The sequence below is a fragment of the Zingiber officinale genome, chromosome 2A (assembly GCF_018446385.1).
Source record: "Zingiber officinale cultivar Zhangliang chromosome 2A, Zo_v1.1, whole genome shotgun sequence".
NCBI lineage: Eukaryota > Viridiplantae > Streptophyta > Magnoliopsida > Zingiberales > Zingiberaceae > Zingiber > Zingiber officinale.
This window is the reverse complement of record NC_055988.1, coordinates 13297294-13369382: the sequence shown is the minus strand read 5'-3', so window position 1 is coordinate 13369382 and position 72089 is coordinate 13297294. Positions and strand designations below refer to the sequence as shown.

The window sequence follows — 72089 nt, the reverse complement described above, 5'->3', positions numbered from 1 at the left end:
TTTAGAATATTTATGAAATTTGGACATAATTCTATTTCAGAAATAAAAAATGGTAATTGATTAGTGCAATCGATTACCCATCTGAATCGATTAAGGTGAGTTCCCGTGAGCATAGTAGCTCACGGAATTGATTAGAGTAATCGATTAAAGGTCTTAATCGATTACAACAATCAATTAACACCTGGGAATCGATTGAATCCCAACTTCAGTCGATTCTGGCCGATCTTAAGCTATTAAGAGCTTTCTTTAAGCGCTTAAGAACCTGATTTCAGCTTAAATAAGTTTATTTAAGTTGAATAAGCCATGATTAGTCATGTTAACCATTCTAAACTCTAGGAAGAGCTTAGATAAGCATTTAAGGGTAGTTTTATTGTTGAAACAAGAAAGGATTGGTTAAAGAAGACTAAGTTGGAGTATAGGATGAGGTTTAGTTTCAAAGTTGAATGTTAAACCTCATAACCTGAAATTTTGGGTTTCCTAAAGGTTTAGGATTTCCAAGTCATTGTTGGTGCAATGACAGAAGTTTAGAGCATATTTTGAGAGGGAGCTACTCCTTAAAGACATGATTATTTTTACAACCAAATGGAAGGTTTTTCAACCTTCATGTTTATGCTTGGTCTAGGATGAGCATTTAGGCACAATGAAGGGTATGAAATCTTCATTGTGATGTTGTGAATAACATGTAGATAACTCTTCAGGGGGAGAGTTTTTGATATGTGCCAAAGGGAGAGAATGTAGGGGTTAAGTTAGGCCTTCATTAACCAAAGGGGGAGTTTGCCCTCTTGGAAAGGAAGAAAATGAAGAAAACTCTCATTCATGTTTTGGCATGAAGAAGAAGTTGCCGCTATGAGATTAGCCTAACTTAAACATATTGTCAAACATCAAAAAGGGAGATTATTGATGCAATTTCCCTAGGTCAAGGTTGACCAGTTTAACTAAGCTTGAATTAGCTCAAGCTTAAGTCTTGATATTTGAGTTTTAATATTTAACAATATATGAAGATTGTAGGTGCAATTGTCCATATGAGGAGATTGTTGATGCAATTCTCCATTGTCAAGGTTTGACTAGTTTTGTGTGAAGAAAAGTCAAGTAGGTCAAGGTTGACCTGATACTTGGCTGGAAAGTCCTAACTAGAGGTTAGGCAAGGGCAAATCTAACAAGAAGGTTGACAGAAGAAGAAAATCCAAGTGGGTCACTGTTGACCGGACACTTGGTGTGGAAAGTCCTGGTGAGTGAAACTAGGCAGAAGGAAAATTCTAATGAGTGAAGATAGGTGAAAGTCCTAGTGAGTGAAGCCAGACAGTTGAAAGTCTAATGAGTGAAGCTAGATAAAAGGAAAATCCTAGTGAGTGAAACTAAGTGAAACACCTGGTGAGTGAAGTCAAGCAGTTGAAAGTTCTAGTGAGTGAAGTCATGCAATTGAAATCTTGGTGAATGAAACCAGGTAAAAGTTCTGGTGAGTGAAGTCAGGCATGTGGAAATCCAGGTGGGTTAAGGTTGACCAGACACCTAGTGATTGAAAGTCTAATTAAGTTAAAGGTTTGACCGGATACTTGGCACAAGGAGAAAAGTCCAAGTGGGTCAAATGATTGACCGGACACTTGGTGAAGAAACCCTAGTAGGTCAAGGTTGACCAGAAGTCAAGCAATGAGGTGTCATAACAGGTAAAGGTTGATCGGATGTTGGGTAAAGAATCCTAGACTTCGGTTAGGGAAGTTAGGGTTTGGTAAACGACTATGTTAGTGGATTAATGTAACTTAATCGATCAGGGTGATCGATTAAAGATGTTTTCGCGAAATGCACAGAAAGTACGGTAAGCGATTAAGCAGGAAGGCTTAATTGCTTACGGGGTTTATCTCGCGAACAGAAAGCTTCCTAATCGATTATGGTAATCGATTAGGAAGACTTAATCGATTATGGTAATCGATTAGTAAGATCAAAAAACTAGTCATTATCAGCCCGATAAAAGGCATTAGTGTGGATTCTCTTTGAATCGCTCTTTTCCTCTTCTTACGATTCTCTCAGGTGATCATCGTCAGTTCTTGAAGTTTCTTGGAAACAAGTATTGTTGCACTTCCAAGGTTAAGAGGCGCTTCAAACAATAAGAAGGAGCAAGCTAGAGTTTCATTGATTGTAATCTTGTAAGATTTCATTTTGTATTAGCTTGTATATTTCTCCTCTTGTATTTCCTTGTGAGAGAACTTGTATGAGGTTTCTCCATCTCCGGTTGTTATCGAGAAGGAGTTTATTTGATAGTGGATATGTAAAAAAAGACCAAATCCTTAGATTAATCACCTTGTGTGACATGGATTCCAAGTAAATTATTAACATTAGAAGTGACTATATATATTATGCAATATTGTACAAAAACATTCCCGCATAACTCAGATTTGTTTAAGTGTTGTTTAAAATTATTTTATGATTTTAAAATGTTTAAAATTGGAAAAAAAAAATGCATATAATGGCTTCATAAGATTTTTAAAAAATGGATAGGACTGTTTATTTATGAATTTAGATCAATTCGATCCACATAGTAATTTTGTCCAAAATGATTACATAAACTTAACGGGTTTAAAATTGAAACACACAATAATTTTATAGAGTAGTCAAAAGAAAATACATATGACAACTTTTGAAATTTAGATATAAGAACAAGCGTTTAAAAGTTGATACATAATTAAAAATTAAGGTGCATGCCTTTTTATGGCTTAGATGTAATATGAAAAATAGTGAAAAGCATTCTACTTCAAACTAGCTAATTACAAGAGACATGCAGTTCCCATTAATTAAATAGATGCCCAACTCTAATTTCTTCATTTCCAAAGGCATCAAGGACACTCATTGCACAAGTAGATGCCCAACTCCATCAACTTCACCATGGAAGAACATATTCCACCCCACTACCAATAATTCGATAAGACATGATCAGATTCTTCATTCAGTACACAAGTTAGATGCCCACCCCTTAATTTCAGGTCCACAGTGGGAGAATCAATTCCCTACCCTTCCATGCCACCATGCTATTATGAATCTGCACCCCAAGGATAAGCTAGTTGGTGTGGCTCTATAAATAACCCTTTTGGGGTTTTGGAAGAAGAAGAAGAAGAAGAAGAAGAAGACTGGGCAGGGGAAGTGGAGGGCAAGGGCCATGAAGGCAGCACGTGTGGTAGGGGAGGGGGGCTCATGGGGCCATGAAGGTGTGGGAGATGAGGTGAGAAAGAAGTCTTACCTTGCAGCAGTGATCTCCATGGCCTTGGTGGAGAAACTGGCACAGAAGAAAAACTGGGAGCGTGCTAAGAACTCAGAAGACCCCATTAGGAGACTGATCTTCTTAGGGCCATGGAGCCACACATGAATTCTCTTATTCAAAGTGTGAAATTGCTCCTTCAACTTGGCTGGGGATTAGTGGCTTATAAGTAACTCTGTGAAATGTATAGACAGAAATGCTCACAATTAAGGGAGCTTATGATGTTTCAGTAATGGAAGACTTTACAAATTAGTATGAATATGGAATAATATGATTAACTCAAAGGTATTCAGTCTTCTTCTTAATTATCGAATAAATTCATAGTACAATTTATACATATTCATGGAGTTTATCTTTATAATATTTATTTCATTTGAAATTTAAATTCGGATTCTTTTATTACTTTTAAAGTATTTTATCAGCATTGCTGGTATTATTATTTAAATAAGAAGAATAAAAATAAAATTAAAAGAATATTAATTAAAGGGTAAAAATAAAATGAGCGCTCTATTTTTTTCTAAATTATTAAATGTCCATTTTAATTTTTTATTAAAATGGCACTTCAACCCTTATAGAATGACACAAATACCCAACGATACTGTTTCTATTATTATCCCATCTATATTTTCTATCTAAATCCTGAATTAACATGTTATAGTAATTATGAAACTGTAACTGTTAGTTATGTCATAGCGATTACGGTTCTATAACTGTTACAATTACAACAATTGTAGCTTATAATCACAAAAATTATGATTTCGTAACTATTACAATATGAAAAATAAATTTAATAAAGAGAACTAAAATTCTTTAAAGTCTCTAAAAAGATTTTAAACAACATTTTTACCTAATACTGAGTCGTTACATCTAATTACAATATAGATATCTGAACAACTTTTGATTTGATATATTATATGTCTCATTATTCAACCCGAGTAAAAAATTATGACTGATACAGTGTGTAATGAGCGGACCCAAGAAATGACCTGGCAATCAAAATCAAGGTGACGTAACAGTTAAAATCAAGGTGATGTGGCAGTCAAAGTCATGATAGGAGTATATTTCCCAATTAGCTTGGTGGTTTGCCCGACATCGAGGCTCTCAGGTCTAGCTTGATTGGATAACAAGTCATACGGGTAAGGGTCAATCGGTTAGAATAAAGGTCGGTCGGGCCTAAAACACTTAGTCTCATAACTCTCCATGTACACGCATTCGGATTATATATATGCTGGGTCTAAAGCACTCAGTCCCATAACCCTCCATGTGCACCAATCCAGATTACATATCGACCGGGTCTAATGCACTTAACCTCATAAATCTCTATATGTGCTCAGCTGGATGAGATACTGGCCGGACCTAAAGCACTTGACCTCACGCCTCTCTATGTGTGCCCGGTCAGATGACAGACCGGTCGGGCCTAAATCACTTATCCTTATTAATCTTTATGTGCGGGCGGTCAGATGATAGACCGGTCGAGCCTAAAACACTTAACCTCATAATTCTTGGATGATAGGTCGGTCGTGCCTAAAGCACTTAACCTCATAACTCTCGGATGATAGGTCGGTCGTGCCTAAAACACTTAACCTCATAACTCTCTATGTACGCCCGATCGGATGAAAGACCGGTCGGACCTAAATCACTTAACCTCACAACTGTCTATGTACGGCCATCCAAATGACAGACCAGCTAGGTTTGAAGCACTTGACCTTATAAATCTTTCTACATATGCCTGGTCAGATGAAAGTCCGGTTGGATCCAAGGTAGTCAACTTCATAAAGCTCTTCATACATGGTCGGCCATGAAGCCGATCGAAATTATGAAACTTAGTTGCATACTTACTTCCAAATGAATCTTTAGTACATAATTTTTTGGAGGGTTGTTTAAACGGATTTCTAGTAGACTCAATGTATCATATGAATCTCCAACTGAGTTTATGATAGCATTCAATACATAACAAAGCAGACAGACACAAAGTTGATCAACCTTATTAACTGGCCAAGATATATTCAACAGACAAACAACAGACAATATTTTAACAACCTGTCAGAATTATCAGGGAATATTCCTTTGGAACCTCCTTTGGAGGTTATCTTGTTTCCTATTGGGAGGCCATTTATGACAACATATTCCTATAACAGCTTCATCAAAGGCCTAAGTTGTAAACGACAAAAGAGGTACATCTGTGGATAGATAAAAGATTCATCGGATAATCATTACAGAACAAACTAACAAACTCCTACACACGATGACACCTCATGATCATGGAGGTTATGAGAAGTGGCATATAAAGGGGGGGGTCCTCTTCGTTAGCAAGGTATTCAATTTACATCATCTGAGTCTTATCTTCACGCGAACACTTTTCTCTGCTTTTCCTTCATCTAGAACCGTATTAATTTGAGTGTCGGAGGGCCTTGTCAGGGATCCCCTTCCCTAGTTTTTGGTCACTAACCCTCTGTTGGATTGTCGACGTGTGCACAGGATCACAAGGAGACCTCTCCAAGAAGGAAAAAGTCTTGCTCCAGTCAACTATGTAAGTACCCCGTGATAGCTTTGATGTGGTCAACCAAGTCAGAGTTAGGTCTGTTGGTGCAATTGACCTCCAAGGTTTAATGTATAACAAATATGTTTAATGGATCTTGATAAAGAGAAGTCCTAGTCATGGCTAGACAAGGGTGAAAGTCAACCGAGTGACTAGTCTTAACTGCGGTTAAGTATGGAAAGTCCTAGTTGAGGCTAGGCAAGGGAAATCTTGGTAGATCATGGAAGCTAGGTAGAAGGATTTAGTAGGTCTAGAGGATCCGATATTGAATCCCTGGTGAGCTAATCCAATACTGAGTCTTGGTGAGTGAAGCCAAGTGAAGAAAACCCTAAAGAGAGGTAACTCTAGGTTCTGGTGAGTGAAGCCAGATGGAGAAAATTCTAAGGGGATATAACCTTAGATAACAAGAAGTCTTGGAGTGAACTCTAAGCAAGGTTGATCTGATGGTTTCTGTTCAACCGCGCGTGGTCGACCGAACCAGTGAATCTTGGTAAACCTAAGTTTAGTTTTATCATACTGTTCTGTATTACTATTATTGCTGCTAGTTAATGTGATATTGCAGGAAAAAACTTAGTGAATTAGGTGATCATACATTGAGCAGAGAAAGTCTAAATAAGTCTAGAGGACCAAATGTTTGGTAGGTAAGTTGATGTTGTTGGAACCCCAAGGTACTTTGATGTGATCAAACAAGTTAAGTTAGGTCCTATTTGATTTAACCCTTGTGTCTAAGTGTGCAGGAGCTTAGGAGCACAAGAAGTCGAGCGGAAGACGCGGCTAGCGAGAAGGATGGCACGGGGAGAGAGCCAACAGGCTCGGTGCGTCCGAGGGACGAGGTGCCGCAGAAGAGTACACCAGTGGACGAAAAGAACGTTCACGACGTTCGAGAGATGAGAAATTGGGGAGGAAGGTTGCTCGAGGAGAAGATCGGAAGTTGGGTTCGGGTGATCCCTATTCTGGATGGCCGAGATCACCTAAGCTAGCGGAAGACCCGAACCGAGGCGAGCTAAACCGGAGCAAAGGTCTCGGACAGAAAAAGTCAATCGGAGTTGACTTTGGGGTCCGAGCGCCTAGAACCATTCCGAGCGCCCGAAACAGTCTGGGGCGCCCGAAACCCTTCCGAGTGCCCGGATTGAGTTTTTATCCAGATTACGGTCAAATCGTGATCCATGTGAAAGGGATAAAATTTTATCCCCCCCCCCAAGGGCGCCCGGAACCCTTCTAGGCACCCCGAACAGTGTTATAAATATAGCACTAATTTTTACAGTTAAATCAATTCACTTGTAATTCAATTCTCTATGCTATACTTTTCTGTCTGTGCTGTTAACGCTGTAAGAGGCTACTTTGCCCGAAGGAGATCTTCATATTGTGCGCCATATTCTCCTTGGATTAGCAATCTTTTGATTGCAACCCAAGTAACTCCTTTGTGTCTGCTTTCTTTTAATTAGTCTCTTTGCTTTTTATTTATAAGTGTTCTTTATTTAGTTATAAGCCAAGAAAGGGTTGTTTTATTTTTCAGGGCAATTCATCACTCCCCTCTTGCCGACCTTCAAAGGGACCAACAAAGGTAATTAACTGCAAAGGAGCGACGGTGAGGGCGTGCTCCATAAGGGAACAAACTCTAGGTCGTTGATCCAACTAAAGAAACCGAGGTGGTTTTCAAATTGAGATCAAGACAGTTCTACTATCAAATACTATTCATGCATCTTACCACTCATACATTATACTGTGCTAACCTTTATTTTGTAGAAACATATTTTGTTTAACTCTGTTTTGTAGCAGGCAGAACTCTATTTTGTAGCAACCTGTCTGATCAGTCGATCGAACCCAGAGATCAGTCGACTGAACCAGGTTGACTCAGATAAGAGATCAGGTCAAAAACCTGATCGGTCGATCAAACATTGATGATATAGCACTGAGCGCAGATCAGATCAAGTTGAAGCAAAGAAGGAAGCTAGGTTGACCGGTCGTCCGAACCCCGAGATTGGTCGACCGAACGATCACCTCATTAATGATGAATTAAGTGCGAATCTTGGTGAACAGGGAAAGTTCACTGTTTGATCGACCAAACAAGGTGATCGGTCGACTGAACCATTAAAGCTCATAAATGCATAAGGATCATATCTCAACAAAGAAGGAAAGCACAGGGTTCAATCGACCGATAGGAGGTTCGGTCGAGTGAATAGTACAGTCGACCGATGGGTTTATCAGTCGACCAAATCATGCTTATTAAAGGGGAGCTCAAGGTCTGAGGCGTCAATCAAGTTTTTTGTTCACCTTTGTGCAAAAGCTTTGTTCGTGCTACTACTCTGCTACTCATCATCAAGCAAGCTACTACTCCGACCAAGTGCCAATGATTTTCATCGCTATTCTTTTCAGTATATTTATATTTAGCTTGCACTGTACTTAATTTCATATAAGATAGTAGGTTGTTACTATCTTATAACTTCATTGTACGAATTGCTTTTTTCTAAAGGTTTTGGAAAGAAGAGTTATAGTGAATTGCCCACTAGTGCGATCAAGGATTACAGGTTTTGGAGTAGGAGTCAACATAGGCTCCAAACCAAGTAACCACCTGAGTATTCTGTATTATTTTTCCGCTACTACTTTGATAATCATTTTACGAATCGATACGAAAAGAAAGAGTTTTAAATGAGCGATATGCATCCCCTCCTCTATTGCTCCCTTTCGATCCTTCAAGGTCCTGTTGTGTTTTTGATGCATTGTGTCTAAGTGTATAGGAACTTAGGAGCACAAGAAGTCGAGCAAAAAATGCAGCTAACGAAAAGGACGACATAGGAGAGAGTCGACGTGCTTGGTGCGTCTGAGGGACGAGACGCTGCGGAAGAGTACGCGAGCGAATTTACGAGAAGGAAGTGTGTGACGTTTCTAAATGACAAGAAGTTGGAGTGGAAGGTTGCTCAAGAAGATTAGAAAATGAGTTTGGGTGAGCCTTATTTCGGAAGGTTAAAATCATCCAAGCGAGCAGAGTCGAAGTGGAAAACCCGGACGGAAAGTCGACATGGAGTGGACTAGAGCCCGGGCTCCGGAGCCATTTCGGGCGCTCGGAGTCCAGGCGCCCAAAGCTATTCTGGGCACCCGAATCGACTTAGTCCAACCGGGACACCTTGGCGATGTGCCCCTGTACGAAGGCGATCCAAGTGCTCGGAGTTGTTCTAAGCGCCTGGACCAGAGATTTTATCCAGATCCATTGCAATACGATCCATTACAATGTGGATAAAGTTTTATCCATGTCCAGGTGCCCGAAACCCTTCCAGGCGCCCGGATTAGGGCTATAAATACATCCCTAATCTCAGTAGCTAAACACAATACTTGTAAATAATCTTCTTTCTGTTTAGCTTTGTAATATAGTGCTTTAACTACTGTAAGAGGCTTCTCCATCAGAAGGAGATTTGATAGTGAATTTTCAACATCTTGGATTAGTAATCTTCTGATTGCAAACCAAGTAAATCTCTATGTTTCTTTCTTTTTGTTAATTAGCTTCTTAATTATTTTTGTACAAGTGCTTATTTTAATCAAGCTGTAAGATTAAGAAAAGTATTTCTTGTTTTTATCTTGCAGGGTAATTCACCCCCTTTGCCGACTGCAAGGGATTAATAAGTGGTATCAGAGCCCAACAGCTTCAGAAAGACTAACCGTAGACTGAAGCACAGAAGACGATGGTCAGACCGAGCATCTACCCGTCTAAGTTCGAGGGGGAGTTCGCAATTTGGAAAAAGAAGATAGAGGTATTTTTCAAAATTAACTTTGAATTATTAATAATAATGAAATATGATTTTGTAGCACTGAAGGATTCAGTAAGGGAAATACAAAGAAGAACATCAATGGATGAAAAAGGAGCAAGTCGACTTCGTGGCAAATAGCAAGTCAGAATTCCATCTGCTAAGCATTTTACCTCTACAAGAAGTCAACCAGATCGGAGTCCATGAGTCAACCAAGGAGCTTTGAGAGAAACTCCTGGAACTACATGAAGGAACCTCGAAGGCAAATCTCTTGAGACGGGACCTGCTCCGGAACCAGATCAGCAATCTCTAGTTAGAACAAGGTGAAACTATCTCACACCTCCACTCAAGGATCAAAGAACTCATCACCAGACTCATGAATCTCAGAGAAAACGTAACCAACCGAGATTTGCTAAGGTACGCCCTTAACACATTTCCTAGGACTCTTGAATGGTCAACCATAGTAGATGCATATTTCATCTCTAGAGACTTAGAGGTAAGCAATTTAGAGGAATTGCTTTCGACATTTGAAATTCACGAATCTAGATATGCAGATCTAAAAGTAAAGATGAAACAGAACATTGCTCTAAAGGCAAAAATGGATGAACCATTATCTGAAACTTCTCTCGATGATGACGAAACGACATTCATGGTAAGGAAGTTCAAAAGTTTTTTTTAAAACTAATAAATTTAATCAAGTGCAAGGTAAAAAAAAAGGAAAAGAAAGGTAAAATGCTATCACTACAATGAAGAAGGGAACATCAAAGATAATTTCTCAAAATTAAAGGACAAGGAGAAGAACAAGAAGTCGATTCAGACAAAGTATAAAAACCTAAAAGCGACGCGGGACGAAACATCGTCAGAGTCGGAGATCGAAGCACACGCTGGACTTGCGTTAATGGCAAGTCACCAAGAAGAAGAAGACGAAGCAAGTTCATCCGCAATGAGCATCGAGAGCATCGATGAAGGGGAAGCAACATTAGAAGGAAGCAGCACTACAAGGGGAGCTTTAGATCAAGGGATCAACGAGGTAAGTCAGGTACGATCTCTATCTCTTGACTAGTTATTTAAATTTTATCAAAAAATTCTTGTCAATTGGAAAATGATAATAAAAATTATTAAAAAAATAATGAGTAAAAAGGAATTTTAACAACATCTTGTCGATTAGAAGATTTTGACAAACTAAAAATAAAAAATTAAAAATTAAAAATAGAAATAGAGAATTTAAAGAATTCTGCATGTTTAAATATTGCTATTTTAAATTTCAAAAAGTATCAAGGATTAAATTGGTAATTTAGATACCATAAGGGTCAAATTAGAAAATTATCAAGAAAATATATTGCTAGAAAATTCTTGATTAATCTAGTTGGTAGGAAACTATATTGGGTTTCAAAATCGTGCTTAAATTAAATTTTTATGCATGCCATATTTTTAAATTGATTTAATTTTTTCGTTTACTTAGAATTATCTAAATTGTTTCATATAATTTTTGTTAGAAATTAGTTTTTCTTTAATTTTTTACGAGAAAGAGAATTTCATCACTTATCTGTAAGAAAATTTAAATTTTTTTTTTTTACTGTTTCATTATTTTTTATGAATTTTTTTAACAAAAATTATATTTTTCAATTTAAAATAATTCATAGAGTAATTTCTGTAAATTTCATTTTTTTTTTGTGAAAAGTTATCATGTTCCTTGTTTAAGAAAATATTTTCAAAATCTTGTTGACCGTTATTGTATTTTATATGAATTATTTATCCAAATATTATCTTTTAATATTAAATATTCTCGAAAGTTATTTTTTTTAAATTTATTTTTCTGTAAAGCTACTCATTATAATACATACTTAGAAAATTTTTTCAAATTTTTTGAACTTAAAAACTATTTTTAAGATTTTTTTTAAAATATATTTTTTATAGAAAAAAAATTATTTCTACTTAGATTAATTTCAATATTTAATGAAAATTTTATCTATACTTTATTATGTCGGTTTAACTGTTATAAAACTTTTTTATAATTTTCCCATAATTAAAAATAGTATTCAATTTATTTTTTCAAAAATGATTTATAACTTATAAAAATTTAGATTTTCAAAATTTAAAGTTTATGATTTTTCTGGATAATAGTTACTATATTTTTATCCCTTAAACTCTGTTATGATTTTATTTCAAGTATTACCCCATTTTTTATATGATCAAAGGGAGAGTAGTAGAAGTCTAGGGAGAGGGTACATCTTTATTTTTTTATATATTTTTTTAATTGTAAAATTTTATACTTTTATACTAATTACTTTACTGTTAATTTTTTAAGTTTATCCTAACTTAACTTGGATTGCTCACATCAAAAAGGGAGATATTGTAAATACCCGTGGTATTTTTAATGTGATCAACCAAATCGGAGTTAGGTCCTGTTGTATTTTTGATGTCTTGTGTCTAAGTGTGCAAGAACTTAGGAACACAAAAAGTCGAGTGAAAGACGCAGCTAACGAGAAGGACGACACGAGAGAGAGTTGACGGGCTTAGTACGTCCGAGAGACAAGGCACTGTGGAAGAGTACGTTCACAGATGAGAAGGAAGCGCGCGACATTTCTGAGGGACGAGAAGCTAGAGCGGAATGTTGCTCGAGAAAACCGAAAAATGGGTTCAAGTGAGCCCTATTCCGAATGGCTAAAATAACCTAAACGAGTGGAACCGGAGTGGAAGATCCGGACAGAAAGTCAATGCGGAATTGATTGGAGTCCGAGCGCCCGAAGCCATTCCGAGCACCTGGACCGACTTGGTCATGATGGTTGATACTCGGAATATCGTACTGGTCCCCCTGTATAAAAATTTTGTACAAGTTCTGAACCATTCCTAACAACCTATTGTGTTCTTTAGAAATTAAATTAGGAATCGCAAACGGAACTTAACATTATTGATTCCAAATTTAACTTATTTGTTCTTAGAGGTTTAGACTTGGATCGCAAACGATACTTAACATTATTGATCCAAATCCACCCATGTTACAAATTCAATTAAATATTAATTTTAGAGATTGGCTTCCAGGTTAAACATGGCGAGGCACTAAGCCTTCTTGGGTATGGGAGCATCCACCACTTCCTAGACAAAGTCTTTCAACGAAATTTAATATTTAATTTCCTTATAGTAACCCTAGGTTTAACCAAAAGGAACAATCGAATCACAAGATCGAAAGAAAAATAAAAGAACACAAATTTGAAACATAGAATCATATGCCTCTTGTGTTTGGTATTTCAAAATCTATACAAAGAAAACTAGTATGATGCAGAATAGAATTACTAGTTATACCTTTCTTTGTAAGCAATAACCTTTTAATCTTCTATCGTATTCCTCTTCTTATCTCAGACGTCGTGTGGGCGACGATCTACCGAGACGAGAACCACCCAAGCTTCCTTCTTATCCAAGCAAGTTTCGGCCACCACAAGAACTCCAAGAGAAGATGAGGTTCGGCCACCACCACCAAGCTCCAAGGGATGCTAGAAACAAAGCATCCTATCTCTCCTTCTTCCTCTAACAAAATCTGGCCACCAACCAAAACCGTTGAGATGAAGATGCCACCGACCAAGGAAGAAGAATAGGAGATGGAGAGGAAGAGAGGGGCAGGCCACCAACCAAGGAAGAGAGGAACCAAAGAAGATACCTTGTTATGAGGTGAGGCACCTCTACTCTCTCTTTTATATTCCTTGGTCTTGGCAAATAAGGAAAGTTTTATTAAAACTTCCTTATTCTCTTTGCCAATGAAAGGAAAGTTTAATAAAATTTCCCTTTTAAACTATATATGGCCAGCCACCTTAATCCCTCCAAACAAGGAAAGTTTTAAACACAAAATTAAAACTTCCTAATTTGTTTCCGAAAATTTTTTAAATAAAAATTTCTCTTTTGAAAATTCCCTTCATAGTTGGTCATAAAAGGAAACTTTTAAATGTGGATGATTTACAAAAAGAAAAATTTTCTCTAAAATTAAAATCTTCCTTTCAATCTACAAATAAGGAAAGATATCAAATCCTTTTTTAATCTTTTGTAGAAACTATAAAAGGAAAGATTTAATTTTAAAACTATCTTTTAAATCATGAGGATGGGTACAAAAAAGAAAAGTTTTATCAAAAATTAAAATCTTCCTTTTAACTACAAATAAGGAAAGATATCAAACCTTTCACTTAATCTTTTGTAGAAAACTATAAAAGGAAAAATTTTAAATTTTAAACTCTCTTTTAAAACTATGGCTTCCACATAAGAAAGATTTAAAAAATAAAAACCTTTTAATTTATTATGGTCGGCCACCTAATGAAACCAACTCACCTTGGTTTGACCGGCCTTAGCTTGGGCTCCAAGCTAGGCATGGCCGACCACCTTAAGGTGAGTAAGAAGGTGGGTATAGGTGGGTATAATACTTTATAAATAAGATGCTACGATAAGGACCGAGAGGAGGAATTGATTTTGGTCTTCCGATGAAATTAAGCTTCTCGTGTTTGCCTTGAACACCCAACTTAATTTCATAAATAATAATTTATACTACTAAAGAATTATTATTGAACTACTACACCAATCCCAAATTATATTTTGGGCTCCTTCTTATCATGAGTGTGTTAGTCTTCCTATGTTTAAGATATAGAATATCCACTAATTAAATGAGTTACTGACAACTCACTTAATTAATATCTAGCTCTAAGAGTAGTACCACTCAACCTTATCGTCATGCGGGACTAAGTTCACCTGCAAGGTTTACATGACAATCCTTATGAGCTCCTCTTGGGGACATCATCAACCTAGATTACTAGGACACAGTTTCCTTCTATAATCAATAACACACACTATAAATAATATCATTTCCCAACTTATCGGGCCTATTGATTTATCAAAGTAAATTGCACCCTTGATAAGTCAAAGAAATAAATACTAGATATATGTGCTTGTTATTATATCAGGATTAAGAGTACACACTTCCATAATAACAAAGGTGTTGTTCTTTTATGCAGTCAGTATAAAAAGAACTTACCTTAAATGGTCCTTCTCAATACACTCAGAGTGTACTAGTGTAATTTTATAGTCAATGTAAACTAATACCAAATTACACTACGACTATTTCAATGGTTTGTTCTTATTCATCTTAGTCTTGAGCTACTGTTTATAAGTTATAAGGAATTGATAACATGATCTTCTGTGTGTGACACCACACACCATGTTATCTATAATATAAATTAATTGAACAACTACACTTAGCATATAAATATAGATATTTGACCAATGTAATTCTTTATTTCAAAATAAATGTTTACAAAAAGCTAGGCTTTTAGTATACGCTCTAACAATCTCCTATGTATAAAACAAATAATAACAATAATAACATTGTTATTATATGTTGGTGAGGGGCCCCTATGTTGGTGCAGCGGGACTGACAAGAGGGGAGGGTCAAGACTGGGCACCTTAGGCGAGGGGCCCCTATGTTGGTGTAGCGGGACCGACAAGATGGGAGGGGTGAATTGCCTGCAAATAAAACAAAACCCTCCTCGTTCTTTCAACTCAAGAATAACAACAATAATAAAATAAAACAGAAATAAAAGTAAAGCAGAGAAGAGAAGACTCAAGGTTTTACTTGGTTACAACCTAGATGGTTGTTAATCCAAGACAGTTGAAAAAGCGCACTACGAATCTCCTTCACTATAGGCGAAGAAGCCTTTTTACACACTAAGAAAGCTCACAAGTTGCTAGGAATTGATTACCGAGTTGAATGCTTAATTCCTAGCTCCAGGGGTCTTTATATAGCTCCTGGAAACTCTATCTCGAGTCTTAAGGGTGCCTCCAGTCGAGGCATCGGATAAAACTTTATCCAAAATCGAAACGATCAAGTAGACTGGGTCGAAGGCGCCTTCAATGGCATTGAGGGTGCCTTCAATGTTGAGGGTGCCCTCAATGATACTGAGGGTGCCTTTAACCTGCATAGTATAAATAGCTTCCAACTTCTTTTTTTCTTCTTCTTCCGAAGCTCCGATCGCTTGGGTGATTTCGGTCAACCGAAATAGGGCTCATCAGAACCCAATTTCCGGCCTTCTCCTCGAGCAAGCTTCCGTCCTATCTTCTCATCCCTCGAACGTCGCCCATGTTCTTCTCGTCCACCGGAGTATTCTTCCGCAGCTCTTTCGTTCTTCAGACGCACCTAGCCCGTCGACTCCTTTCCTGTACCCTCTTTCTCGCTAGCTGTATCTTCCGCTCGACTTCCTGCGCTCCTAAGTTCCTGCACACTTAGACACAGGGATTAAAATAAAACAGGACCTAACCTAACTTAGTTGATCACATCAAAACAACCACGGAGTTCAACAATCTCTCCTTTTTTGATGTGCATCAACCCAAGTTCAAGTTAGGGTAAACCAAACAAGTAATTTAAAGAAATTACAAAACTAACATTTCAAGCATAAAGTTTGCAATTAAAAATAAATTGCAATACTAAGTATAGAATGAATTCATCTATCAAAATTCAGAAAAAATAACTTAAAATTTTTTTTAACTCCCCCTGAACCCCTGAACTTGTATTACTAACTCTCCCCCTTTGATCACATCAAAAAACAGGGGGCTAATTTCCAAGTTAATGAAGTAAAGAAACTGTCTAAGTTAAAGCAAACTTTTAACACTATTTTTAAGTTTAAAAAAAAATTAAATAATGACAAGAATTTTAAAATCATTAACCGATATTTTATGCTTTATAAGATTGTCAATTAAATATTTAATTAGATAATCGGCTTCCAAGTTATGGCGAGACACTACGCCTTCTTGGTTATTGGATCATCAACCACTTCTAGACAAAGCCTTTTAAGGAATTTCAATATTTAATTTCTTCTGAAAGCCTTGATTAACCGAAGTTATACTTTAGATATGATTTTGGAACCCAATAAAGGTTCCTTCCTATTGGGTTAGTTAAAAACTTAGGAGGTATATATCCTTTATGTATTTTCTAAGTTGACCTTGGTGACGTTTGATATACCAATTTAATTTACCATAAATACTAACTTTTGATTTTTGAAATTTATTTAAGCATGCATAACTATTTTCCAATTTTTCAATTCCAATTTTCAATTTTTCATTTTCTGAGTTCATATTATCTAACAGTATTTTTAAATCAGTATTTTTTTTTCTGATTTGACTAAGTCTTTAGTAAGTACTTTGATAAAGCGAAAAGACTGTTTAGGGGTTAGCGCACGTACCTGACTTACCTCTATTTCTGATGCTCTCCCTTCATCGCAGCTTTCTTCTTCTGATGATCCTCCCCCTTCATCTATGCTCATTTCTGAGCTGGTTTCATCTTCTTCTACTTGATGGTTGGCCATCAGTGCTAATCCTGAGAAAGCTTCGACTTCAGATTCGGAGGATGATGATTCATCCCATGTAGCCTTCAGACTCTTGTGTTTAGTGGTCGTCAGTCTTTGGGACTTCTCCTTGTCCCTTTTCTTCAACTTTGGGCAGTCATCCTTGATGTGTCATTCCTCGTTGCAGTTGTAGCATCTAACCATCCTTTTATTGCGTTGATGCTTTATTGACTGCGATCTAAATTTATTAGTCTTAATAAATTTGTTTAATTTTCTTACCAATAGTGTCGCTTCAGTTTCGTCGATTGATGCTTCGGAGTCGGGATTGTCCATCTCGGCTTGTAGGGCAACACTGAGGTTTGACTTCTCTATTTGTTTCGATTCTGCAATTCGAGACTCGTGAAGTTCGAAAGTAGAAAACAAGTTTCTAGCATACTTACCTCAAAGTCCTTAGAGATGTAGTAAGCATCTACTAAGGATACCCACTCTGGAGTTCTTGGGAAGGCATTGAGCGCATACCGGATAGAATCTCAGTTCGTTATCGATTCTCCGAGATTGGTCAGTTGAGTTATCAGCTCCTTGATTCTTGTTTAGAGTTGCGCTACTTTTTCATCGTTGTTCATCCGGAGATTTGTCAGTTGATTCCGGAGGATGTCGCACCTTACTAACTTCGCTTCTGAGGTGTCTTCGTGGAGCTCCAGGAATTTTTCCCAAAGGTCTTTGGCGGAGTCGTAGCTTCCGATCCGACTTACCTCCTAGGGCGGCAGGACGCTGAACAGATGGAATTTTGTCTTTTCATTAGCCACGAAATCAGCTTGCTCCTTCTTCGTCCATTGGAATTTTTCTTTATCTTTTGGGACTGAAAAACTATATTTCATAGTTAATAAAATATCGAAATCCGTTTTGAAGAATATCTCCATTCGGCGCTTCCATGTTGCGAAGTCTCCGTCGAATTTCGGAGGATGATACTTGTTCCGGTCATCATCTTGATCTTTGTTGCTTCAGACGGCGGTTAGTCCTTCTGAGACAGTCTGGCTCTGAAACCACTTGTTGGTGGAGTGGGACCGACAAGAGGGGAGGGGTGAATTGCCTGCAAATAAAACAAAGCCCTCCTCGTTCTTTCAACTCAAAAATAGTAGCGATAATAAAATAAAACAGAAATAAAAGTAAAGCAGAGACAAGAAGACTCAGGGTTTTACTTGGTTACAACTTAGATGGTTGTTAATCTAAGACAGTTGAAAAAGCGCATTACGAATCTCCTTCACTGTAGGCGGAGAAGCCTTTTTACACACTAAGAAAGCTCACAAGTTGCTAGGAATTGATTACCGAGTTGAATGCTTAATTCCTAGCTCCAGGGGCCTTTATATAGCTCTTGGAAACTTTATCTGGAGTCTTGAGGGCGCCTCCAAAGGGGTTGAGGGCACCCCCAGCTGAGGCATCAGATAAAACTTTATCCAAAGTTAAAACGGTCAAGTAGGCTGGGTCGAAGGCGCCTTCAATGGCATTGAGGGCCCCTTCAATGTTGAGGGCGCCCTCAATGATGTTGAGGGTGCCTTCAACCTGCATGGTATAAATAGCTTCCAGTTTCTCTTTTTCTTCTTCTTCCGAAGCTCCGATCGCTTGGGTGATTTCGGCTAACCGAAATAAGGCTCACTCGAACCCAATTTCCGGCCTTCTCCTCGAGAAAGCTTCCATCCCGGCTTCTCGTCCCTCGAACGTCGCGTACATTCTTCTCGTCCACCGGAGTACTCTTCCGCAGCTCTTTCGTCCTTCGGACGCACCTAGCCCGTCGGCTCCCTTCTCGTGTCGTCCTTCTCACTAGCTGCGTCTTCCGCTCGGCTTCTTGCGCTCCTAAGTTCCTGCACACTTAGACACAGGGATGAAAATAAAACATGACCTAACCTAACTTAGTTGATAACAACAAAAATAACCACGGGGTTCAACACCCTATGCGAAGGCGGTCCGGACGCTCGGAGCTGTTTTAGGTGTTGGTTGCTACTCGGAAAACCTATAGGTTCCACTGTACAAAAATTTTGTACAAAGGTCTGAACCTTTTCCTAGCTACCATGTGTTCTTTTAAATTAAATTTTAGATCGCCTGCAGAACTTAACACGTTTGATCCAAAACTTAATCTATTTGTTCTTTTAGGTTTTGACTTGGATCTCCTGCGGAACTTTACACGTTCGACCCAAGTCTCCTTAAGTTATTAATTCCATTAAATATTAATTTCCATAATTGGTTCCCAGTACTGACGTGGCGAGGCACATGGCCTTCTTGGATATGGGAGCGACCACCACCGACTAGACAAAACCTTTTATAGAAAGCTAATATTTAATTTCCTAAAATAACTTTAGGTTAACCAAAGAGAACAATCAAATCACAAGGAAAAGAAAAATAAAAGAACACAGCATCGAAAAAACATATTCGAAATTCTAGAACGTAAGCCTCTTGTATTTGGTATTATTTCCATAAATAACTAGCATGATGCGGAAATAAAAATTACTAGTTATACATTGTAGAAAAACCTCTTGATCTTCTACCGTATTCCTCTTCTAACCTCGGACGTTGTGTGGGCAACGATCTACCGAGATGAGAAACCACCAACCACCTTCTTCTCCTCCAAGCAAGGTTCGGCCACAAAGGAAGAACTTCACCAAAGAAGAAAACCAAAATACTAACCAAGCTCCAAGAGATGCTAACTTTCTCTCCTTCTTCTTCTTCTTCTAAGTAGTATCCGGCCACCACAAGAACTCCAAGAGGGATGAAGTATTCGGCCACCACAAGAGGAAGAGAGGGAGAGGATGATGGCCGGCCACAACACCAAGGAAAAGAGGGAGAGAAAACAATAGAGGTTGTATCTCATGAAGGCACCCTCACCCCTTCTTTTATATTCCTTGGCCTAGGCAAATTAGGAAATTTAATTACAATAAAATTTCCTCAATTTCCTTGACATGATTTAATTGAGAAAAATAAAATAAAATTTCCCAAATAAACCTACATTGGCCGGCCACATCATTGGAGAACAAATTGGACAAGTTTCAATCAACAATTAAAACTTCCTAATTTGTTTTCAGAAATTTTAAAAAATAAAATTTCTCTTTAAAAATCTCTTCATGGTTGATAAAAGGAAATTTCTATAATTTTAATTTTATCAACATGTGAATAATTTTAAAGAGAAAATAAAATATCTCACCAATCTATAAATAAGGAAAGAGATCTAATCTCTTTCTTTAATCTTTTGTAGATCTTTTATAAGAGAGATATTTTAATTTAAATTCTCTTTAATAAATTATTTCTTCCACATAATAAAAATTAAAATTAAAATTCCTTTTTAATTTAATTTGGCCGGCCCCCACTAGCTTGGGTTCAAGCTAGGGACGGCCACCCAAATTCATACCTAGGCCGGCCCTAGCTTGTTCCCAAGCTAGCTTGGCCGGCCCCTATTGGGTGGGTATAAAAGGTGGGTATAGGTGGGTATAGATTTCTATAACTAAGAGGCTACGATAGGGACCGAGAGGAGGAATTGGTTTTGGTCTCCCGATAAAATTAAGCATCCCGTGTTCGCCCCGAACACACAACTTAATTTTATCAATGATAATTCATTCCACTAGAGAACTATCATTGAACTACCGCACCAATCCCAAATTACATTTTTGGGCTCCTTCTTATTATGAGTGTGTTAGTCTCCCTGTGTTTAAGATATAGAATGTCCACTAATTAAGTGAGTTACTGACAACTCATTTAATTAATATCTAAGTCCAAGAGTAGTACCACTCAACCTTATCGTCATGTCGGACTAAGTCCACCTGCAGGGTTTAACATGACAATCCTTATGAGCTCCTCTTGGGGACATTATCAACCTAGTATCTCTAGGACACAGTTTCCTTCTATAATCAACAACACACACTATAAGTGATACCATTTCCCAACTTATCGGACTTATTGATTCATCGAACTAAATCTCACCCATTGATAAATTAAAGAAATAAATATCAAATATATGTGCTTGTTATTATATCAGGATTAAGAGCACACACTTCCATAATAACCGAGGTCTTTGTTTCTTTATAAAGTCAGTATAAAAGAAACGACCTCAAATGGTCCTACTCAATACACTCTAAGTGTACTAGTGTAATTATACAGTCAAGATAAACTAATACCTAATTACACTACGACCTTCTAATGGTTTGTTCCTTTCCATTTTGGTCGTGAGCTACTGTTTATAATTTATAAGGTACTGATAACATTATCTTCTGTATGTGACACCACATACTATGTTATCTACAGTATAAATTAATTGAACAACTACAACTAAATGTAGACAATTTGACCAAATGTGATTCTTTATTCAAAATGAATGTTTACAAAGCTTAGGCTTTCAGTATACACTCCAACAATCTCCCACTTATACTAATGACTAAGCTGCCATATCTTCTACCATACATCTGATTCCCATTCCCTCCACATGTCGATCGAAAGCTTTCGCCGGAAGGGCCTTAGTGAAAGGATCTGCCAGGTTATCTGCTGATGCAATCTTGGCGATGACAACTTCTCCTCGCTTCATGATATCTCGTATCAGGTGGTACTTGCACTCTATATGTTTACTTGCCTTATGAACTCGTGGTTCCTTCGAGTTTGCAACTGCACCGCTATTATCACAATAAATTGTGATAATTTTGGGCAAACCAGGAATCACATCTAAGTCCATTAGAAAGTTCCTGAGCCATACTGCTTCTTTAGCTGCCTCAGAGGCTGCTACATACTCAGCTTCCATGGTTGAATCCGAAACGCATTTCTGCTTAACACTCCTCCATGAAATGGCTCCACCTCCTAAAGTAAACACATAGCCTGATGTAGACTTCATCATATCCCTATCTGCGACAGGAAATCCGTAACCCACAGGAAGCGGATCGTCGCTTGGTAAACTAGCATATAATCTCTTGTCCTTCTCGGTACTTTAATATATGCTTTATCGCATCCAATGTCCTTGTCCAGGTTACTCGATATCTGCTGCCATGCCCACGGCAAAGCAGATATCGGGTCTCGTACATAAGATTGCATACATTAGGCTTCCTACAGCAGAAGCAATCGCTTTCATGTCTTCTATCTCCTTTGATGTCTTCGGAGACATCTCTTTAGATAGAGCTATTCCATGCCTAAAAGGTAAGAAACCTTTCTTGGAATCCTGCATACTAAAACGAGCAAGGATTGTGTCTATATATGAAGCTTGGGACAGACACAACATTCTTTTCTTGCGATCCCTTATCACTTTGATCCCAAGAATGTGTGCACACTCTCCTAAGTCCTTCATATCAAATTGTTTGGACAATCATACCCTTACGTCTGATAATACCTTGACATTGTTGCCAATTAACAAAATATCATCTACGTATAGTACAAGAAATACCATCACGTTTCCGTTACACTTCTTGTATACACAAGACTCATCTGGACACTGAATAAATCCATACAACTGGATTACTTCATTAAACCGGATGTTCCAAGATCTTGAAGCTTGCTTCAGTCCATAAATGGACCGATTGAGCTTACACACTAGATGCTCTTTGCCCTTTTCAATGAACCCTTCTGGTTGCTTCATATGGATGTTCTCTTCAAGACTTCCATTAAGAAAAGCTGTCTTGACATCCATTTGCCAAATCTCATAATCCATATGAGCAGCAATGGATAAGAGTATCCGGATAGACTTAAGCATGGCCACTGGTGAAAAAGTCTCCTCATAATCGATTCCCTCTTTCTGAGTGTACCTTTTCGCAACAAGCCTAGCTTTGAAGGTTTCTACCTTCCCGTCTATCCCTCTTTTCCTTTTGTAGATCCACTTGCATCCAACGGCTTTTACACCATCAGGTGGTTCTACAAGCTCCCAAACCTTATTAGAGTACATAGACTCTATTTCAGAATTCATTGCCTTTTGCCAAGATGCTGCATCTATATCTTGGAGTGCTTCGTCGTATGTTCGTGGATCAGGTTCATGTTTACCCGGGATCAAGTCCGAAGACTCTCCCAAAAACATGAATCTTTCATGCTGCCTTACAACCCTCCCACTACGACAAGGCACTGTCTGTGGTTGTGTATCATGTGTGACACGTGTTGCAGTCTCTTGTGGTACTTCATCTTGTACTGTTGGTACTGAAGTGGACATGTCCTCTCTAAGTTCTTCTAAAACAACTTTGCTACTGGGCTTGTGATCCATTATATAGTCTTCTTCTAAAAACTGGGCATTGGTGCTAACAATGACCTTCTGGTCTTTAGGACTATAAAATAAACCACCTTTCGTTCCTTTGGGATATCCTACAAACACGCGAACTTCTGTACGGGATTCTAACTTATCAACATCTGGTTTCAGCACATGTGCTGGACTACCCCAAATCCGAATATGTCTTAGACTGGGCTTTCGCCCATTCCACAATTCTATGGGAGTAGAAGAAACTGATTTAGAAGGTACTAAGTTCAGAACGTATACTGCTGTTTCCAGAGCATATCCCCAAAACGAATTTGGTAATTCTGAATAACTCATCATTGATCTAACCATCTCCATAAGAGTCATATTCCTTCGTTCTGCTACACCATTCTGTTGGGGTGTTCCAGGTGCAGACAATTGGGATTGAATCCCGGCCTCTGATAAGTAATTCCTAAACTCTCCTAAGAGGTATTCGCCACCACGATCAGACCGTAGTGTCTTGATACTTTTACCTAGTCGTTTCTCCACATCAGCCTTGTATTCTTTGAACTTATCAAAGCACTCGGACTTGCGGCGCATTAGGTAAATATATCCATATCTTAAATAATCGTCTATGAAAGAGACAAAATATTCAAAACCCCCTCTTGCCTGGACAGACATAGGACCACACAAATCAGAGTGAACCAACTTTAACACTTCTTTAGCTCTATACCCCTTGGCCTTGAACGGCCTCTTGGTCATTTTACCTTCCAAGCAAGATTCACAAGTTGGAAATTTTTCCAACTCAAATGAACTCAAAAGTCCATCAGCTATAAGCCTCTGAATCCTACTTAAGTTAATATGACCAAGCCTTAGATGCCAAAGATATGCTTGGTTCATTTCCGAAGGTTCTTTTATCTTATTAGAGTTAGAAGATGAGTTATAAATTTCCATGTTTTGCTTTGTGGAAGAAATTGGATTTAAAGTATACAAATTGCCAACTAATGCACCAGAACAGATAATCACTTTATTTCTTTTAATAACTACATCGTTACTGAAAGAAACTGAATATCCATCTAAAAACAGTTTAGAAACTGAAATTAAATTCTTTCTAAAACTGGGTACATAAAGACAATTTCTTAAAATCAAATTTCTATTTCTACTAAAAGATAAGTAGACGTCTCCCACTGCAACAGCTGCCACCTTAGTAGCATTGCCCATGTAGATGGTAATTTCTCCTTCAGATAGTCGTCGGGTTTCCTGGAACCCCTACAAGGAATTGCAGACATGATCAGTGGCTCCCGTATCTACACACCAGGTGCTGGTAGATAACACCGCTAAACATGTTTCAACAACTAGAGTATGAGATATACCTTTGTTTTGGTTCCTACGAGGACAGTCCGCCTTCCAATGTCCTGCCTGCTTACAGATGAAGCACTTGCCCTTTGGCTTCTTCATTCCAGCTTTAAATCCCGTACTCTGAGATTTATTCACTTTCTTTGCTGAACCAGCTTGTTTCTTCTTCTTCTTTCCTTTCGGTTTAGAAGTAGAACCATTTTCAGCATAGTGAATTTGAGCATTGTGACGAAATAATCCTTCTGCTGCTTGAAGTTCTGTCAGTAGTTCCGCTAATGAATAAACCCTCTTATTCATATTATAGTTCAGGCGAAACTGCTCAAAACTTCTAGGTAGCGTTTGGAGGATCATATCGATCTGGGTTTCCTCATCAATTTCTCCTCCAAGGATCTGTATCTCGTTTAGATAAGTCATCATCTTTAGGATATGATCCCTTACAGGAGTACCCTCTTGCATGGTGGCTGTCATTATCTTTCTCATGGCTTCTTGCCTAGAAGCCCTATCCTGATGACCAAAGAGTTCCTTGAGATTGTTCATAATATCATAGGCTGTTGGTAAATCTTGATGCTGATGTTGCAATACATTTGACATTGAAGCCAAAATGTAACACCGCGCCATCTCATCTGCTTTCACCCATTTCCTATGATATTCAATCTCCTCTTGGGTAGATTCACCAGTAGGTGCATCAGGGCATTGATCAGTCAGTACAAATTTATAGCTTTCAGCAGTAAGAACAATGTCCAGGTTTCTTTTCCAATCTATGTAGTTTGGTCCAATAAGTCTATTCTGTTGAAGTATGATGGACAGTGGGTTGAAAGACATCCTAAGAATCACAAATAACTTTTGGTCAGAACTCTAAATTTAGAATAATATTGATTCCTCAAACAATACTATTTTAAATTAACCAACACCTCAAAACACCGTGAATTTTGTATGCCACGTTAGTGTGGACGTATACAAATTCAACATTTGTAAAAGGAGGATTTTATCCCATTAATTTTATTATCTTGTCAACCTAACTTTTTGACAAATAAAATTAATAGTTGGTGTCTATTGGTCACACAAATAATAGCAGTGACTCCGATGGGGAGGATACTATTAGATGTGTCTAAGTATATACCATTACTTGACACTAAGTTCATTAATAAGATTATGCCCCTTCCGTTGGGGAAGATCACACGCTCTTAATTAACTTACTATAGTCATCCAAAAATGGAAGTCTGTTCTAGTGATCCACAAACAAGCTCATCCGTTATGGAGGAAGGCACTCAGAGCCAACGCGCAAGCTTGTTTGCATCACTTACAAACCAGTAATGGAGACCATGGGATTTATTTAAAATCCCTCTCCCACTTAGTTATTTATAAATGAGGAATTTTAACTATGCTAGCCTACTAAACTTGTAAACTAACATGCACACACAACACAATATAAAAGCAATAAATAGAAAAATTAATTTTCAACTATTATGGCTTTTATATCTAGTTGTTCTCCGTGTGTTGTCATCCCAAGCTGCTGCCATATTTGGCCACCGCCACTGGATCTAGCTGTCGCATCCATCTTGCTCCTTGTTCCGCTGCGCCTCTGGTCCTTAGAAGGTTCCACGCTTTGCAAGATTCGATCCGCGGCATAAATAGAATTTTACATTTTTTGATCCTATATTCCATAAAAGGAATGTACATGTATCTAGATCAAAAATAAAATCCTAATAAAACTAAATACAGCTCCTGCTGTATTTTAATACAATCATGCACACACAGATAAATGCCCTTGACATGTCCAAGGGTCCAATCACACACATAATAACTAAAAGCCATAATAGTTGGATCTTGCATCCACAAAGTTAGCACATCCTACTATTAACCTACCTAAATTATGTATGACATGTGCATAATTAAACTAAATACCAAATACACAGAGGCAAAACCCTAGCTCTGATACCAATTGTTGGTTGCTACTCGGAAAACCTATAGGTTCCACTGTACAAAAATTTTGTACAAAGGTCTAAACCTTTTCCTAGCTACCATGTGTTCTTTTAAATTAAATTCTAGATCGCCTGCGGAACTTAACACGTTTGATCCAAAACTTAATCTATTTGTTCTTTTAGGTTTTGACTTGGATCTCCTGCGGAACTTTACACGTTCGACCCAAGTCTCCTTAAGTTATTAATTTCATTAAATATTAATTTCCATAATTGGTTCCCAGTACTGACGTGGCGAGGCACATGACCTTCTTGGATATGGGAGCAACCACCACCGACTAGATAAAACCTTTTATAGAAAGCTAATATTTAATTTCCTAAAACAACTTTAGGTTAACCAAAGAGAACAATCAAATCACAAGGAAAAGAAAAACAAAAGAACACAGCATCGAAAAAACATATTCGAAATTCTAGAACGTAAGCCTCTTGTATTTGGTATTATTTCCATAAATAACTAGCATGATGCGGAATAAAAATTACTAGTTATACCTTGTAGAAAAACCTCTTGATCTTCTACCGTATTCCTCTTCTAACCTCGGACGTTGTGTGGGCAACGATCTACCAAGATGAGAAACCACCAACCACCTTCTTCTCCTCCAAGCAAGGTTCGGCCACAAAGGAAGAACTTCACCAAAGAAGAAAACCAAAATACTAACCAAGCTCCAAGAGATGCTAGCTTTCTCTCCTTCTTCTTCTTCTTCTAAGTAGTATCCGGCCACCACAAGAACTCCAAGAGGGATGAAGTATTCGGCCACCACAAGAGGAAGAGAGGGAGAGGATGATGGCCGGCCACAACACCAAGGAAAAGAGGGAGAGAAAACAATAGAGGTTGTATCTCATGAAGGCACCCTCACCCCTTCTTTTATATTCCTTGGTCTAGGCAAATTAGGAAATTTAATTACAATAAAATTTCCTCAATTTCCTTGACATGATTTAATTGAGAAAAATAAAATAAAATTTCCCAAATAAACCTACATTGGTCGGCCACATCATTGGAGAACAAATTGGACAAGTTTCAATCAACAATTAAAACTTCCTAATTTGTTTTCGGAAATTTTAAAAAATAAAATTTCTCTTTAAAAATATCTTCATGGTTGATAAAAGGAAATTTCTATAATTTTAATTTTATCAACATGTGAATAATTTTAAAGAGAAAATAAAATATCTCACCAATCTACAAATAAGGAAAGAGATCTAATCTCTTTCTTTAATCTTTTGTAGATCTTTTATAAGAGAGGTATTTTAATTTAAATTCTCTTTAATAAATTATTTCTTCCACATAATAAAAATTAAAATTAAAATTCCTTTTTAATTTAATTTGGCCGGCCCCCACTAGCTTGGGTTCAAGCTAGGGCCGACCACCCAAATTCATACCTAGGTCGGCCCTAGCTTGTTCCCAAGTTAGCTTGGCCAGCCCCTATTGGGTGGGTATAAAAGGTGGGTATAGGTGGGTATAGAACTCTATAACTAAGAGGCTACGATAGGGACCGAGAGGAGGAATTGGTTTTGGTCTCCCGATAAAATTAAGCATCCCGTGTTCGCCCCGAACACACAACTTAATTTTATCAATGATAATTCATTCCACTAGAGAACTATCATTGAACTACCGCACCAATCCCAAATTACATTTTTGGGCTCCTTCTTATTATGAGTGTGTTAGTCTCCCTGTGTTTAAGATATCGAATGTCCACTAATTAAGTGAGTTACTGACAACTCATTTAATTAATATATAAGTCCAAGAGTAGTACCACTCAACCTTATCGTCATGTCGGACTAAGTCCACCTGCAGGGTTTAACATGACAATCCTTATGAGCTCCTCTTGGGGATATTATCAACCTAGTATCTCTAGGACACAGTTTCCTTCTATAATCAACAACACACACTATAAGTGATACCATTTCCCAACTTATCGGACTTATTGATTCATCGAACTAAATTTCACCCATTGATAAATTAAAGAAATAAATATCAAATATATGTGCTTGTTATTATATCAGGATTAAGAGCACACACTTCCATAATAACCAAGGTCTTTGTTTCTTTATAAAGTCAGTATAAAAGAAACGACCTCAAATGGTCCTACTCAATACACTCTAAGTGTACTAGTGTAATTATACAGTCAAGATAAACTGATACCTAATTTCACTACGACCTTCTAATGATTTATTCCTTTCCATTTTGGTCGTGAGCTACTGTTTATAATTTATAAGGTACTGATAACATTATCTTCTGTATGTGACACCACATACTATGTTATCTACAGTATAAATTAATTGAACAACTACAACTAAATGTAGACAATTTGACCAAATGTGATTCTTTATTAAAAATGAATGTTTACAAAGCTTAGGCTTTCAGTATACACTCCAACATTAGGTGCCCAAAGCTGTTTTAGGCACCCAAACCATAGATTTTATCCAGATCCGTTGCGATGCGATCCATTATGACGTGAATAAAGTTTTATCCACGTTTAAGTGTCCGGAACCCTTCTAGACGTCCAAATCAGGGCTATAAATACAGTCCTGATCTAAGTAACTAAACACAACACTTGTAAACGATTTAACTTTGTAATCTAGTGCTTTAATTGTTGTAAGAGGCTTCTCCTCTAGAAGGAGATTTGATAGTGAACTTTCAATATCTTGAATTAGTAATCCTCTGATTGCAAACTAAGTATATCTATCACGCCCCGGAGGAGTCCCTGTCCGAAGAAATTTCGGCAGCATCTCCCCTGTACGGCGGACAATCTGAAATTTTCTACATATCCACATACTTCAGCCACATGCGGCTGGAATAATAGCATAAATAAAATACAATCACAGACATTCCACGCAGTTTATATAACAAGTAAACAGAACAATAATACTCTGACTCGAAATCAACCCTACTCAACTACACTCGTAAAGCTTAAATCCGATTTTTCCTACTCCACTACACTCATAAAACACAAATCCAACAAACTCACCTCTTCTGCCGTCCAGGCAGGCATGTAGTAAAACATATCGAATAAAAATCCATCAACAAGGACAATCCATACAATATCCAGGTATCAAACAAAACCAAGTGTAAATATGGTCAAATAAGAAGCAAAACAAAACCAAAAGATCCATAAGTCTTCTGGGTCTTCAGGGGACCAGCAACTAGAACTCTCTCCTGACAGCAGCATCCTGAAATATAACAACAATGGAGGCGGGGTGAGTCCAACACTCAACAGGTACAATTGATATGCAAAGTAAGGAAATAACACCTAGCACTAATCATGCGTATAGTCTCCTGATAAAATAAAGGTAAATGCAAACCGAAGTAAAACAGGAGAGAAACTGTACTAACCAGGACCTGGGTATCAGGACAAATAGTCCGAGTGGTATAGAAATCCTGTATGCATGTCAAACATAGGTATCCAAACAATATGCAGCATATAAATGCATTAAACACAAACACAAGCAATAAATGCATCATGCATATGATGTCAATGTCATGGTCACCCCTGACGCCAGTCAGCCAACTCACAACAAAAGTGGGACCGAGCGGGTAGGGCTGTGACGACCGTGCACTCTGCATCACTACCCCTGATGAGTGACCGAGTGAACGGGATGCTGTCGGAGTGCACACATACTTCTACCCCAAATCATAAATGGGGGAGCGCAATGCTCTCATCTCCCCGGTACACTATGACGGGGAGGGATCTCTAACGTGCTACACGCTGCGTCACACTACCCATGAGCGGACCAACGGAGCACCGGAAGAGCCAAACTGACGTGCTACTACGCTGTGTCACGCTACCCGTGAGCGTCACAACGGAGCACCGAACAATGATGAAACTGGCTAAGTGCTCGACAATAATGGAGCAATCTATCACACAACATGCAATCATGTGAATGATGCATGTCACTAAACATGGTAATATACTAAACCAATCTCTGGACATATAATGATGTGCACCATAGTGAATCAATCAGATCAAAGTACACTAATCAAATAAGGTATCAAACCTAGATCCTGAACATGGTGAAACATGGTTATATCACTACCCCTATGAGCATGTGTAATCAGGTACATAACAACACGAAATGCGAAACAAACAATCAATCAAGCAGATAACAGGTATCGGGTAGTGATTAACCAAAACAAATGAGGAACATAATTAATGCAACTTGTAAATTTCACTACTATGCATATCAAAGACAAAAAGTCAAAAGTACCCGCCTCTAAAGAAAGGTCCAAATCCGACGTCGAGATGCTCGTCTCGCGTCAAAATCCTGTAATATCAAACATATACGGATTTAGCTAATTCCCTTGTATATTTAATTAGCTAACCAACCATTAAATCAAATCCAACTAGGTTTAACCTAATCCATTTCACAATTACAATGGATTAGATATCCCCAATTATCTACAATCAAATTGTATTAGATTAATACATGAACTAATATCTAACCACATAAAAATCCGAATTCTCTACAGCATGTATCACGATCTAAAATAATCAAATTACACTATGATCTACAACTAAGACCAAAAACCCAGTACCTTACCTTGATTCCTAGCACTGTTGCTGCTGGATGAATTTGATGCCGTAATAGAAAGTCCACAGAATAACCTTTCTTGCCTAACTCAGTGCCGATAGCTTCCTCTCGTTGTAATCCACTGCAGCAGCATCGCTTGGTCCAATCCGACGAGCAAAGAGGGAAAATAGCACTGTGAGCGGCGCGAGGAGAGGAAAGAAAGTAGGGCCCTCGGCGTCGGCACCTAGGGCAGAAGAAATGGGCACGCTGGGTCGGATCTGGTGGGTAGCACTGCTCTGTGCGATGCCAATCTAGGGCAGAGGCGTCGTGAGGGAGGAGGAAGAGGGATCGGCCGGGCTAGGGCAGAAGCTAGGAGTCGGGCCGAGGAGAGGAACGGAGACCCTCGGTTGGCTCTCGTCGACCGGCAATGAAAAGCTCCGCGTGTGGTTTGTGTCGGCAGAGGAAGAGAAGAAGGAAGATGCTTCGGCGTCGCGGAGGTTAGGGCACAGGCGGTTCGGCGGGGGAAGAAGAGAAGGAAAGGGAACGGCTCGCGTGGGTTCGGCAGGGAAAAAGAAAACGAAGAAATAAAGAAAAGGAATTAAGAAATAAACATTTCCTCGCTAAAACGGGGTAGCCTAAACAGGCTTTTCCGGACCCTATTTTTATCCTCGTAAACTCGTCCATACGATCTCCGAAAAATTCCAGAAAAATTTCTAAAAATTTCGGAAAATTTCCTTATCATTATTCGCCATTTTCCGGTATTTTACATTCTCCCCCACTAATAAAAATTTGGTCCCCAAATTTCGTTATCTACCATCAGTAAATACTAACAACATGCAAAGAGTATAAATGTTGAACGGTAAATTAAATCATATACCCCAAGTGAAAAGATGGGAATATCGAGCTCGGATAGTATCCTCGAGCTCCTAGGTAACCTCCTAGTCTGTATGATGCTGTCATCCGACTTAAACCAGCCGAATAATCTTGTTCCGCAACTGACGCTCTTTCTGGTCCAGAATCCGTACCGGAACCTCCTCATAGTGACGTCAGGCTGAAAAGGAACTGAGATATCTATCAGCACATGCGTCGGGTCCGGTACGTATCTCCTCAGCATAGATACGTGAAATAGATCGTGAACTCCTGCTAGAGACGGTGGTGGTAGTGCTAAACGATAAGCTACCGCTCCAACCCTTTCCAAGATCTGGAAAGGTCCAATGTATCGCGGAGCTAACTTACCTCTGAGGTCAAATCTCTTCACCCTTTTTCGTGGTTGAAACTCACAGAAAAGCATGGTCGCCAATAGAGAACTCCAAGGGTCTGCGTCTCGAATCAGCATAACTCTTCTGGCGGTCCTGCGCCTTTGACATTCTCCGTCCGATAATACGGACCAACTCTGTCTCATGCTGAGCTCTATGAGGTCCCAACAACTGGGCCTCCCCAACCTCATCTCAGAGGGTGGGTGTCCGACAAGGACTACCATACAACGCTTCAGACGGTGTCATCTGGATAACCGAATGAAAGCTGTTGTTGTCGACGAGCTCTACCGATGGCATATGATCCTCCCAACTGCTTCCAAAATCCAATACACATGACCTCAGCAAGTCCTCTAGAGTCTGAATGTTTCGCTCTGTCTGTCCATCTGTCTGCGGATGGAAAACTGTACTGAAATAGAGCTCAGTGCCTAAAGCCTGTTGCAGACTCTGCAAGAAACGAGACGTGGGGGGTCTCTATCCGAAATAATAGTCAAAGGGACACCATAAAATTTGATGATCTCCCGACAACACAAATCTGCCAATCGATCCAGGGAATCAGTCTTCCGGATCGCTAAGAAGTACCCGATTTGGTAAATTGCTCAACTATTACCCAAATCGCGTTATGGCCTCGTCGTGTCCTAGGCAAATCCGCCACAAAATCCATGATAATGTGTTCCCATTTCCACTCGGAAATAGGAATCCGCTGATGTAAGCCAGCAGGTCTCTGGTGCTCGGCCTTCACCTGCTGACAGACAAGACATCTCGCTATAAATTCCGTGATGTCTTTCTTCATATCGTTCCCCCATACAGAACGCCTCAAATCTCGGTACATACAGGTACCGCCTGGGTGGATAGCAAATCGAGAACGATGAGCCTCCTGAAGTAGCTCCTATAAGACCGGGTGAGACTGAGGTACGCATAATCTGCCTCGGAAGTATATAATATCCTCCTCATCTCGTGGGAACTCGGTCTGCTACCCGGAAGCTATTTGGCTGCCAATAAACTGCAAATGCTTATCACCAGCCTGGCCTCTCGGATCCTCGTCCTGATCGACGACTGAGCAACCATGGTAACAAGAACACCCTGCTCTGTCGGTCCTTGCTCCTCAAGGCCAAAATTGGTAGAATCCCTTAATCAAGTCCGTAACCACAACTCGGTGGCACGCTAAAGTCCCTCTGGACTTCCGGCTAAGTGTATCGGCAACCACATTAGCTTTTCCCCGGGTAATAGCTAATGTACAATCATAATCTTTCAGGAATTTCATCCTTCTCCTCAGTCGGAGATTAAGTTTCTTTCTAAGTGAACAGATATTTGAGACTCTTATTGTCAGTGAGAATCTCAAATGTAATGTCGTACAGATAATGCCGCCAAATCATCAAGGCAAAAATAATGACGATCAACGACAAGTCATGTACTGGGTAGTTCTCCTCATGCTCCTTCAACCACCGAGAAGTAGGAGACTACCCTGTCGTGCTGCATCAAAACAACGCCCAAACCCTGTACAGATGCATCGGTATAGAGCACGAATCCGTCCTCTCCAGAAGATAAAACTAAAAATCAGAGTCGACACTAGTCTCCGCTTCAGCTCCTAAAAGCTAATCTCGTAGTCCTCGAACCACGTGAACTTCACACCTTTACTGGTCAGGCGTGTCAGTGGCATAGCAACGCATGGAAAAACCCCCAAGAGCCTCCGGTAATAACTAGCTAGGCAAAGGGAGTTGCGAGTCTCATGTATAGACTATAGTAACTCCCAACTGGTAACAACCTCTATCTCCTGTGGATCCATGGTATACCCCTACTGGTGACCATGTGTCTCAATCATCTCACAGAAGACAATCAAAATGCGCACTACTGATCTTCACATATAGACGTTTCCGTCGAAACATCTCTAGAACTATGCAAAGATGGTGTACGTGATACACCTCAAATCAGGAATAAAACACCACGTCATCAATAATGATAACGAATTCTGATCCAATATCCTAGGGATACCCAAATCATCGAGTCCATGGCAACATCTAAGGCTCCGCAAGACCTAATGGTAAAACCAAGACACATAATGTTCTTATCACAGACATTCCTATCCATAAGATCTCAGATAATAAATCGAAAATCTGATCATCAACAACATAAATCACCAAGAATAAATCCTCCAGTGTGAGAGCAACGCTCCATCACAGGAAATACCACATATGTGGGAGCAACTCTCTACCACAAGAAATCCTTAATATGTGGAAGCAACACTCCACCACAAATAATCTGAAATATGTATCTGCAATAAATATAGGAGCAATGCTCCGCTACCATCAATCCGTAATATGTGGGAGCAACACCCCACCACAAAACAATATATAAATGCCCCAAAGCACCTAACTATCCAGCTAAAGACTGCACGAGATCTCTCTACCACAAATCACTGTGGTTAGCCTAGGGTATAACAACCTAGTAAGCTAATCAAATCCATCATCAACTCTATCAGCATCCCAGTGGGTCATCCACTGATAGGAGAATTAGTTGACGGGTTAATCCAACAAATGACATAATGCAGACACTCCACATCCTGCATTCAACATAAGTAGAATCATCATGCTGCTACCAATAATACATCTGGCACACGTGCTCACACAACATAAGTATGGTCGACATAATCCTCCAATTAGTACACACCAAACACACACACAACTCAGGTATATTCAGTTTGATACTTCTAACAATACATACCGAACACGTGTGCAAAATCAAAGTAGATAAAATCAACAATACACCTCAAACAACACTCACATGATATATATACACCTATGCCAAGAGAATAACGAACATATACTTCCAATAAAGCATATTAAACTCAGGTGCACTCACAAATCAAACATAATCAAAAAGATACCTCAGATACCACACCAAACACATATGTACATATCACGACTCAGATTAAATCGACAAGATACCTCCATCAAAACACCACAGATGTACTTATACCACAACTCGGATTTAATCGACAAGATATCTTCAATAATACATTCAGATACATACATCGAACTACATAACCATGATCCACAAGGAACCTACAAACCATATCAGAACATGGATACATATACTACTCGCAAATGGACAGTCTACCATAGGACTCCTACAACACATAACAATCATAATATACATGCAACATAGACATGCAAAATCAGCATACCAGCTCAATCAAAGAGACCAACCTTATGCTGCCAACACTCATGGTTTACGGGTATATCTAAACAAAATTCATGCATATGTATCAAGCATGAATACATCAATCAAAAGCAACCCAAAATAACGGAGCCTAATCATCCAGTAACAACCCTGCTCTAGGTTCAAAGGAACTAATATCGGACAAGAAAGATATACACACCATGGTATAACATTGCAAGTCAATGTCGTACACTACCAAGACTATATCTAATGGGGAAAATTTTATCATCTTAAATCCAAATGTACTCTCCCAGTATACACTAGTAACGATTGTATCCCATAAATGTTAAGCAATTAGCTCTACACTTCCTTACATTAGCGGGGTCACATATCCCAATGCACTTTCTGAGTCATCCAACTGGGTATATACAGTCCATGGTCAAAGTCTTCATGAAATAGGATACATCGATCCTCTATAAACTATCCAAGCCAACAATGGTATATGGCTAAATCAGTCCTTTCTACGTCAATACAAAACATGTACTCAAATGTGCTCTAGACACATAACTAAGCACAAATAACCTAAAGGTTCAAACCTCTAAAAATAGAGTATGGAAATCCTCTACTTATCAACCAACAAAACTAAATCATTCATCTACTAACTAATCAAGAATACCTTAATCCTCCACAAGCAACTAAGGTATATCAAACCACGACTACCCAACTCGACAAACGTAAATCAGTCTTCTACTGACCGATCTAATAAGAGTAAATCAATATTTACTGATAAAAATTAATTAAGATAAAATGGTATACTACATTGTTAAATAACTAAATCAGTTCATGGGTCAATTCAACACTAATTACATCAACTCAAACTAGAGAATGTCAACCCACATAATACCATAAGTATAAATGTGTACGACCCAAAATAAAAAGTCAGAATTCAAGATCATCAAAACACCCTCATTTTTTTTCCAAAAATATCAGCCCACATAATATCAGATGAATAAGTCTCTACTTCCCATGAGGGCAAATTAGCATTCAAAACATCAAATCATTATTTTTCCACATAGTCCAATATCAGAGGAAGCAAACATCAACCAATTTTTTTTTTATCATCCTGTTAACTAATCACAACTAACCAGATTTATTAAAATCTCATAAGCACACTCAACCGTAAACTCTCTAGCACCCAATTTATAATCTGATCACCAACTATAATCAGCAAACCTATGAACATCATACATGACACTCACTATGTCACCATCAACGACAACCCAAATAACATTTACTCTCATAAATCATTAGAAATCAACATATCACAATATCTGATCTCATAATATCCCTCAACCTCAAACCATTCTCAACAATGATCAAACATGGTAACTCCCAAATGAATAATTTTCATCGTATCGGGTACCCTAATATCCAAAAGATATGAGTATAAAAACTCTACTGACTAAATCAATAGGAATTATGTAGGTATCATTCACTACCCAGCTAACAATAGTAGAGGCTGGTATGTGCCTCCATCTCCTACTAGTAGTAACAGAAACTAAAACTACTGATGGTATGATAAGAAAAATCACCAGAGACTATAATCCTTGATCTCTATTAAGGTCAACCATGCTCAATGGCTAACCCATCACATGTAATATGTGCTACAACAACCAAACAGGTACTATATAAAGAATGTTAATACCTATCATAAACTATAAAATTAAACATCATACCTATATGTCGTCTGGAGATGTTCCATCGTTGTCCAATCCCCAACTTCTGACCTCAAAATTCCGAACATGAAAATCACTGGAAATCCATATAAATCCGAAACGGAAGTCCAAAATATATACATAATGGAAAATCCATGCAATCCAAATAACTACCCAGTTTGCCTCACAAACTTGGGCTAATCCAAAAATCCAGAATACCAAAAGCAGGTATCATAACCCACTCTGATACCAATAAATTGGTATCAGCCAAATCTCAAAAATCCGTAACACGAAAATCAAACAAGTATCGCCAAACTTTGGCGCTCTGATACCAATAAATTGGTATCAGGTTATCCCCAATATCCAAAATACAAAAACAAATGATCGTAAAACTTAAGCTCTGATACCAAATATATTGTCACGCCCCGGAGGAGTCCCTGTCTGAAGAAATTTCGGCAGCATCTCCCCTGCACGGCGGACAATCTGAAATTTTCTACATATCCACATACCTCAGCCACATGCGGCTGGAATAATAGCATAAATAAAATACAATCACAGACATTCCACGCAGTTTATATAACAAGTAAACAGAACAATAATACTCTGACTCGAAATCAACCCTACTCAACTACACTCGTAAAGCTTAAATCCGATTTTTCCTACTCCACTACACTCATAAAACACAAATCCAACAAACTCACCTCTTCTGCCGTCCAGGCAGGCATGTAGTAAAACATATCGAATAAAAATCCATCAACAAGGACAATCCATACAATATCCAGGTATCAAACAAAACCAAGTGTAAATATGGTCAAATAAGAAGCAAAACAAAACCAAAAGATCCATAAGTCTTCTGGGTCTTCAGGGGACCAGCAACTAGAACTCTCTCCTGAAATATAACAACAATGGAGGCGGGGTGAGTCCAACACTCAACAGGTACAATTGATATGCAAAGTAAGGAAATAACACCTAGCACTAATCATGCGTATAGTCTCCTGATAAAATAAAGGTAAATGCAAACCGAAGTAAAACAGGAGAGAAACTATACTAACCAGGACCTGGGTATCAGGACAAATAGTCCGAGTGGTATAGAAATCCTGTATGCATGTCAAACATAGGTATCCAAACAATATGCAGCATATAAATGCATCAAACACAAACACAAGCAATAAATGCATCATGCATATGATGTCAATGTCATGGTCACCCCTGACGCCAGTCAGCCAACTCACAACAAAAGTGGGACTGAGCGGGTAAGGCTGTGACGACCGTGCACTCTGCATCACTACCCCTGATGAGTGACCGAGTGAACGGGATGCTGTCGGAGTGCACACATACTTCTACCCCAAATCAAAAATGGGGGAGCGCAATGCTCTCATCTCCCCGGTACACTATGACGGGGAGGGATCTCTAACGTGCTACACGCTGCGTCACACTACCCATGAGCGGACCAACGGAGCACCGGAAGAGCCAAACTGACGTGCTACTACGCTGTGTCACGCTACCCGTGAGCGTCACAACGGAGCACCGAACAATGATGAAACTGGCTAAGTGCTCGACAATAATGGAGCAATCTATCACACAACATGCAATCATGCGAATGATGCATGTCACTAAACATGATAATATACTAAACCAATCTCTGGACATATAATGATGTGCATCATAGTGAATCAATCAGATCAAAGTACACTAATCAAATAAGGTATCAAACCTAGGTCCTGAACATGGTGAAACATGGTTATATCACTACCCCTATGAGCATGTGTAATCAGGTACATAACAACACGAAATGCGAAACAAACAATCAATCAAGCAGATAACAGGTATCGGGTAGTGATTAACCGAAACAAATGAGGAACATAATTAATGCAACTTGTAAATTTCACTACTATGCATATCAAAGACAAAAAGTCAAAAGTACCCGCCTCTAAAGAAAGGTCCAAATCCGACGTCGAGATGCTCGTCTCGCGTCAAAATCCTGTAATATCAAACATATACGGATTTAGCTAATTCCCTTATATATTTAATTAGCTAACCAACCATTAAACCAAATTCAACTAGGTCTAACCTAATCCATTTCACAATTACAATGGATTAGATATCCCCAATTATCTACAATCAAATTGTATTAGATTAATACATGAACTAATATCTAACCACATAAAAATCCGAATTCTCTACAGCATGTATCACGATCTAAAATAATCAAATTACACTATGATCTACAACTAAGACCAAAAACCCAGTACCTTACCTTGATTCCTAGCACTGTTGCTGCTGGATGAATTTGATGCCGTAATAGAAAGTCCACAGAACAGCCTTTCTTGCCTAACTCAGTGCCGACAGCTTCCTCTCGTTGTAATCCACTGCAGCAGCATCGCTTGGTCCAATCCGACGAGCAAAGAGGGAAAATAGCACTGTGAGCGGCGCGAGGAGAGGAAAGAAAGTAGGGCCCTCGGCGTCGGCACCTAGGGCAGAAGAAATGGGCACGCTGGGTCGGATCTGGTGGGTAGCACTGCTCTGTGCGATGCCAATCTAGGGCAGAGGCGTCGTGAGGGAGGAGGAAGAGGGATCGGCCGGGCTAGGGCAGAAGCTAGGAGTCGGGCCGAGGAGAGGAACGGAGACCCTCGGTTGGCTCTCGTCGACCGGCGATGAAAAGCTCCGCGTGTGGTTTGTGCCGGCAGAGGAAGAGAAGAAGGAAGATGCTTCGGCGTCGCGGAGGTTAGGGCACAGGCAGTTCGGCGGGGGAAGAAGAGAAGGAAAGGGAACGGCTCGCGTGGGTTCGGCGGGGAAAAAGAAAACGAAGAGATAAAGAAAAGGAATTAAGAAATAAACATTTCCTCGCTAAAACGGGGTAGCCTAAACAGGCTTTTCCGGGCCCCGTTTTTATCCTCGTAAACTCGTCCATACGGTCTCCGAAAAATTCCAGAAAATTTCTAAAAATTCCAGAAAATTCCCTTATCATTATTCGCCATTTTTCGGTATTTTACATTATCTCCGTGCCTCTTTGTTTTTGTTAATTAATTTCTTAATTCTTTTTGTACAAGTGTTTATTTTAATCAAGTTATAAGATCGAGAAAGATATTTTTTATTTTTATCGTGCAGGGTAATTCATTCTCTCTTGTCGACCGCAAGAGACCAACAAACTATTCAGTCATCATCACTAGCGCGCCGTCTCTTTCGCTTTCAGACAAGATCAATGACCTTTCAAAACTTATATAACATTCACATTGTAACAGCTATAGTTTTGTAGCAGCTACAAAATTGTAGTTGTTATAACTGTGTGTCAACTTAGTTATCGTAGTTATAAAATCATAATTAATATAATAGTGTAATAGTTACGAATCCGTAGCTACTATAACGCATCTCAATTTAGGATTTAAATGAAAAATATAAGTTAGAGATAATAATAAGAATAATATGACAGAGGATAGTTTGAACAATTATTGGATGGATGCTGTTAAGTGAAAAAATAAAAAAAAAAAGGACGCACTGTAGAATTTTAAAAATAAGGGGCGTTCTTTTAATTTCTATCTTTTTAAAAATATTTTATTAAAGGCAAGCGTTCGTACAACATGAATTATTACATAAAAATATTTTATTCCTTTTATCTTTTAAAAAACAGAGGGATGATCAAGCCTCTACCACCTATCAATCCAACCTGTTTTGTCTATGCCCGACCCGGATCCGATTGCAACAACCAAATTCAATGATTATTCGTTTCGTGACTCGAGTCGTAACTGAGCAACTCCAGAGTCTAGTCGCGTGGCCGCGTGGGCTCCTTGTGGCCCTCAGGTTTCCCGAATTCGTGTCCCATCAGCGGCGCGGGCGGAGAAGACAGGGAGAGGAAGGGCGGAGATGTCGAGGCTGCTCCAGTTATTGTTGCTGCTGTACTCCGATAAAATCTGGCGAGCTTCGCGTTGTGCGCATATTCCATTTTTGTCTTCGATCTTCCCAGATCCAGCTTTCCTTGGGAGAACTTGCCATGGCTCTTCAATTGTTCCGTGGTGATCTCTTGATCCCGTGTCCTCCTTACCATTCTACATCTTCGGTGCCCTGGGCGCAAGCTTTTTTGTTCTTTAAAGTTCGTTTACTGGATCTGTAATTCTGTTCGCAATCAAACGCCACTCTTGAGCGCTTGTTTGATTTTTTTTTTTTATGGGTCGGTGATGGTTATAGAAGCAGCGGGCGAAGCTTCGCTAACTTTTACTCTGATGCACTAAATTATGTGTCCAGTTGTAGAGAGACTAGTGTTGGTTGCGATTGACTGACTTAACTGTCATGGAATGGAGAGAGTCAGAGAAATCCAGAACGATCCAAGCTAAAATTTTATGCATCCTGTGGCGAAAGGATTAAAAAAGATGAAGCTTTTGATTTCTTTGCTTCAATTTCCGACCCCATTATACAGTTGGAGCATTCTCAGTGGCATAATGGAGAAAAGTATGCACCATGTGGGGAGAAAATGAGCTTGCTTTTGACTAGGCTTTCAATAATCTGGTTTATGTTGCTTTCCTTAATCAGTAGTTTTTCATCCAGACTATTTAGGATCGTCACTTGCTGTGAAAGCTACAATAGAAGTTTCTGGAGTAAAATCTCCTAACCCTTATTTGCTTTGTTAAGGATGAATACCTGTTTGGAATTTGGATTATGGAATTCCATAGCATCTAATGAGAAAGGATCATCTGGTTAGTTGTTATATTGGAAACATTTAGATATGCATGTTCTTTAACTACTGTCTTTCATAATTGTAACAGAAGATGGTTAAAAAAGATATTGGAATCCTTTTAGATATTGGTTAGTTGTTATATTGGAAACCTTTTAGATATTGTAACAGAAGATGCTTTAAAAAACTAAATAACATAGAAGTAATTCTTTTTCATAATAATAAATATAAGTATAGTATTATTAGAAATTGGTAATCAAATTCCATTTTTATCAATTACTAGTGTGTTAGCGAATGGTGGGGAGCAAAGTGAAATTTTCTCAACATAATAATGCACCTCTTCCTTCACTTCTTCGGAAAACTTGGGACCCCAGCTCCCTCTTCTCAGGAAGCCTCATGACCTCTTCGTTGTCAACTGACCTTTTCTCATTGGAATTTCTGAGACACCCACCATTCATTAGAGCAATTGGTTCCTCGTTGCCCATTTGCTCCTCTTCCTCACCTAGATATATCTGGAAGAATCATCAAGATCTTTGCCATCGTCAGAAAGACATAGTTGATCAGTCCAATTCTAATTCGATTGCATCCAAGTTCCACCAACTTCTAATTGGTCACAACTCCTCCGTATTGTTATCAAGCAGGCTACTGAAGGTGCCTTTTGCTTAACTGTTCAATCAGACCCTGGGCTGGGATCATAATAAATCTAAGCCAGATTACTGCACTTCTATGATATTGAAGCCATTTTGCTAGACTAAATATTTTTGGTAGGTATTTCTTTGCATTGTATGAAGATGCTAGAACTATTTCATTTCAGTTTGCAACTAGGTGTTCTTTCTAGTTGTTTATTGCATTTTTTGTAGTTGTATGGTTTTTTTTAACCCACCACTTGATGTTTTATAAAAGAAAATTTCATCTTTTACCTTTTAGGTGCTCGTATGTCGATTCCAAAAGCGGATCTTTCTCATGAGAAGCCTACTTCCCCCCTTACTTCAAATGTTATTTCAAAATCTTTATTTTGGAAAGTTCCAGTTGATCGACAGAGATTCATCTCCAGTATAGGGTTTCAAAAACAACCATTACATGTGATGGCTTCACAGAATACATCAGTGGCTACTAGTGGTTAGTCATGTGCAAGTTTGTGGCTCCTATAATAGAAAGATAGTTTATTTGGTTTCTGTCAACAATCAGCTTGTTCTATGCTGGAAATTAATTCCAAGTTTATGAAAATGACTTGTGTTGTTAATTGATGCATTTGTATATGTTAACCCATTCGTTGTTTTGAATGCTCAATATATTAGGAAAGAACTCAACTTATAGATTTAGGATCCTATCATTCCCTTTTGTGTGGTTGAACTAAACTTGAACAGTGTAACATCCCATTTTAGCCACACATGGGAAGTCATGGTCTTGTAAAGAGGGTTTATAGGGCTTCATTAATTTGGGATGATATCTTTTGGGCCTGTAACAAGTTGCTGCATCAATTCTATCACAAAAAGTGCTAGCCAAAGACTCATAGGTTTGGCATATACTGATCCATAATGGAAGACAAAGAAGGATAAACCATAAGAGTTTTAACATGTTATTAATGTTCAAATTCTGGCTCCCTCCTTTTAGTATTCTATAATTGTTCTTATGTAATTGTCCTATCATGAAGATGTGCCTGTTTGTGCAAATCCATGAATCATTAGCTTTCATAGAAGAAATCTGTTATTTATGAGACTAGAATAACGATTATTTGGAAATATCATACCGGGTTGGATAATGTTTCGCATTCTTAAATGGACTAGGACAAAAACTCTTTCTGTTTGCTTCTCTTGAAAGTTACGTTAAGATTTGAGCTTTAAGACATAAGTCACTTGGATCATCTTTATAGCAAGTTATGTTTTTCTAATGCAGCTGACACATCTGATAAGAATTCAAGTGGGCCACTGCAGAAAAATGTTCAGCAGTCAACATTTCCCATTGCATTCCAGGTCAAACTTTTGTCTAGTTGTTTCCAGATGTATCAAAAGCTTTTATGGCTATATAGTACTTTGATTCAGCATAGATGTAAGAAGGATTTGTGATTTCTATATGCAAATTTTCTTATGCGTCTCTCTCTCTTTAAGTTATTTGCAGTTGAAGTAATTACTGCATTTTGTTGCTTTTAGATCTAATGCCACTGTAATATATATAATGTAGTCTGAAACTGACCAAAAACCTTATTCTTTATGATTTACTTGTTATTATTGTCAGGTAAAGTGTCTTAGTTTGCTTGATCTCAAATGTTGCCATTTTTCACCGTTTCTTACTTGTGGCGGCTTTGTTTTCTCCTGTTGTTGCTGATTGATGACAAATAAAGATCTTTTTTTTTTTCATATGGCATTCAAGATATAATACTTCTTTGATGCTTTGATGCCCAAATGAGAAAAGGCAACTCACATTTTAGAAGAATTAGTTACTAATGTTATTCACTGTTTGTTATTTCAATGTGTACTGTTCATAATTCATGAGAGTTCCCTTTGAACCTCAGCCTTTTGTTTCTTACTTGCAATCTTGTAATGCTTTTGCTTGTCTTTGTTTTGTCATATTCATAGACCAAATCTATATTAAATATTCCCCATAGAAATTGGAAATTACTTGTAAGGGAGATCTTGATTTCTCTCAGTGATACATGGTGTTATTTTTTGGCACTATAACCTTTAGCAAAATATGTATAAGATACAATGACAAAGGTACCACTATGGTTGAGCAATGACTATGAGGTTACTTGCTCCATTTGCAGCTACAAAGTACAGAATCTTAGGTGGACAATGAAACAATTGTAATTTAGATGTCTTCCTAGTTCCTAGTCATTACCTTATCTTGTTCAAACTGTAAAGTTCCTCTAATATATGTGAGATTTTTTGTTGAGCAGCTATACATTAGACTAACATAAAAGCATGAAATCACCAAGACCCTTGAAGATACAATTAAATATCCCTTTTATGAGCATGAAAGGCTTGAAATCTCTTCAGGCATATCAGGTAGAAAAGGAAGAAAACATGAAAATATTTAAATACTGAATGAGACGACTAAAGAGGAAAATGATTGATTGCATGATACCTGCTTTTGCTTCATTACTGGTGTCCCATCAGCCTAATTCAACAGAATCAACACAACCACACCTCCTTTTGTTTTAGATCCCTTTAACTGCATTTCTCTCTTACAATCATGTGAAACTGGACTACCATCATTTTCATGATAAGGAGCTTTCATAAGAGAAGTATGCTTATGCAAATTGACAGGGTTGGGCATCCATTAGATGCCTCCAATGGACAATTTGACATTTTGTACAGTTATCTTTGTTAAAACCTCATGGACATATCTACTGATTTTACAAAATAAAAATTTACTCCTCTCTCTTTTTGGATACATCCTATGTGAATTTCATTCAAGTTAAAGGTGAAATTTGGACATAGTTCACTTGAGGCTCATTTTTCTATTCTCAGAGTGTTTTAAAAGGCTAGTAAAATACAATAACGTTGCTGAGTGACTAATGATATGTTTCAGAACTAGTAATGTGATCCAAATTGTTTTTCCTTTGCAGGCACTTGTTGAGGATGTTTGTGAGCAGACTCAAATTGCAGAACTGAAACTCAAGGTACCTTGGTCATCTAAGCAAGTAAATGTGATGCTTCACCAATGCATCATACATTCAAGCAAGCTAATGTGCTGCTTCACCAATGCACCATAAGTTCTCATCAATTTCCATTGCTCTCTTTTAGAGGATCTTTACTGGGATGGAAAACTAAGCTGACGGATGATAGAGAGGGTGGATTTGAAAAATGCTCCATCCTTGCTATCGTTTACTTGAATAGATTAGATAGACAGATCCTTCTTGTCCACCATTTTGGTTCTACCCACTTTACTATTGTTTACTTGAATAGATACTTAGAGAGGATGGAAAAGTCGAATGGATGAGAGATGCCTCTCGTGTACCATTTTGGTTCTGCCCAAATTGAGCAGAAACCAAATCCTTCATCTTTGCCAAAAGGTCATCTGTAATTCCTTATCAAATAATATTTATTTGTGATTCCTTGTGAAATAATACCCATCTACAATAATGAAAACCTAGCCACTGTCACAAGCACCGATTACATCCTTAAGTCCTAACATTGAATGCATGATATCAAACTTGGTTAGTCGAGCTGAATAGGTACAATGAGCCTGTCAAGTTGGGCTGAGCTAGCCAATTAGTGCAGATGAGTTGAACGGGCTAAACAATTTCTAGGCAGGTAAAATGGTCTAGCTAGTCCAGTGGGCTGAAAACGGCCATTGCAGCTGGTCAAGCAACTTGACTGAATGATTGGTTGAGCGGTCAGGTCGAGTGTGATGATTCGGAAAAGCATTCCGATCAATCTGAACACGTTGATTGGGCTTGACGGTTAGAGTGGGCCAAACAATCTAATTGGTGGACAAGCCAGTTGGTCTAGGATAGGACTGTCTGATTGATGTGAGCAGGTTAGACGGGTCAAACTAGCTGATATGTCCAACCTGGATCATATTGGCCTATTTGGAAAAATATGGGAGGAACAGCATGCTACTGTTCTTATTTTAGATAATAATTGCGTAGTCCCAACAAGTCAAATAATGGCTTACCTCTTTGATAAACATTTGAAATGGTACTGATCTTATTCCAGAGTCATAATTGCTAAATTCTTCATAATTCCTTATGACCTAAATGAATGAACTGACTAAATACATGTTCTTGATCAATCAGGATGCTTGAGTCCCTTGATGGTTCTCCAGAATTATAATTGATACCTCAGTGAATCTCACAGCTCCCACTTGAATGAGAGAGAAAATAAATCTTTCAAAGAAAACCAATAGGAGAAAAAGAATAAGTAAATAGTAGCCTATGGAGCCCTCTAAAGGAAAATGGCAACTTCTTACTTGGATTCCAGAGAGAAATGGTGGCTTAAATGGGTTAAATAGCTGATTGTGCTTTTCTCCATTGTGTGGCCAACATCTGATTATAACCTAGGTGTTTAAGTCTATGGAAACAATTAGTTCATATGAATAGTTAATTTGGGAAGGTTTTGGTTGATTGTGCGGCCAAAAATTTAATGCATGGGAAGAGGTTAAGATTTTAGCTTAAATTTTCCATGTTCTAAATTTCTGATTGAGATTGAGGTGCTAGTTAATTATGCAAGACTTAGTGGTGCTTGCTTAAGTGAAATCAGGTATTAGCATAATTATGGTGTTTCATTGAGACTCTAATCAATGGTTTATATGATGGTGAGATTAAGAAGTGTTTCATCAATTGAATGTCTCTTGCACTTTTGTATCATGCTGAAGTCTATGTGATGACATGAATTCCCACTTGAATTCACTTCACAAATTCAGTTCAATGAAAGCAATTGTAACATTATAGTTATGCTATTGGAATATGTATCAATCAAATACTGACACCTAAGGTGTTGGCTGATTATTGAATCTTGGAAATAAATAGCACAATCAATTAGCCAGTCAAATTTTCAATTTCATCTAATCACTGCTCTGGAATTTCTCTAGATTGGTGATTTTGAAATGTTCCTGAAAAGAGATATAGGGATTTCATCTGCTCCAAGTCCAGTTTATGCTCCTGTTGAATCTTCAATTACAGCACCGCCAATCCTGAGTGAGCCAATGGAGGAAACAGCTACTTCTCCCACTCCTTTCCTGGAACAGGTCTCTACTGAAGAAACTTCTAGCCCATTTGTCAACATTTCTGCAGCAAAGACATTAAAGCTGGCATCTTTGGAAGCTTCTGGTCACGATGCATTTGTTATTGTAGCATCGCCATTGGTATGCTTGAATATGATCTTGCATGCTTATTGTTAGATGATATTATTTTTTCACCAAGACCTTTCTTTACCCTCCTTAGGTAGGTACATTTCAGAGAGGAAGAACAATAAAAGGCAAAAGATTGCCTCCTAGCTGCAAAGAGGTTGCTCAAGGAAAAATATATTTTTTACCCTGTTTTTATCAAAAAAGATTAAAAGAAAATCCTTAATAACAGAGTATATCTAACATTTTTTTAGTCTGAAATATTAGGGGGCCGTTATCAAAGAGGGGCAAATCATTGGCTTCTTGGGCCAATGTGGAAATGAACTTCCTATCAGAGTGTGTTTTCTTAGTCAAATTCTTTCTTATCTTTTTCATCTTGAACTTCATTGTTTAGTGCGTAAACAAATTCCTGTTAGATTGAGTTTTCTTTTCTCAGTTATTCTGATACTTTTGTCTTTTACCAAATTTCCATGCTAAAAAAATTACTTGTTTCCATATATACTGCTAAGATTCTTATTAGAATTGCTTTACAATGTATCTCAGCTACCATTATTTTCCCTTGCAGTCGGATGTAGATGGAGAAGTATTAAAGATTCTCTACGAAGATGGAGGTATCATTCAAGACCTAAAATGCAAAGCCCGTGCATGATAGATCATTGCTCATATACAATATCGTTCTTCACACAGACTGTCTAAACTGAGTCTTGTTGTATGTCACCAACACTTTTTCACTTTGCAGAAGCTGTTGGGTATGGCGATCCACTTGTTGCTGTTCTGCCTTCATTCCACGCTATAAACTGAGTTTATCGTTACTTCTCGCCGCGGTTCTGATCTCCAGTGATTCAAATATACGCGATGAATGCTGATGAGGTTCATCTGTTGAATTTTACCTTTGAATTTAAATTGATTGAGGAACTGAACATTTCAAATTTGCTTTATTTTTGGTGTAAAAGTAAATGTGTGAGGAGTGGTTAAGGAAAAACTGTGCTTTGTTTTAAACATAGGGACCACTAAATCATTGAGTAAATGATTTTCCTTGGAAGATGACTGTATTTTGATGATACGCTAGCTTGGAGGTGTCGGGTCATTTCGGAGTTGTTAAGTTGTTAAGTTGACGATTTCATTAAAAAAATATTATTTTTAAAAATATTTTATGAAAAAAATAGGAAGTACCTTTCTTATAAATTTACTACGATAGAAAGAAAAGTTATTTTTGGATTTTTTTTTTAAAAAAAACTTATTAATCTTTCAATTGTTTTGACGCATAGGATTTTTTTTTAAAAAATACCTAAATAATTTAAAAATTCTTTGTAATAACATTCCTTTTTTTATAAGATTATTTGTATATAACTTCAGCAGAAATTTTTAAATCGTATTTCATAAATCAAATTAGGTTGCATGTTTATAAAGTTAACATAATTACTTCAAAACTACTATTGTCAGCAGTTGTACAGCGCGTTTGTAGTCCAACGGTTAGGATAATTGCCTTCCAAGCAATAGACTCGGGTTCGACTCCCGGCAAACGCATGATATTTTTCTTAACTGTAATACTTAAATCAACTATTTGTTTTTTTTTTTAATGTTGATGATTAATTTAACTAACTGGATTAATCAACTTATAATTACATCAATGTATATATTTATTTATAAAGAATGTTTAACACAGCAATTTAACACAAGTGTCAATTTAAGATTATTTGATTGTTTTTTTTTTAATTTTTTTATTAGTTATTAAATGTGATAATATAAATTTATTTATTTATTTTAAAATTTTATTTATTTATTTATTTAATAAGTTGATGAGAATTTTATTGATAAATATAATTCAAACATTAGTCACAAATATTATTCATAAATATATTCATTAGTCACAAATATATTCATAAATATATTCACTAATATTAACGAGCTTAACACATTTATTTAAATTTATTTATTTAATTAAATAAATTATATCAAACTTATTCATTCAATTAATTATATGTATATTAAAAACATCTCACCCTGAGTCCGGATCCTCTAGACCACTTTTTACAATCCAAGAAATGATCCCTAAACATGCAGTGATGGAATACATGACCCCCACTTATAAAATAGGTGGGGACCATTCATCCCAACCAATGCATGTTTAGGGATCATCCTTTGGATCGTAAAAAGTGATCCAGAGGATTTGTCCTCATTTCACCCCATTAAACTGAACAGGGATCCTCTGATCCATATTTAGTGAACTAGGTCCTGATCCATTATAGTGATTGGAGAAATTTAATGATTTTTACCTACTAAGCAGATGAGGACTTTTCAATTCCTTCAATCATTATCCTTGGTCCAAAAGTAAATGACAAACGGGATCAAAGGACCCATCGCCACCAAATCAATAGGATCAGATTTTCTGGACCGCTTTTTACAGTTCAAAAGATGATCTTTTTATATAAATTGAGAAGACTCCTACTTATTTTATAAATAAGGATCATCCATCCCCTCAATACATATAAAAAGGACCATCTCATCCGCAGGATCTGCAGTCGAATGCAAAATTTATTCACGAACGTGGTTTACAGCCCTAAGCGAATTAAAGCCAATCAGACTGATTCGACCGGAAAATTGTTGAACCGGACACACAAATAGGTCAATGTCCACTCTGCGCGACTGATCCAATCCACAGTCCTGATTGGCTGATTGCGAGTGTCCCAATAAGATCTATTGGCTGCTCAGCTTCAGCCAGCAAACATAGTCTCCAACGAATTAAAATCATCAGTCCCTAGCGGGACCCGGTTCCGTACTCCCAGCCCGGTTTATTTATTTCCGGCCGAGTCAGAGTTCGCCATTTTTTTTCTTCTTCTAAATCCCAACCCGTCGCCGTGGTCTCTCCTCCTCCGCTTCCCTCGATCGTCGCCGCTCCGGCAGACGGAGGCCTCCACCAGAGGAAACCCTTCTTTCGATCCGATTGGTATTGGCCTCTTCCATGGACGAGCTGTCTGGTATCTTCGTTCGGGACTTCGGGCTCCGGCCGCAGGGCAAGCCCGCTCCCATGGTCACCTCCAAAGCCGCGGCGGTGGGACCTCGAAAAGGATCCTACTCTTCGACCTCCTCCTGGATCACGGAAAGATCCGGCCGGCATCCAACCTCGACGAACGGCCCCATCGTCAGCGACCGCGGAGTTGGCATCTCCGATGATTATGTCTTCGTCGGTGCCTCGGAATTATCGAATCCGTCATCTTTGGACACCATGTTTGATGTCCTTGCGGATTCCACTACAAAAACCTCGTCGGCTTTGCCTGTGTATGATAGGCCGATATATGATGACGATGTATTCGACGGGGTTCCCGGCATGCCATCGGTGAAGTATGAGGATGCTTTTCCTTCCGTTTTTTCAGGATCCAATCATGTTTCCGCGCCACCGTTTGAGGACCTTCTTGATGACTTTCGGAAGCAAATACCAGAATCGAAGGGTGGGAGTGATGGGAGATCTTTGGAGGAGGAGGAGCAAAACATATCAGAGTTCGATGAGCTGATTCCAGGATTCGGTAGCAGAAGCTCGTTGAAAGACAGGTATGGTGTCTGATCAATAGGTGATCATGATTTTTTGCTTGAATCAACAGAAATTCAGGATGGTAATGTGTTGTGTATGTTTAATTTTCTTATTTTTTATTTCCTTTTAGATCTGTGATACACCACTATAACTGAATTTTGTGAGTCATATCTTCTAGTTGAAAATGGAGACAAAGATGTTGTCAGTCTATCAGAAAGAAAGAAAAAATTATCCATCTTATATGCTACCTTCGTGTCCTTAAAGATAAACTGATTATCCAAAAGAAAGGAGAAGGATTCTCCTTAGGTTCCTTCTTGTTGACCTTTGCTTTGATTTATGTGCTCCATTGACGTGCTCTGGTTTTGTTTTTAAAGTTGGCTATATGAGGAGATGTTCATGGAGCCAATTGAGTTAACTTGCTACACACACTAGTGGGATATCGATTTTCCTTGTCAATTGAATCAGGTGCTTATTGCTTCTCAAATAAAGGTATTCTAGTGAGCTCATTTGGCTAGGAAATCAGTGGGCTTGAACTTTATTGTCCTCATGGTGCTTGGAAGGGCCTAAGAAATTCTTTACAGCCATTGACAATATTAGATTAAGGTGCCCTGTGGCATTCTTTAGGATGAGGTGAAGCTACTAGCAACCAAATGGACTTGTCTGAGATACAAAAATTGGCATTTGAATGAGTGTGTCTACATCTTGTCTAGTACGGCCTGTTGTGGTGCTCCATAGTGTCCATGTACAGAATTCACAGGGATAAGATGATGGCTCTCTATTAGAAAACAAATTGGAAGCTGTTCCTAAGATTCTACCACATTATTGAATTTCTGGAAGTATGTCCTCTCTGAGTCTTTTTTGCTTTTATGCCAAGTCTCTATTGATTATATAGTCTTTTTTACTTTTTCGTTGAGTTTTCTATTTATCTCAATTTTTCATTCTTGCTATCATCATATTTTCATAATATGTTCTTCTGTTGCAGGGAAGCTCCAGAGGCTATACACCCGAAGCCAAATGTCTCAGCAGCTGAACCAACTACAAATAAGGCAGAAGATCCATTTGCTGTTTTTTCTTCGTCTGATCTATCTTCTGACCCTTTAGAAAACATTGGGAGGCCTATAAATTCGATGAGCATGCATTCTACTAGCAAGAGGATCTATGCTGATAGCAATGCTTTTGATGGAACCTCAAATTCAGTAACGTCATCTGCGGAAGAAATGGATCAGAGTCGCAAGAAGAGTTTTTCAGATGATTTCCAGACTAAAAACTCTAGTTATGATGAATTAGGAAAGGAATCACTTCACCATTCTCCCATTTTTGTATTTGACGACAGCATGTCACATGGAAGAAATACAACAGGAAACCAATCTCCCACATTCTATGAACATGCCGAAACCAGAGATGATATCTGGCTAACTGTTTCAGAAGTTCCCCTTCTCACTCAACCTACAAATGCTCCACCTCCTTCAAGGCTACCACCTCCACTTGTCGATGTAAAAGCAAATGACAATGAGCGTCTTCAACAGTTCACCAATAAAAGTTCGATAAAGAGTGTTCCATTAGATGACCTTGAAGATTTTGCTATGAGCAAATCTAAAGCACATGTTATGCATAATGAAGACATTTTCAATAGTGAAGAATTGAATAAAAAATTTCCTGCAGCAGCTGCTATGGAGGATGGAAGTGAGGCAAAGTTCAAACTCGATGAGGAAGTAAGGAAGAGAGAATATGACTCAATTTTTAGGAACAATGAATATGTGCCGCAAGAAAGAAATGAAAAACTAAATTTCGAAGGAAAGAATTTGGAAGATTTAGAGGGAGCAGAAAGATTAGAACAGGAACGATTGCTAAAGGAAAGAGAGGATAGAGAGGAGGCAAATAGATTACAAAATGAGAGAGAGGATGAAATAAAGAAGGAAATAGAAAAGGCCAGACAAATTGCAGAGAGAGCTATGAGAGAGGCAAGGGACAGAGCAGCTGCTGAAGCTCGACAAAAAGCAGAGAGGGCTGTTGCTGAAGCACGCCGACGGGCTGAGAGAGCAGCAGTTCAGAGGGCGGCGGCTGAGGCACGCGAAAGAGCTGCAGCGTTGGCAAGAGATAGAGCTGAAAAGGCAGCTGCAGAGGCAAGGGAGAAGGCTGCTATAGAGGCAAGGGAAAAGGCTGCCCTGGACGCAAGAGAAAGAGCTGCAGCATATGCAAGAGAAAAGGCAGCAGCAGAAGCAAGGGAGAAGGCGAATGCAGCTAGGGAAAGGGCTGCCGTGGAGAGAGCTGCAGCAGAGGCAAGGGAGAAGGCAAGGGAAAAAGCCGCCCTGGACGCAAGAGAAAGAGACGCAGCAGAGGCAAGAGAAAGAGCTGAAAAGGCAGCTGCAGAAGCAAGGGAAAAGGAGAATGCAGCTAGGGAGAGGGCTGCTGTGGAGAGAGCTGCCGCAGAAGCAAGGGAGAAGGCAAGGGAAAAGGCTGCCCTGGACGCAAGAGAAAGAGCTGCAACAGAGGCAAGAGAAAGAGCTGAAAAGGCAGATGCAGAATCAAGGGAAAAGGCGAATGCAGCTAGAGAAAGGGCTTCTGTGGAGAGAGCTGCAGCAGAAGCACGACAAAGAGCCCAGAGAGCTGCAGTAGAAAGAGCAACTGCAGAAGCTCGGGAAAGGGCTGCTGCTGCAGCTCGAGAAAAGGCAGCAGCTGCTGCTGCTGCTGCAAGAGAAGAACAGAAGAAGGAAGAAAATGATCTTGAGTCAATTTTTGGCATGAGCTCTCGAGCAAGTAGTGCAGAGACAAAAAGAGCCACCTCTTCAGTAAGAAACAAAATTCATTATGGCGTCAATGCCATGTCATTTGTGCATGTTAACAGCTTTGTTTATGTTTTCAGGAAACGATGTTTGAAGTTAAAGTTCAGAGTACAAAGAGTGCTGATGGATCACGGAGAACGTCCTCAAGTTCTTCATCTACCTCTAGAAAGGCACCTTCTAATGCTAATATTGTGGATGACCTTAGTTCCATTTTTGGAGGTAGTGTTATTTCTATTGCAGTTTTCTTTTAGAGCATCCAAATAAGATTGAATATTTCTTCTAAATAGTTGTGGTATCTACATCCACATTATCAATCAAATATTTTAAATCTCACAATCAAATCAAATATTTATGGGGCCTACCTATCAAATATCTCACCCTCAAATATCTTAAATTCCACTATTATATATATATATATATATTTTCTTAAAAAAAACAAAGAGAAAGAGAAATCACTTGACATAACTTGATATTTGAGATTGGGGGATATTTGGAGAAATGTCTCCTCCAAATATCCCCACTGTGGATACCCTTAGTTCTTGTAATTGTTCGAAGCTAGTGATCTAAATAGCATATTTCAACTAATAATATTTTTACTCTAAAAGTGCCAGCATCATCAGGAGAATTTCAAGATATTGAAGGTGAGAGTGAAGAACGAAGAAGAGCCAGACTCGAGCGCCATCAAAGAACACAAGAGCGTGCAGTAATGTTTATGACTTTGTTATGCCAATAAAATTGAATTAATCTAAATTTAGGCAGTTAGTCTTATTGGAATTCATTCACAGGCGAAAGCTCTGGCTGAGAAAAATGAGCGTGATTTGCAAGTCCAGAGAGAGCAGGCAGAAAGACATGTAAGCTAGTAAGCTACCAAGTTCACTAAACTAAACTTGCTTGGAAACTTTTCTACCTTTTTTTATTCTCACTAGACCTTGGTTTTATTATCAATTTTTTGGAAGCCTTTTACAGGTCCATATTGCATATTTATTGTATGATAATATATACTACATGATTATTTCAGAGGATTTCTGAATCACTAGATATGGAGATAAAACGTTGGGCTGCTGGAAAAGAAGGCAATTTACGGGCATTACTCTCAACGCTACACTATGTGAGTTTTCATTCTCTGTGATTGAATTTCTTGCCTACATTGCTCAGATTGAATGCTGCATGAAAAGTTGTAAAGCTATTCTGTGGAGTGATTATAAGTGTTTCTGTTCTCCCATATGTTGTGGTCAATGTTTTTAAAGACACTAGCAGCTAATGAACCATATGGACAAAGAACAAGATATAGACATATGGCTCCCATATGTTCTTGATGAACACTAGTAAATTCTCGAAAAGAATAAGCAGCTCCTCTATTCGGTGTATAGCGGGTAGTGATTGTGGTTTTAATATGTTGTCCTCGCTTGATTATTCAACTAATGAATGGAGTAGCCCCTCTATTAATAATCAAAACAGGGATGCCTTTCAGGGAACCTTTTTGCCTAAAATAATATAAATATTTTTATAATCGGATATCATTGGACATGATATGTATGAATCTCTTCTATGGTTCTTTTTTTTTTTCTTAACAATTTCTACTTCTCATATCCTACCAATAAAATATCACTAATATTTGGACTTTCGGATTATGCCATCCTTATATCATTTCCGATTTTGACAACCATGACCTTGAAATCTAGATAATATGATCATCATCCTCCTGAAACAAAAAACTTGCATCATCATAGTCTTTGTTGAATCTATAACTCTCGCCATCTATCTCTACTAGTTTGTTAAATATGCTTTCCTACAACTTTGACCAAACCTACTATTATATCAAGTGGCTTCTCATCAAAATCCATGTCAAAGCATTGCCTCATTTCAACTAACATTGGCTTGTAATTAGCAGATTGAGGTAGATTTCAGTGTTTTGGTATGCTAAATTTGTTGAAGCGGGGGCAGAAATAATCCTTCAACATAAACTGCTTAACACATGCGTTTTGAAACAGATGGAAGTAGTACAGTTGAAAAAAATTTAGTTTTTTTTTTTTTTTTACCAATCTTCTTATTTTGAAATATGCACATAGGTTCTTTGGCCCGAGTGTGGCTGGCAACCTGTATCTTTAACAGATCTTATTATTGGCGCCGCGGTGAAAAAAGCTTATAGGAAAGCAACTCTGTCCATCCATCCTGATAAAGTGCAACAAAAAGGTGCTACTCTTCAACAGAAGTACATAGCTGAGAAGGTTTTTGATCTCCTCAAGGTCGGTATTCCATGCATTTGATCCTTGTTTGAGCACTTTTATTTGAAATCACGGTCATCTTTCACTGTGTATGGTTTGTTCTCCATAATCAAGCTACAAATATGACTTCAGATGCTACACAATGAAAATTGGTAGTCACGAGTCAAAACATCATAGTTCAAGTGCCTTTTGATAATTTTAAACATTAATATTGAACTTGAAGAGTCGATCATAGCATGCTACCTATAGTCCCATTATCTTGTTAGCTGGACATTGTTAAAGTACAAAAAATTTATTTTGTTTCAATTTTTTTTTCCTCCCTGTTTTGGTGAAAGAAAAGTGACTGAAAAAACCTACATTAGCAATAATTTCTTTGGCCTTTCCTTTCTCAATGGTTGGTGCTGTGAAACAGGAGGCTTGGAACAAGTTCAACTCGGAAGAGCTCTTTTAACCAGTCCTCAAGGTGAAGCATGACTTGCTGGCTGCATATTGAAGTGTTAACAGTTTGTTTCTTCTTTCTATTTTAATGTTTAGTCGTTCATTCTAGCTTGAGTTGATCATTGCTACCTTCTAGTCTTTTTATTTTTAATTCTGAAAGTAATCTGTCTGGTTCCACGACAATTTACCACCAGTCATCAGAGTAAGTAAGTCATCAGAGTAAATATGAGAATGTGATTGAGTTATCGCTCTTCAGTATTACGCCACAGCTTGCCTTCTAGCCATCATATCCAGAAAGTGTTTTTTTTTTTCTTCTATTTGTGCAGTGCGTCCCAGATTCTGTTTTCTCGATAGTGTTTTGTTTATTTTACCACCCTTCACTTGTCTCTTCCTACAGTGTCTAGTATTGTTTGAAGAAGAATGACTAAAGTTTCCATTTACATTGTATGACAGTTTTCTTGAAAGGAATGAGAAATTATGATTATTCATTATATTTATTATCATTTATCAGGTGTCTTTAGCTGTTAATGTGTTATTATTAGACTAAGTAATGTATTTTACATTTATAAAAAATATTTACCGCTTAATTTTTTATAGGATCCTTCCAAAATAATCTGATGCGGTGATGAGGGCCCTATCTCGCGGAGGATAGCCGTCACGGTGGAGGTCAAAGTCAAGGCGGTCAACACGCAGATAGCATCGACCGATCGAGCGAGCATGCCCTGATCGGGGGGAGAAGGCCCCGGTCTGATCCCGCCTTCGACACAGGAAGTTGTCAAACGACCAACGCTCAAACGATCGGCTTGACATTGGTAGAGCGGAACTTCGACCGAGCGGTTACCCCGTTTGGTCGGGCAATAGGTCTCGACATTGGTGGAGCGGAACTTCGGTCGAGCGACGATCTCGCTCAGCCAAGCAACGAGATTCGACAGGCAGAGTGGAACTCTGGCCGAGCGGATGTGACACAAACATAGTAGAGTTTTGGCCGAGCGGATAGGACACATACGCAGTGGAGTTCCGGCTGAGCGGGCGAGACACAGGAACATCGAAGTTACTACCGAGCGTCCAACCCGCTCAGCGTAACAACATACTCTCTCTGGTATCCATCGACATCTCTTTGGGAGTTAGTGTCGTTGACTCCGGGCATGGACAACCAAAAGATCGTACTGCGGAAGTTTTCACTGTCACTTTAGAGATATACTCGGCCTGTTAAGGTACTGTGTCAGAAACATTTTACTGACAAGTCTTTTCAGGAAAAACTTAGGGAACCGTGCTCACATTGGGGAGTGTGCACATGCGTTATAGAAGTTCTATATAAAGGGGGGTCTAAACATCGGTGGAGGTACACAATCAGTGTTTTAAATCGTGTAACATTGGTTCATAGTGTTTTTGTCTTGTCATCGCATAGCGTAAATAGCGAAGTGTATAGCGCAAGCTTTTCGTGCACATTAATGTTTAAATTTGAAAAAATAAAATATACTTATATAAGTAAAATAAAAATAACATAATCTAAAATTAATCATAATAATTTATTACATGTCAAAATATCCGATAACAATAATTTAAAAAGTCTTATAATTAAAACAACATAACCTAAAAATAATCAGTATCATTCAACTTTATATCACTATCATCATCAATAGTGTCTATGGTTGGAAAATTTCCACTATCAAAAGTTGTTAGAATTACTCCATAATTTTTAGCATCAAGATGATTATCTTCCACATCAACAAGACTCAACCTTGCTTGTTTGTCTTTGCTTCCACCTATTATATAAGAGATACGACATTTAAGAATTAATTTAGGTGAAGCGGATATAAATAAATAATTTGCATATGCTTAGTGCTTACTTAAATTTTCAATAGCTCTTTTTTTTAATACGTAGGAGGAACTTCAACTATATCCTCAACATCTTTGACTCGCTTATCTGAGTCGAAATGACTTTCAAAGGTAGTCGACGACACACTCACAATAGGATCACTTTCAAATAATTCATCATCTTCAAGCTATTTAGTAGTTACGGGGAGAATTGGACCTTCTTTCTTAGTTATCCATTCATCATCCGAATTAATTTCATCAACTACAATGGGATCAATCTTGTCTCTCCTCTTAATGCTTCTCTCCCTAAGCTTGAAGTTATATTTCACAAACACCAACACATTTAATTTTGCATGTTCAAACCTATTTCTTTTTTTTTGTATGAATCTAATATTACAAAGAAGAAAACATATGTATATATAAATTAAAAATAAACAATGATATGAAAATTATAAAACAATTAAAATTCAAGTAGAGTTAGAAACTTAGAATACTCACCGATTCAAAAGTGCTACAATTTCTTACACATCCCAAAGTACTACAAGTGAGACTAAGCACTCGAATTGCAAATGTAGTAAGTTCAGGTGTCTTACTTTCAAAACGTTCCCACTACGAGACTAATAAGTAATAACATTAAAAAAAAATTACAAGAATGTATATAATTTTAAAATATGAATGCTAGTATAATTTTACAAGAACGGTTACAAGAAGAAAATTTTACCCGGCATTCGCAACATTCTTGTTCGTTTTGATATTGGAGTTCCAAATTCTGCTTTAGCTTTATTATACAAGTCTAATTGGATGTCTGCTTTAAGACGATCATCAGAAGACAACATCCTATCCATGCAAGTATATAATCCATCTCTAACTTCATCACAATCAAAAAATCTTTCTTCATAACGTAATTGCGGGTTCAAATAATACCCAGCCGCATGTAGAGGATGATGGAGTTGTGGAGTCCATCGTGAATCAATTTTTTTCCAAATGAGCTTGTATTTTCTATCAACTCTCCCACAATTAAATTTTATTATCTCTTTTGCCTTATCCATAAGTTTATAAATATATCTCATAGCCGATCTCTCCTTCGAATCAACTTCCCTTAACACACTTACAAGAGGAACAACATTCTTAACACAAAATGCAACATGTGGCCAAAAGTTGGGATCATTAATAATAATTCTCTTAACGACCTTCCCCTGAGTTGTTTGAGATAGTGGTGAACTAACCCAATCTTCGGAAGCAAATATTTGTTCAAGTGACCTTTTAACCTTATACATACTCTGAAGAGTGAGAAATGAAGTAGCAAAGTGAGTAACAGCGGGACGGAGAATTTCTTTACCGTTTGTATACTTTCTCATCAAAGAAAGTATAGTCCCATGATCATAAAGAAACTTCACAACCATCTTAGCATGCTCAATTGTGTCAGAAAAAATCTTCAACTTTGTAATATCCTCCCACATTAGATCAATGCAATGCGTCGCACAAGGTATCCACCAAATTCTATGTCTAGTCTCCATAATTCCCCCCTTAATACAATTCGAAGCATTATCCATGACAATTTGAATTGCATTTTCCTCTCTCACCTCATCAACAACATCATCAAGATATTTAAAGAGCAATTCCCCATTTTTAATAGAAGCTGATGCATCAATAGATTTCAAAAAGAAAGTGTCGACGGTACTATTTATCAAAAAATTGATCAAACTTCTATTCTTTTCATCCGTCCAACCATCGAACATAATAGTGCATCCATATTTTTTCCATGTCTTTTTATGCTCCTCATATATTAGGTTGAAGCCATCAACCTCAGCTTTAAGTATCCAAGTTCTTAACTCATGCATTGAAGGAGGCTTGAACCCTCTTCCATATTCTGCAATGCCCTCAACCATAGGCAACCAATAAGGATCATTCACAACATTAAACGGAAGTGTGACAGAGTAAATAAAATGACCAACTCTACGCTTCACATCAACCAGTAAATTTTTTTGTATGTCAAATTTAGAGTTGTTTGTCGAGGTTCGGAACTAACAAACCCATGAAGGGTACCTTTACCTTTTGATTCATCACTACCAGAACATCCAATTGGATTTCCCCATACACTTCCAATTTTTGATGATTGCGTTTTCATAGTCATACTCTGGGGGCCTTCACCAATCTCTCGTAACAATTCGGTTTGTTTGCTTTTAGATGCTTTAATTTTATCAAGTGATTCTCTAATTTCTTTCTTAATATCATTCGGAATACTAACACAAGGTGCAACCCTTTTATGAGTTTGAGCTAAATGTTCCTTCAAGCAAGTAATCCCTTCATTCGATATATGATGACAAAATTTGCACCGAACAGATTTTTCCCCTTCATTTTGATAACAATACTTCCAACCAATATCTTTTTTATCTTTTTTTGACAAATTCGTAGACATTGCAAATTCTAACTAGACAATCAAAATCTTAGAAAAACAAAAGGAAAAAATCAGAATAAATAATTAATTAATTAGAAACAAATCAGCAAAAAAAATGGGAATCAATCCAGGGTATCTGGATCGATCATTGGATCGATCCAGATCCTTTCTGTTCGAACAGAAAGGGTCTGGATCGATCACTAGATCGATCCAGGGCATCTAGATCGATCCAGACCCTGGATCGATCCAGATCCTTTCTGTTCGAACAGAAAGGATCTAGATCGATCACTCAATCGATCCAAGGCATCTAGATCGATCACTCGATCGATCCAGACCCTTTCTGTTCGAATAGAAATGATCTGGATCGATCACAGGATCGATCCAGGGTCTGGATCGATCACTCAATCGATCCGGATGCCCGACTTCTGAAAATCGCGAAATCACTTTTGCTCCTTTGAGAAAAAAAACGAAAAGGAAAAACTAAACGAAGAAAACGAAAGAAAGGAGAAAAGCTTACCTCCAATCGTTGTCACTCACCGTTGCTCACAGGTCACTGCTCGCCGCTCGCCTCTCACAAGTTGTCGCTCGCCGATCGCCGCCTATCACCTCTGCCCTACCTTCGCCTCTGCCCTACCTCAACAGTCACGATTCGACTCACCTTTGCCCTAGCTATTGTGTAAGCAATTTGCAATTATAGCGTCTGTTATGGGCCGCTAGGTCATGATAGCGCACGCTATGTGCGCTATCGACGCTTTTGTCCCGAATAGCGTGGGTTATTCGGGACAATCGCTAATCAATGAACGTTGCAGAGCGTTCGCTGATCGTAGCGCACGATAGCAGGCTATGTAGCGCACTATTCGCCGCTATTGAAAACCCTATACATAATACGTAATAGGCAATAGACACTATTTTTGCTACTGTTCATTCTTATTGCTCTGCCTTCTACTTCATTGTCGGTGACTAACTTGAGCGTCGGAAGGCTAACGCTAGGGACCCCTTCCCTGGCTTGACACTGACATAATCTGTGTTGTAGGTCCGAGCGGAGTCCATAGGAGATCAGCGGGAGTGCCACATCCCCAATTTTCCATCTCATCGACTTTCGGACAAGATCATATTTGGCGGCGTCTGTGGGAACTTAACCTGCATCCGAGTTGAGAAGATGGAGGGCGTTGGACGACTCACTACCGTGACACTCACCAAAGAGGAGCTCAACATACTCATGAAAGCTCAAGCGGCGAAGATGTTCGAGCAACAACAACAGCAGACACTAGCCGATCAGCTAGTACAACAGGCAGCTAGGTCGGCAGCAGGAGAGCGAGCGAGATTGGAAGATCAATCGAAACCAATTTCTATATGGGGGCAGAATAGAGGGTCGACAGACACACAGGGTGAAGCACCGCCCGTGCCCATCACCTTTCATCGCGCCCTATTCCAAGCCCCCTCAGAGATATATCAAGCGAACCAGGAAAGGGGGTCATCCTCGGACAATGCTCCCGTTCGAGATGCGCGAAAAGGAAAAGCGCCCAGAAGTCATGCCTCACCCGAGCGGATCAATCTGCAGTTCTCCTAGGCGATCTTGAGTGACTTGTTGGATCGAGAAGCGCTAGAGGGGGGGTGAATATCGCTCGTGGCTATTTCGTTCGATAAAAGAAACGTTTTAAGAGTAAGGCAGCGAAAATAAGTAAAGCAACCACACAGAGGACACCAGGGGTTTACTTGGTTTGGAGCCTGTGGCGACTCCTACTCCAAGGCCCGCGATTGAAGATCACTTTCGGTGGGCAATCACTATCAATCCGAAAAACTTTTACAATTGAGGATTACAAGTGCTGAATAAAATAAAGGATACCAACAATACAGAAGAATTGAAGAAACGAGGTCGTTAGTTGTCGGAGTAGCAGCGCATGGTGGAAGCGTTCAGAGAGCGTTCAAAAGCACCGGTAGTTCTGTTCAAGATCGATGTAAGGCTACTTCCCGAGGCTCCCTTTTATAAGCTCTGCAAGACTGATCCAGATCCCCAAGCCTTGGGATCAGGTTTGACTCGAGGCAGATCGGTCGACTGATCCCTGCGTTCGGTCGACCGATCAGGCGATCTCCTCCTCATCTGATCCGTTTGATCCGCTCGCTCCGCTTCGATCTGGTCAAGTCTTATCCCTTCGTTCGGTCGACTGATCCCGCCGTTCGGTCGACCGATATGCTTCTCTGACCCGATCAACTTGGCCTGATCCAATCGTCGCTGATCCTTGGTTCGGTCGACCGATCTCAAGGTTCGGTTGACCGATCCTCTGGTCAACCTTTGTCTAATCTCCGGGATTCTGATCTGCTGGCTTGGGGGTTCGGTCGACCGATCCCGGTCAGTTCTAGCCCTGCATAAAACTATTAGTTTCCTGCAAAACAGAGTTAGACAAAAACAGAATATAAGAAGCTCAAGTTTGACAGTCTTCGGACTGTCCAGTTCTGATTTCGAATTTTCGTCCGGAAACCCTAGGTCGAATCGATGCCTACTGTTCTCTCTTCCAGGGAGCGTGTCCTCACCTACTCCACTCAGGAGAAGTTATCTTTTGTCAGTTCGGTCCACCAGACCGACTAGACTTTTGCTCAGCGTCCGATACTTCCGGTCTTCATGCTGGACGTCCGGTCCCCGACCCGTCCAGACTTCTACCCGGTTCGCGACACCAGGATTTCAACTTAGGGTTACCTCCCCCTAGGATTTTGCCCGAAGCTCCGACCCGCTAAGACTTTCCGCATAGGGTTACCACACCCTATGACCTAGGGTTACTGTCCCCTAGGGTTTTCCCTTTGCCTAACCGCAGCTAGAACTTTTACCTAAGTAAACTTAGGACTTTGCTGCAATGCTCATTCAAGATATCAGACAACAACACACCTTAACTTTGAACCCTTTGACATAATCAAAACATAGGTTCGATCATTAATGCTTCCTGCACCAATATGACTCTCTACCTATGCACTATATCCCATTGGCGATCGGGGAATACAATGAAACGACCGATCTAGATGATCATCTGGATAAGTTTGATAACGCGGTCACGCTGCACCAGTACACGGATAGGGTGAAGTGTCGAGTCTTTCTCACTACTCTCTCCGGCTCTGTGTGGCGCTGGTTCCGAAGATTGCCGAACGGATCTATACGCAGCTTCAAGGACTTCCGAGCTACATTCCAGCACCATTTTGCCAACAGTTGACGTTATCAGAAGACGAGCGTCAGCTTCTTCACCCTGAAGCAGGGGCCCAAGGAAGGGCTCCGAGCATACATCAGGCGCTTCAACCAAGTAGTCATGGATATCCCCTCGGTCTCATCTGAGATGATGATGAATGCCTCACTCAAGGGTTGGTTGAAGGAGAGTTCTTCCAATCGCTCATCAAGAAGCCGCCCAGGGACTTCGACCACCTGCTCAAGAAAGCCAATGAATACATAAATGTGGAAGAAACTCAGGCAGCAAGGAAGAAGGAGACGTTGGTCGAGCTAGCGCCGACGCCCAAGCGGCGACCAACGAGCAGCCACCAACCGCCAAAAGGGCCAAGAGCGGAGGGAGCGCGACCACACCAAGAGGCCAGGACACATGTCGTGCAGCATGTGGCCGCCGGTCGGCAAAAGACGACGAGAGGCAAGGTATGGATGCCAATGTTATGCTCTTTCACCAAACAACGATGCACAACACGCGCGATTGCTACGATCTGACACCAATTGATAGCTGACCAGCTCCGAGAGGATACCGCCGTTGGTCTCCAACTCCTGATCGATGACATAGACAGTGATCTGCCGGGCGACGAGAGGATGAAAGAAGAGTGTCCGAACGGCACAATCGACACCAGGGGAGGGATAATGTTGACCCTGCCCGAGTCCCGGCCGAGTGAAATAAACTATCTGCGCGGGAAGAAAAAAAACAGAAGCAATGCCGTCCGAGGAGATATAGGCATGATCGTTGGTGGTTCGACCGGCGACGACTCCAACAGAGCCAGGAAGTCGTATGCTCGGTGACTAGAGATCCATGCCGTAGGATGTAGTAGGGAGAAGGCAGAATGACCTGAGATCAGCTTCGGCCCCAACGATTTGGAGGGAGTGGAGATCCCTCATGACGATGCGTTGATCATCCAAGCGGTAATTGTTAATTATACTATTCACCGAACTTTTGTTGATATAGGGAGTTCAGTGAACATCATCTTCAAGAAGCCGTTCGATCAATTGCAAATCGATCGAAATGAGTTGTTGCCCATGATGACCCCTCTTTACGGTTTTATGGGCAACGAAGTATTGCTGCTCGGACATGCCCGACTGGCCATCTCGCTCGGAGAAGAGCCACTGAGGAGAACCAGGACCACCAACTTCATCGTGGTGGACCTACTGTTGGCCTACAATATCATCTTGGATTGACCGACCCTCAATGAATTCCAGGCGGTTGTATCTACCTATTGCCAAAAGATCGAGTTCCCGGTGGACGACCGGGTGGGCGAAGTCAAAGGCGATCAGCTGGCCACTCGGCGATGCTACGTCGAGATGGTCAAAACCAAAGCGAGAAGCGCTCGGAAGAATCCGTGCTTGGAGGTGAACGCCATCACCAAGAAGCTTCATGGGGTTGGTCTATGAAGAAAAGGAGGAAGTCCAAATTCACCCAAGCCGGACGGGGGGTCACCATATTAATCATGGTTGATCGGGAACCTAAGAAGAAGGTAGAGCGGCCGTGGAGCGTGAATCATCTCCAACCGTACAACGTCGGATGATGTTAGGATCGTTCGTACTCGGCTAGAGAGGGGGGGTGTGAATAGCCGCCCCAAATTCTCGCGTTCTTCCTACAGTTAGGGTTAGTCGCAGCGGAAATACAAGGAAGAAACTGAGGAGAAGAAAAACAAACCGATGTAACGAGGTTCGGAGATGAACTCCTACTCCTCGGTGTGTCCGTAAGGTGGACGAAGCCTACCAATCCGTCGGTGGATGAGTCCCCGGAGAACCGGCTAAATATGAGCTCCTTATGGGTGGAGAAACCTCGCCACAACTACTTCTTGCAACAGCAAGATAAGGAGTACAAATACAAGAGAAGCAAGAAGTAAATACACAGCAAATGTAAACAACCCTTGCCTTCTTGTCGACTGTTGAAGAAGCAACAGCTTCTCAGACGCCAACCACAGCAGCAGCTCAGTCGGAGTCCCAGCCGAAAGAAGAAGCTCACGCGAAGCTTGCGAAGAAGAGCTCAACAAAGCTCAAGCACCAGAACAGCAGCTCTGTAGCAGAAAAGAAGGGAAGTAACTCACGCACAGAAGATGCCCTCGTCTCCTTTATACCTGCGAAGAAGAAACAGCGAAGAAACACAGAAGAAATCTAGCCGTTGCGTCGCAACGGCTAGTTCCTGGATCGGTCCACAGACCGATCAGGCTCCATGTGGATCGGTCCACAGACCGATCCATTCCCTAGCCTTTGCTTCTGTTCCGTCTCTGATCGGTCCATGGACCGATCAGGGAACCTCCTGATCGGTCCACAGACCGATCAGGGAACCTCCTGATCGGTCCACAGACCGATCAGGGAAGCTCCTGATCGGTCCACAGACCGATCAGGCGTCTTTCTCGCGGCTACTGATCACCTTCTGATCGGTCTGCAGACCGATCAGATACCGATCAGTAGTACACTGATCGGTCACCAGACCGATCAGATAACTAGTGACTTGGTTTTTGCCCAAACCAAGTCCCAAGCCTTCCAAACCAACATTCGGTCAACCTCGACCTGTTGGTACTTCATTCCTAGCATCTGGTCACTCCCTTGACCTGCTAGAATTCCCCGCCAAGTGTCCGGTCAATCCCTTTGACCTACTTGGACTTTCCTCAACACCAGATGTCCGATCATCCCTGATCCATCTGGATTTTCCCTTGCCTGGCTTCACTCACCCGGACTTTCACCTGGCTTCACTCACCAGGATTTCCACACTGCCTAACATCCCAGTTAGGACTTTCTCACTGCCTGGCTTCACTCACCAGGACTTTCCAACTGCCTAACATCCCAGTTAGGACTTTCCCACTGCCTGGCTTCACTCACCAGGACTTTCCACACTGCCTAACATCCCAGTTAGGACTTTCTCACTGCCTGGCTTCACTCACCAGGACTTTCCAACTGCCTAACATCCCAGTTAGGACTTTCCCACTGCCTGGCTTCACTCACCAGGACTTTCCACACTGCCTAACATCCCAGTTAGGACTTTCCCATTGTCTGGCTTCACTCACCAGGACTTCTCCGACTGCCTGGCTTCACTCACCAGGACTTTTCCCCGTGCCAAGTCTCCATACTTGGACTTTCCGCGTGCCAAGCTACCTGCTTGGACTTTTCCCCGTGCCAAATCTCCGTACTTGGACTTTTCCAGTGCCAAGTCTCCATACTTGGACTTTTGGCGTGCCAAGCTCCCTGCTTGGACTTTTCCCGAATCAGGTCAACCAGATCAACCTTGACCTAAGGTTGCACCTATAATCTCCCAAACACCTATTCTTGTCAAACATCAAGAATACAACTCTCTTCTCGTCAAACATCGTCAAACATCAAAACACAACTCGAGTCAGGTCAACCAGGTCAACCTTGACCTAAGGTTGCACCAACAATCTCCCAAACACCTATTCTTGTCAAACATCAAGAATACAACTCTCTTCTCGTCAAACATCGTCAAACATCAAAACACAACTCCAGTCAGGTCAACTCGAGTCAGGTCAACCAGGTCAACCTTGACCTAAGGTTGCACCAACAATCTCCCAAACACCTATTCTTGTCAAACATCAAGAATACAACTCTCTTCTCGTCAAACATCGTCAAACATCAAAACACAACTCGAGTCAGGTCAACCAGGTCAACCTTGACCTAAGGTTGCACCAACAATCTCCCCCTTTTTGATGTTTGACAAAATCCAAAATCAAGTTAGGTTAACCCGATAACCTAACTTAGGTTTTCCAATGTTCTTCCTTGAACATTCTTTCAAAACCTACACTCTCCCCCTTGGGACATCTCTCCCCCTTTTTGACACACATCAGAAAGAGGGAATCAAGGTCAAGAGTTTCTTCCTAATGAAAGTCTCATACCTTTCATTGAAACCCTTAACTTTTCCCTTGATACTAAACTCAACACTCAACTTAGTGACAATCACATATCACTAATCCTCAAAAGTCTTAAGGAGTAAAAACTCCCCCTAAAAGTCAACTCCCCCTTGACAATTAGTTAAGACTCCCCCTAAAGGTCAACTCCCCCTTGACCATTGCACCAACAATGTCTTGGAGAGTTTCAAACCTTTAGAAACCCGAAACTCAACTCCCACAGTTGAAATTTCAGACGACAGTCGAAATTCAGCAAATTCAGCACGCCTGATCGGTCACCGGACCGATCAGGACCCCTCTGGATCGGTCCCCAGACCGATCCAACCTTCCCTGGATCGGTCCAGTGACCGATCCTGCCTTGGACAGACTCGAGTTCTGATTTCCTTCTCCCGAAATTCAGAAACTCACAACAAATTCCAGAAAATTCCAAAAATTATAAAATTTTGAGGATACATTCCTCATAACATATACTATCATGGAAAAATAGCTTTCTATGAAAATAACTTCCATTTTTCAATCTTGATACAAAGTTCAAAAACTTTGAAATAGTTCAAGTTTAACTCAACTTTGTATCACAATGTTCAATGATGAATGCAATCACTAAGATGGCTTCATCAAGGTTTTCCAAATCAATTTCAAAATGATTTTAAACCTTTTAATTTAGGACCATAATCTTAGGGCTAAATGTACATGACTTGTACACAAGCTTTCCCTATGATCCTCCATTTCTTGAATTAGGCTCATCTAGGTACAAGAATTATGCACCTTGATCCTAATTCATGATCCTAATATCTCACACACATCTAAAGTGTATCAAACACATCCATGACAATTTTAATGTGAGATATGGGTTTAGGTATCTTAGACTAAGGTCTCATGCATTTTCTAAACACAAATTTGATCTCAATATCAAAATATGTTTTTCATCCTTAAATCAATTCAATTGATTATTAATGCAAGAGATGATGACATGACATAAAATGGTATCATAAATGAAAACATGTGCCAATGTCATGATGTCATGACATAAAGTTTGAAACTTAAATAAACATGACATAAAAACTAGCCTAAGCATTATCATGACATTTCAAATGATAATAAAACTAAACATGATGTCATGACATGTGAGGGCAAACAATCATGGCAAGATTTAGCATAAATAAATATACCTAGATTACCTATCTAAGTATCCTTAACCACTTAGCTAACTTCAAATTTAATCCTAGATTGCCCCAAAATGCCAAAAACCTAATTTTGACACTTCTTGAACTCTAGATTAATTCATACCACTTAAAGATCAAATTTATCCTCAAAACTTGGCATGTTTCATTTTTTTTCGAGAGTTCTCTAGATTTTCCCAAATTGTGCCAATTGAGATTAAAAATGAAATTTCCAATCTTTAGGCACATTTAACTCTTCAAAGGAGTAAATGATAATTCCATTTCATTTTCAAAAGTTCTCAAAACCTTGAAAATGCTCCTTGAGTGTCAATTTCCTCAAAGTTGGGTTAACTACCCTTCTAATCGGAGTTGACACTCTCTAACCCATCTATGGGGTAGAGACGATGCTCCTAGGAACCCAATACCTATTAGAGCTCATTGGGTTCACTAAATATTCACTAGGGATAACTTCCCTAGCAACCCTCCTAATGACCCTCTTAGGTGTTAGGACCAAAAGTAGCTAGAGGGGGGGGGGGGGGGGGGGAATAGCTCGTCGCGTTCGCTCGGTGCTTGGCGTTGCTCGGCGTTGCTTGTTTCTTCAAGAATATGCAGCGGAAAATACAGAAACAAATGCAACAACGCTAACACGGTTGGTTTACTTGGTATCCACCTCACAAGAGGTGACTAATCCAAGGATCCACACCAACACACACACCCTCCACTAAATAAAACTCTCCTTTATGGTAACTACCAAGGGCGGAGAAGCCCTACAAGACTCTCGGTACAAGAAGAAGGAAAGGGAAACAAAATACAAGCGCAAAGCTTACAATGAATGCAGAAAACCCTAACCCTAGCTTCTCTTCTTGTCTTTGATCCGCCTCTTGACTCGGAGAGCTTCCAAGAACCTTCAAGAACTGGCGATCACGAGCTTTGAGAGTGCTGTGGAGGAGCTGGCGAAGATCTGGAGTGAATCGGAGAAGAGATGCCGAAAGAAATGAACGCCTGCGGCCTTTATCGACGCCAACGGTCGGATCCCGATCGATTCGAATGTTCCCAATCGATCGGGGAGGCTTTGGATCGATCCACGGATCGATCCAGAGCGCCTCTGTGCTCTGGGAAAACGCCTGGATCGATCCACGGATCGATCCAGCGCTTATCGCGCGAAGCAGCCGCGTCCCAATCGATCCACTGATCGATCCGGACCTCTGGATCGATCCAGAGGCTCTCTGTTCGCTGGGACAGGTCTGGATCGATCCACTGATCGATCCAGCACTTGATTTTTGTCCAAAACCAAGTCCCAAACCTCCCAAACCAACATCCGGTCAACCTTGACCTGTTGGTATGTCATGCCTAGCATCTAGTCACTCCCTTGACCTGCTAGGACTCCCTTACCAAGTGTCCGGTCAATCCCTTTGACCCACTTGGACTTTTCTCTGTGCCAAGTATCCGGTCAATCCCTTTGACCTACTTGGACTTTTCATGCCCAGGTATCCGATCAATCTTTCCTTACTTGGCTTCCCTCACCGGATGTCCGATCATCCTGATCCATCCGGATTTTCCATCTGCCTAGCTTCACTCACTAGGACTTTCACCTGGCTTCACTCACCAGGGTTTTCCATCTGCCTAGCTTCACTCACTAGGACTTTCACCTGGCTTCACTCACCAGGATTTCCATCTGCCTAGCTTCACTCACTAGGACTTTCACCTGGCTTCACTCACCAGGATTTCCATCTGCCTAGCTTCACTCACTAGGACTTCCTTCTGCCTGGCTTCACTCACCAGGACTTTTCTTCTGCCTGGCTTCACTCACCAGGACTTTCATACTGCCTAGCTTCACTCACTAGGTCTTTCATTTTGCCTAACATCCCAGTTAGGACTTCCCAGTCAAGTATCCAGTCAACCTTGACCTACTTGACTCTTCTTCAATCAATATCTTATTGTCAAACATCTAAACCCAAACCAAGACTCAGCTTGGTTACCCAGGTCAACCTTGACCTGAGGGATATTGCACCAACATTAGGCTTTAAAGCCTTGGTCATTTGGGACTCATCAAGATCAACTCTAGGGGTGGCTCCCCTTGTGACCTTGGTGATGGTCTTCCTAGCCCTAGATTTTGTTCCATAATCGAATGGAACATTATGATAAGTGGGCTTGACCACTTGGGACTTAGGTTTGTGACTCAAACCTTTCTTGTCCTTGGACATTGGTTTTTGACCCTTAAACCCTAGAGATGACTTCTCCAAGTTCTTAAGAGCCTTTTCCAAAGTATCAAGTCTTGACCTCAAGACTTGATTCTCCTTCTCTAATATCTCAAGTTTTAATTTGTCATTGTTCTTTGAGGCATTCCTAGGCATGTGTCTAGTTGATTTGGGATTCCTACCTAGGTTTTCCTTAGCCTTAGATGAGTTAATTCTAGGGTTGGCTTTCCTAGTGTTATCCTTATCTAGGCTCACATGTTTGGCACCTAAGCACATATATTGATTCCTAAGATTATCATGCTTATCATTCTTGACAATTGCAATAAAACTACTAGCATGAGTCTTATTATTATTGCAAGAATGTGCCTTAAATGTTACCTTAGGGTTTGCCTTAGCTCCCCCTATCGACGTGCTCGGTCTCTTGTCCTTGTGAGATTGCCTCCCCCTCGGACATTGACTCCGATAATGTCCCCTTCGCTTGCATTGGAAGCACACCACGTGTTCCTTGGCCTTGCGTGTCGGGACTCCGGCTTCCTTGACCTTTGGCGCCGGTGGAGTCTTTCTAATCCTCTTTGGACATTTGCTCTTGTAGTGCCCAAATTCCCTACACTCAAAGCACATTATATGCAATTTATTTGAACTTAAATTGCTTGAGTTACCTAGGGTTGAGGATGGATGAATGCTCTCTTCTTCATCCCTTCCGGAGGTAGAAGCTTCTTCCTCTTGCTCCATTCTTGAAGACGAACTCTCCTCCTCTTCTTCCTTAGATGTTGAGTAGCCCTCAACTCCCAATTCGCTTCCTCCATGATGTGAGCTACTTGGCTCACTAGGCTCCTCTTCATGGAATTTTGCCAAATTGTTCCACAATTCCTTGGCGTTGTTGTACCTATCTATCTTGCACAAAACATTATTAGGTAAAGCAAATTCAATAATTTTTGTTACCTCGTCATTGATTTCGGATTGTCGGATTTGCTCTTTCGTCCACTCCTTCTTCTTGATAGGTTTTCCTTCCTCATCCATCGGAG

The 72089-nt window shown here is 39.5% G+C and overlaps 2 protein-coding genes and 1 non-coding gene across 9 annotated transcripts; all 3 read left to right on the top strand.

Moving 5' to 3' along the window:
* Nucleotides 1–40748: 40748 nt before the first annotated feature.
* On the top strand, nt 40749–48480 carry LOC122040764 (biotin carboxyl carrier protein of acetyl-CoA carboxylase-like). 4 transcript variants are annotated; one of them, XM_042600192.1, is made up of 9 exons: nt 40757–40992; nt 42576–42767; nt 43545–43621; nt 45217–45270; nt 47184–47456; nt 47536–47598; nt 47706–47774; nt 48004–48049; nt 48178–48480. In XM_042600192.1, the coding sequence occupies exons 1-9, from the start codon at nt 40971–40973 to the stop codon at nt 48237–48239; spliced, it is 858 nt and encodes a 285-aa protein (XP_042456126.1). In that variant the 5' UTR covers nt 40757–40970; the 3' UTR covers nt 48240–48480. The 4 variants fall into 4 exon arrangements, 1 of the variants encoding a protein (XP_042456126.1); XR_006128721.1 differs by having other exon boundaries at nt 40749–41670; nt 47706–48049; XR_006128719.1 differs by having other exon boundaries at nt 40754–40992; nt 47706–48049.
* Nucleotides 48481–48893: 413 nt separating this feature from the next.
* Nucleotides 48894–48965, top strand: TRNAG-UCC. The gene has a single exon. It is a non-coding gene; the product is annotated as a tRNA-Gly (tRNA).
* A 1304-nt stretch (nt 48966–50269) lies between these two features.
* On the top strand, nt 50270–56909 carry LOC122040763 (auxilin-related protein 2-like). Of its 4 annotated transcripts, none has more exons than XM_042600191.1 (8): nt 50270–50987; nt 51950–53756; nt 53831–53969; nt 54371–54453; nt 54536–54601; nt 54769–54858; nt 55820–55996; nt 56388–56909. In XM_042600191.1, exons 1-8 carry the CDS (start codon nt 50401–50403, stop codon nt 56424–56426), a joined length of 2988 nt encoding a protein of 995 aa, XP_042456125.1. In that variant the 5' UTR covers nt 50270–50400; the 3' UTR covers nt 56427–56909. The 4 variants fall into 4 exon arrangements, 3 of the variants coding, with proteins under 3 accessions (XP_042456125.1, XP_042456124.1, XP_042456123.1); XM_042600190.1 differs by having other exon boundaries at nt 54362–54453; XM_042600189.1 differs by having other exon boundaries at nt 54356–54453.
* Nucleotides 56910–72089: the final 15180 nt, after the last annotated feature.

Excerpts from the sequence above, each read along its gene's own strand:
- LOC122040763 (XM_042600189.1), top strand. The coding sequence starts at position 50,401 with ATGGACGAGCTGTCTGGTATCTTCGTTCGGGACTTCGGGCTCCGGCCG. Across the intron at positions 54,454-54,535 it reads AAAGAACACAAGAGCGTGCA|GCGAAAGCTCTGGCTGAGAA; the intron begins GTAATGTTTATG and ends ATTCATTCACAG. Across the intron at positions 55,997-56,387 it reads AGGTTTTTGATCTCCTCAAG|GAGGCTTGGAACAAGTTCAA; the intron begins GTCGGTATTCCA and ends GCTGTGAAACAG.
- LOC122040764 (XM_042600192.1), top strand. The coding sequence starts at position 40,971 with ATGGCTCTTCAATTGTTCCGTG. Across the intron at positions 42,768-43,544 it reads TACATCAGTGGCTACTAGTG|CTGACACATCTGATAAGAAT; the intron begins GTTAGTCATGTG and ends TTTCTAATGCAG. Across the intron at positions 47,599-47,705 it reads TGCCTCCTAGCTGCAAAGAG|GGGGCCGTTATCAAAGAGGG; the intron begins GTTGCTCAAGGA and ends CTGAAATATTAG.